Source organism: Myotis myotis, unplaced genomic scaffold (genome assembly GCF_014108235.1).
Source record: "Myotis myotis isolate mMyoMyo1 unplaced genomic scaffold, mMyoMyo1.p scaffold_m19_p_4, whole genome shotgun sequence".
Taxonomy (NCBI): Eukaryota; Metazoa; Chordata; class Mammalia; order Chiroptera; family Vespertilionidae; genus Myotis; species Myotis myotis.
Window position 1 is genome coordinate 41,776,079 of NW_023416346.1, and position 71,690 is coordinate 41,847,768.

Genomic DNA, 71,690 nt, shown 5'->3' on the forward strand with positions numbered 1-71,690 from the left:
GTGTGCAACTTTGCCCTAACTGGTTTGGCTCAGTGGATAGAGCATCGGCCTGCGGACTCAAGGGTCCCGGGTTCGATTCCGGTCAAGGGCATGTACCTTGGTTGCGGGCACATCCCCAGTAGGGAGTGTGCAGGAGGCAGCTGATCGATGTTTCTCTCTCATCAATGTTTCTAACTCTCTATCCCTCTCCCTTCCTCTCTGTAAGAAATCAATAAAATATATTTAAAAAAACAAAAAAAAATAAAGTGTGCAACTTTGTTTTGACATATAGTGTGAGTTCTTAATTAAGTTACACTTTTCAAGTGACTGAAACATCTAGGGTCCTCTGGGCATTAATGCATGCCATGCAGATCCCGTGACCAGCACTGAAACTTGCCAGCATGTGTGATACTCCTCAGGAATCACCTATCACTTTCCACTATTAATGCTGTGGCTTGGTAACCATTGTGCCTTATTCAGAAATCTTGTTACTGGCTTCCTGAGGCTCAAGAACTACAGAAATTGCAAACATTCTCATGTGGATCCTAAATAAGGGTTTATACTTAAGAAACTTAAATGTCCTTCATTGACTGGGCTTATTAATATTAGCACATTAAACAAAATGCAGATACATTCCCTCTCTGGAAAATGAGTTTTGAGGTCATAGCAGTTGTCTAGATCTCCCTGTAATCTTGAACAGCACTGCAATCTCAGCACCGCTTAACTGTGCCAGCTCTAATCCTTTGCTTTGAATGGGATTAAAATGGCTTGATCCAGGTGAAGATAGATGAGGGAAGGCAACTGGATGAAAATTGCTATTACTGTATATTTCACAACTCTTGGAGAAAGCTCATTCAGCTATGACCTTCCACAGGCCACGTACCAATGGTTTCTGGATACAGTGGGCCTGAATTTCATTTTGCTAACGTACTGGGAATGTTGACGGAGTCACACAGCCAAGCTACTTTGGTAAGCGAAGGTTGAAGGTTGGTTTTAAAAAGAAAGCTCTTCATGTCTCAGGAGACACAGCAGTATTTATTAAACATGCAGCATTTACTCAAGTGTAGCACTCACTAAATTAAACAAGACATTTTTACAGGCAAATAAACCACAAACAAAATTATACTTCAGATATTTTTTATTTCTTCAAATTTGTTGTTTATCAGGAGTGACTGAAATAAAAAATATAATTGAGTCCCATCATCATCATGGAAATGGCTTTAAGAGAAAACTGGTCAGATGAATATTATTGCTTCCCATTTTCAACCAGTAAATAGTTGCCACTGATAAAACAGACAACCAAGTCTGTCAAGAATGCTCAAGATATGTTACATAATACAACATGCCTGTTCACGGGGACTGGGGGAGGGAAGACTAGGAAATAATTTATGTGAACTTCTTGATTTCATCATACAAGACAAGCACAAAAGCACCTCCCATGCCTCTGAGAACATTGGACCATGCACCCTTGAAAAAAGCTTTGCCTCCTTCATCACGAGCAATCTTCCTCCAGCAGTCGAGTGTGCCCGTGTACATGATATCAGCTGCAAAGAAGAAAGAGAGTTAGTGACAAAAGGCTGATGAAAAGTCCTAGGATTTACTGAACCAACCCAGAGCCCCATCTCTAAGAGCTAACAGTTTTTTAAATCCCAACATTAACAGGTTAGTTAATGAAATATTAACTGAAATGCTGAAATATTAATGCTATGACTAGAGAACAGTCATGTAGACTACCCATTGGACTTAACCTCTAATACCATTTAAGCAGCCTCATTCATAGGCATCCAAAGGGCCTGGCTCAAAGGCAACTATGTGGTAGATACTACCAACCCCGTCTCCTGATCTGAACAGACTATCAACCCCATGACCATGTCTTCATCTTTTGCTCAAGGAGAACTTACATCCTTTGCGCCCTGACTGCATCATCATGCGGCGACGAACAGTGTCAAATGGATAGGAAGTCAACCCAGCCACCGCTGTGACAGACTGTGCGATCATCCAGCTGATAAAGATGTGAGTATTCTTGGGATCTGGAAGCATTCCTGAGAATAAGAAAGAGGCACCTTTACTAGAAAGCAGTTTTACAGACTTGTTTTCCATATCCCCCTAACATCTCATCTGGTCACAAGGGTTGTACTGGATGACCTTAGCTACCTTCAGCAATTACAAGAAAAAAAAATCTCTGACTCTTGGAAAATTAGGATAGTAACCTTCCACACTGTCTCATAAGAACACAACTTAAAAGCATATAAAAAACTTACCCTTTGCAGTGTCATAGACACCGAAGTAGGCAGCTCGGTAGATGATAATACCCTGTACCGACACATTAAAGCCTTGGTATAGGCCTCTAAGCCCATCAGATTTGTAGATCTTAACCAGGCAGTCACCGAGGCCTTTGAATTCCCTTTCAGCTCCGGCTTTGCCCACATCAGCTGCTAGACGGGTACGGGCAAAATCAAGAGGATACACAAAACACAAGGAGGTGGCCCCAGCAGCACCACCTGATGCCAGATTCCCTGCAAAGTATCGCCAAAACTGGGCTTTGTCCACACCACCCAGGAAGATCTGCTTGTATTTATCTTTGAAGGCAAAGTTGAGAGCCTGGGTAGGGAAGTATCTGATGACATTGGCCAGGTTCCCACGCCAGAAGGACAGGACTCCCTGCTCCTTGGGGATACGAACCACGCAGTCTATAATGCCCTTGTATTGCTTATCTGCAGTGATTTGCTTGCTGGCATGCTGCACCTGAGAGACAAGGAGACCAACAGGGAGAGTTATAACCATGAAAGGAAAAGGGAAGAGAATATCTCATCTCAATCAAAGCGATTTAAGATTAGCTCCCCACCCCCCCCTCCCCCATCTAGTCTTCTGTATCACAGCTGTCACAGGTGGAAGAAGCGATCTGCATCATTAGAGACATTAAGCCTCCACCCCTTTGGGTGGGGAGCAGGCACGCTCACGCGGACCGGTGCCCTTTAGACCTAGGAGAAAGGTCAGGCCCAAGTTCAGAGGCATTAAGGTGAGTCCCAGGTAGGGTGCGGTCACCTTGGTGACCAGGGCCTACGCCTCAGTTCTCCAGAGCTGCTTCCCTCCCGCTCTGTTCAGACCCTACTTGTCTCCTAGAGGTGACCCGCGGGCCACCAGGCCACTTCGCCCGTCCGAGTGCGCCATCTAGAGCCGGAACGTGCGAGCGCGCGGCGCAGGCGGCCGCGGGGAAACGCCGGCGGCTGCGCGGAGGCGGACGCAGCAGGCACACGCGCTTCCCGGCACAGGCTTCCGGCCAGGTTGGAGCGCGGCCGCTCTATCGGCCGCGTGGCTTCCTCAAGGCTGTGATCTCCTTACCGCGACCTTGAGGTCTCCTGCAAGGCCAGGTGTTCGCCGGCTTTCAGGCTTTGCCCTTGACCCGAAGGCCCGGGGAGACAGCTAGGCACTGCCGGAACCGCACCCCCCCACCCCCGCCGGCCCGAGTTCGCGGCCTCTAGGATGCCGAGGCCCGGGCCTTCGTCACCTCCCTCCACCCCCGACCCTTTCCTAAATCTGGAACTTAGGGTCACTAAAAAAAGCGCACCTCCCTCAAGCCTGCCTTTTGGTCCGCCTCTGCAGCCACCCTGGCTCCCACGCTGCCACTTCCCGGGACCTATCTAAAGAGTTCATTCCCCTCCATTCCTTGGGCCCCACTTTCTGCGCGACCCTCTTCCCGTCCCCTCCCCTCCCCCACTTCCTGTTCGGGCTCTCTGATCCCACGAGGTACCTGCAGCAGCAGCTTGACCCGCTCGATGGGTGCTACGGCTGTCTTGGAGATGGCTGCGGCCACTCCACCTGCCAGGAAGTCCTTGGCGAAGGACACAGCGGCATCTGTCATGTTGAAAAGAAGAAGCGGGCGACTGCTGGGCTGGGACCGTAACCGGCTGAACTCCGGGGCTCTAGGGCGGAGCGAAGCAAATGGCTGGTATATATATGCGGAGCCGGCGCCCTGGAGGCCGGCCTTGGAGGCGTGGCTGATAGGCTGGCGGCGCGCTGAGCCAGGGGACTGCTGAGTGGCCTGGCGCGGCGGAGGAGGAGCCACGGAATTGGGCCGGGCCGCCCTCCTCCCGGCTGGTCCACTAAAGCTGACCTAGCTTGAGGGAGGGGTGGTTCTAAGGAATACCCGGGATTCGGACCCTGGACCCTGGGAGGGGCTTGGGACCAGGAAGGGACGCTGACGTCACCATGTTCTTGGACAAAAACCTCTGGAGCAGGGCCCGGACAAGGATGAGGCTCAGGATTTAAGGGAACCGCAAAACAAAACACAACAAAACAAAAAGCACACAACTCAGCAATCAAGATAGTATTTAATGCAACATTTAAACTTTTTCATACAGGCAAACTGCGGCTCGCTGGCCGGTCGCCTGTTTTAGTAAATAAAGTTTAATTGGAACCCCCAGGCCTGAGATAAGGGTGAAACAAGTTAGGCAGGGTCATACAAGTGTGGAGGCGTGGGTATCTTGTCTTTATTTAAAATTTTGATAATTTGTTCATTATGACTTTTTTTCATTACTTTTGAGTTCTTAAAATAGTGCATTAAAAATCATTTATTTTGCTTACTAAGTTATTTGGAGTCCCCTTAAATTTTGTGCCAAGGCAAGTACTCTAGGCCTGGCACTGTCCTGAAGTTATGTCTGTGAAGCCAGAGGAAATTGGGGGAACAGCACACATGCTGCCAACATGCTCCAGACCCGGGTTTGCAAATACAGCCTAACAAAGATCTTTCTGGGAACTTGCAGAGGAGAGTCCAAAGGACTCAGCAAGGGGTGGGGAAATTGTAGCCAGAAGCCAAATATAGAGGTTGTACAGGGAAGGTTAAGAGGCTGTATGAACTAGGTTGGCATTTGGCCTCCCCGACTGCAGGTAAAGTGCTCTTGGATTGAGTTGATTCCTGAACTCCAAAAAAGAGGAATCAATAGAATTAGATAGCCATTGTTCAATGGAAAAGTGCTTACTGAGTCCTTTAATCCCTGCACTGGGTAAGCATTTGCCACACAAATTCTTGTTAGTTTGAATGCATTCTCATGTTCAGAACAGGAACCAATTGTATAATCACAAGTCCTATGTTCAAGTAATCACAAGAATGTTTATAAAAATAAGGATAACACCCGAGAACCGCAATTGCAGCTAAACCCTAGGGTCCCAGCATATTGAAGACAAAGGGGCATATTCCTCACTTTCCTCTTCTCCCCTCTCCCACCTTCTCCAGATCTGCCCATCAAAAGATCCTATTCGAGGGTTCCTCCGAGATTGTAAGATCCTTTAAGCATACTTTGTAATTTGTTAGCCCTCCCAAGAACCCCAGCAACACAACACGTGCTCAAAGAAGAGCAAGTTTGAATTCAGCTTTGTTGATCTTAGGGAGTATCTTTGACTTGTGTTCATGAGAGGTTGCTACTTTTCTAAATAGCTGATTGTAATTAGTAATGCAAATGGTACAAAAATAACCTTGTACAGTTTCAGAGAATGACAGGATATGTTCCTTGAAAGTAATAATCACTCCTCTACTTCTACTAGGGAGAGAATTAACAGGTAAAGCAAATCTCTGCAGAGCATTTTACTTAGAGGGAGGTGGTTTTTAGAACACATTTCAAAATAAAATTTAAAACCTTTCTAGTTTGAACCCTTGACATTTTGATTAATGCTTTTTATTCAAATGTTAATTACTCTTTGAAATGCAGGGCTATCACTTATCTACCCCCTTTCTATCTCTCCAGGCCACATCTGCTACTCCCTTGGAGCATGTATTCTATTCCAGATTCCTTTCACAGTTTCAAGCACTTCCGTATTTATTGCTCTGTCCCATTTCTTTCTCTCCACACAAAAAGAAGATCAAATAATTACATAGAATTTTCCCCTTCTCAGTCTTTGGGTAACGAAATGTAGTTTTACTGAAGATAAAATACAAGATGGGTCATTTAAAAGCAACTTCATGCCATAGCTTGGTATTTTTCCAAATCCACTGTGAGCTGGAGCTCTCCTAGTTTGCCTATGAGCAGGTACACTTAAAGGAGTCGAATGTTCTCAAAAGTGTCAAGGTCTTGGAAAACAGAAAAACTGAGTACTGTCACAGATTTAAAGAAACTAAGGAGAATGATAGTTTAATGCAATGTATGATCCTTGATTGGATCCTGAAGCAGAAAATGGACACTGGTGGGACTATTGGTGAAATTTGAAGATCTGTGGATTCCTTCATAGTTTTCTACCAATACTATTATTTTGTTAATCCTCACCTGAGGATATTTTTCCACTGATTTTGAGAGAGAGAGAGAGAGAGAGAGAGAGAGAGAGAGAGAGAGAGACATAGATTGGTTGCCTCCCACATGCCCTCACCGGAGTTGAACCCAAGAGAGACCCTTCAGTCTAAGGACCTGTGCTCTTATCCACTGAGCCAAACCGGGGCTACCAATACTATTCTTAGTTACAGTGGTTATGTAAGATGCTAACATTTGGAGAAGCTGAGTAAAGAATATATGGAAATTCTTTATACTGTTTTTTGGGATATATATATATATATATGTATATATATATATATATATATTCTGAAGGTTAAAAAATTAAAAAGTAAAAAGAAGAAAAAAGAAACCAGTAGCAACAGCCCAGGAAAATAGAAATGAATGTTAATGATAATGATATATGGCTGGTAAGTTAATTAAAAATGGATTCCTACAGTGAGGCATAGTGGGGGTTCTGTGTTTCTGGAAACTATGTAGACTACAAGCGTATTTAAGAAAGAAGAACTAAAGATAAGGCAGTGCCTAGTAATTCTCAAGAAAAAAAGGAAGAGGGTCAGAAATGATACATAAGGTCTCAGTTATCTATGTACCAACACCCAGAATATGGGAATAAAGTGAATGTAAAACGTTAATACAGGCATAAAAACAATTTTACAGGTATTGTTCAAACTTGGTAAAATGGAACTTCTGACTGGCATCTGGAAAAGGATAAACCTGTTCAGGAAGACACTATATAAAAGGAGAGCAGAGCAGTATTTTATTGGCTGGAGGGCGAAAAGCGTTCAGTGAAAATGAAAGGGAGAAATGAAAGTGATTGTAGTTGTGCAAGTATACAAGAGACTGCCTAGATAGTTCTGAATAGTACTTCATAAAACCATCACATAATGAAGAAGTGGTAATCAGAGACATAAGCCATCTGATATTTTCTTGACTCTCTTGCTGATAATTATAGTTCTCAGAAGACTGAAGAAGCATAGAGAGGAAATTGCTGAACTGGGCTTAATCCTCACAATAAACAAGGAAGATCTGGTTAGCAAAGTAAAAATGACAAGAATCTTGGGGAAACTGACCGTGCCATCTGAACCTATTAGGCAAAAGAATGGTAGGCATGGTCAGGTGGGTTAACTGAAGTGTGTGTGTGTGTGTGTGTGTGTGTGTGTGTGTGTGTGTGAGAGAGAGAGAGAGAGAGAGAGAGAGAGAGAGAGAGAGAGAGAGAGAGATCAAAAGGATCAGAGAAAAGATAAATACGATAATATGATCTCCTGGCCAAATATCTAAAGAGATAGCTCAAGAAGGTGAGAGATTCCAAAGATTCAGACCTGTACAATTTAGAAAAAGTCCAAAGAGAAATTAAAAAGGGAGAAAGATCTAATAAACTAAAGTGTCCTTACAGATTATTCTCTGAGGAGCTCAGATTTTGAAAGTACATATATATAGATGACAGAAAGAGGGCTAGGCTTTTAAGGATGAAAACCAAAATGTATTACAGACCTCTAGGAACTGAGTCAGAAGAGCCTAAGGTCAGAATAAATCCAGGCTTATAAAAGCATGAAGGGCCACTCAAAGAGTTCTAATGCTTTATTTAGTGAAGGACATTTAAGGATGTAGCATTGTGAAAACTGAAGGTCTTAGTTGACTGTGAGGTGACAATGCAAAAAAAAAAAATGCTAATGAGAATTGAGTTGGGCCAAGAGGATGGTGGTGAACTGATCAGGTCCCATGGGCCTCACTAGCTGGCCCATAGAAGTTACTCCTGGATTCCATGTTTAAGAGGACATTAACGAACTGGAACTTTCAAAGAAGGCAGTCAGGAAAGGAAAGTGCCTATAAATCACATCATATGAGAAATGGCTGCATGAATGAGAGATATTTAACGGGGAAAGAGCTTTGGATGAGGGAGGGACATCCTGTTTCATAACTGAAGGACTTTCAGGTAAAGGAGAATTAGACATTCTATATGGAATCAACAGCAGCTGGTAGAAGTTTCATGAAAGTAGACTTCAGCTGAAGAAGAAATAACTTTCCAAAATATCAGCTACTTAAAAGTGGGCGGCTTGCTTTATGATGTGGGGAACTTCTTGTCACTGGAAATGTTAAGAGTGGAATTGGCCGCTTGTTAAGGACACTGCAGAGGAAATTGTTGTGTTGGCTGAAAAGAGAGTTCTACACCCTCCCAAAATCCGATGGCTATATGTTTTTGTATCCATAAGATTGAATTGGACTTGAGCATCTGAGTTTGGGAATCTGTGACAAAATAAGAGAAATAATTTAACCCAGTGTCAACAGGGTGGGTTCTGGAGTCAGACTGCATTCAAATACTGGCTCTGCCACTTGCTGTCAGGCCTTGGGTAAATTACTTAATCTCTCTAAACTTCAGTATCTTCAGGTGTAAAATGGGAATGAGAATAATACTGTAGGGACAATTCAATGAGGTAATATATGTATAAACAAAGTCTGGTACATAGTAAGCATTCAATATATGCTAAATTTCATTACTACCTAAGAAAAATATTGATGACCAAGTCACTCCACCCCTGCTTAAGAAGGGTGATAAGCCAGTTCCCTACCCCTGGTATGGGCCCTATCTGTAATCTGGTAACCATATCAGAGCCCATATAAGCAGGATTTGAGTCTCTAAGAAGTACCCAGATCAAGCATTCTCAGTTTTCAGACCTAGCTTGCATTTGCAATATGGAAGATCCTAGCATCACACTCGTGTTGACAGTGTAATTACTGAGGGGGAAATAATACTCATCATTTGTGGGCCAATCTTGCTATCTCCAGTCTCTCACTTCAGTTTCCAGAACAATCTTGCTCACATCAAGTTTTTATCACATCACTTATATTGCTCAAGAAACCAGTTACTCCTCTTTGCTTAGTAGGTCAAACCTAAGCTTACCTGCCTAGCATTTGAAGCCCTTTTCTCTCTCCCTCCCCCAAGGATTTAATTTCTCACCCCTCTAGGCAGGCTTACAAATTTTAGCCCTGGGGTAACTGCTTAAAACAAAAACAGTATTATTGAGGTATCACACAATAAAACTGTACATATTTAAAGTGTACCATTGCTAAGTTTTTTACATATGTATACACCTATGAAACCATCACAGTTAAGATAGTGAAAATATCCATCACCACCAACAACCTAAATTTTCTTTCGCCCCATTGTAATTCCTCCTCTCCCCAAACAACCGCAGATCTGCTTTCTGTTACTATAAATGAGCTTATCTTTCCTAGAACTTCATATAAATGGAATCATAAAGTATGTGCCCTTTGAGGGGGTGTCTGTCTTCCTTCCATATACTAGTATGTAGAGTTTCACCCATGCTTTTTGTGTATCAGTAGTCAATTCCTTTCAATTGCTAAGTAGTTATATAGCACATATTGTTTCTCCAATCATCAGTTGATAGACATTTGGGTCATTTCCACTTTTTGCCTATTATGAATGATGCTGATATAAACAAATATTTTGTTTGGTTGGTTTTGTTAATCCTCACCTGGGAGTATTTTTTCCATTGATTTTTAGAGAGAATGGAAGGGAGAGAGGGAGAGAGAGAGGGAGAGGGAGAGAGAAAGGGAGAGGGAGAGGGAGAGGGAGAGGGAGGCTGGGGATTGAACCTGCAACCCAGGTACATGCCCTTGACTGGGAATGGGTCCTGTGACCCTTTGGTGCTTGGGGCTGATGCTCTAATCACTGAACATACTGGCAAGGGCACATGTACAAGTGGAATTTCTGGGCCATATGATAACTCCATGTTGAACCACTTGAGGAATTGCCAGACTGTAAAATGACTGTAGCATTTTACATCCCCAACAGCAGGATACAAGAGTTTCAGTTCCTCCACATCTTGCTTGAGGCCTTTCTTTAGCCACCATCTCCTCAATGTCATTTTTTGTTGCTTCCCTCTCCCCCAGGAGTTTCTTCCCATCTGCTCCTCTGGCGGTCTCATTCAGTCTCTTGGCTTTAAATGCCATCTATCTGCTGATGACATCCAAATTTCTGTCTGCAGTCACCACTCTCCCCTGAATTCCAGACTTATCCAGTTTGCCCAGGACAGTTCTGGTTTATGCTTATTATTGTGACATTAGATATTATTATTAATAGCGTTCTATTAATTTTCTATTGGTGCTAAAACAAATTACTGCAAACTCAGTTGCTTAAACAAGACAAATTTATTATCTTACAGTTAGGGAGATCAGAAGTCTGATGTGGGTCTCGCTGGGCTAAAATCAAGGTGTCTAGCTGGAATGTGTCTCTTTTTGGTGTCTGTCAGGGAAAGTCTGTTTCCTGGCTCATTCAGGTTATTGGCTGCATTCAGTTCCTTGAGGTTGTAAAACTGAAGTTCCCATCTCCTCGCTGGCAGTCAGCTGAGGGTTATTCTCAGCTTCTAGAGGCCACCCCCATTCCTTAGGTCCTGGGCTCCTTTGTCTACAAAGTCAGCAAAAGTGAGTCAAGTTCCTCACTTGCCCAGTTTCTACTGCCTCTTGTTCTGTCCCACTCTTCCACCTTCCTCTTCCAATTTTAAGGACTTGTGATTAGATTGGGCCCACCCAGATAAACCATGATACTCTCTCCATCTCAATATCCTTAACCTCAATCACATCTACAAAGTCTCGTTTGCCATGTAAGGTAAATGTTCACAGGTTCTAGGGATTAGGGTGTGGACAACCTTGTGTGTGTGTGGGGAGGCGGTGTCATTATTCTGTCTACCACAACTGTATTGGGCAATTACACAGTCTATGTTCCAGACAACTGTCTACTTGGATGTCTCATGGAGCATTTCGAATTTAACATGTCCAAAGTGACCTTTTAATTTATTCTATACCAGCGGTTCTCAACCTGTGGGTCATGACCCCTTTGACGGTCGAACGACCCTTTCACAGGGGTCGCCTAAGTCCTGTATATCAGATATTTACATTATGATTCATAACAGTAGCAAAATTACAGTTATGAAGTAGCAACAAAAATAATTTTTTTTAAATATATTTTTTATTGATTTCTTACAGAGAGGAAGGGAGAGAGATAGAGAGTTAGAAACATCGATGAGAGAGAAACATCGATCAGCTGCCTCCTGCACATCTCCCACTGGGGATGTGCCCGCAACCCAGGTACATGCCCTTGACCGGAATCGAACCTGGGACCTTTCAGTCTGCAGGCCGACGCTCTATCCACTGAGCCAAACCAGTTTCGGCAACAAAAATAATTTTATGGTTGGGTCACAACATGAGGAACTGTATTTAAAGGGCCAGAAGGTTGAGAACCACTGTTCTACACCAAAACACTGGCCCTCACCAGTCTTCCCCACATTAGTAAATGGTAACATTATCTACCTTGTCAGTCAAGTCTAAAGCCAAAAACTGTCCTGGCCCGTTTGGCTCAGTGGTTAGGGGGTCTCAGGTTCAATTCCCAGTCCTGGTCAGGGTGCACACAGGAGGCAACCAATTGGCATGTCTCTCTCACGATGATGTTTCACTCTCTGTCTCTCTCCCTCCCTTCCACTTTCTCTGAAAATCAATGGAAAAAAATCCTTGGGGGATGATTAACAAAGAAACAAACACCAAACAAAAAAGCCAAAGACCTAGGTGCCATTTTGAGGCCCTCTTTTTATTCAATTGCTCAGCAAATCCTGCTGAATCCAACTCCAAAATATGTCTTGAATCTATTCACTTCTCTTTATCTTTAAAAAAATATATATTTTTTTTATTGATTTCAGAGAAGGAGAGTTAGAAACATCAATGATGAGAGAGAATCATTAATCAGCTTCCTTCTGCACTCCCCCTACTGGGGATTGAGCCTGCAACCCGGGCATGACTGTGACCTCCTGGTTCATAGGTCGACATTCAGCAAGTGAGCCACACTGGCCAGGCAACTCCTCTCCATCTTTATTGCTACTATTCTAGCCTAAGCCGTCGTGTCTTACTTGGACTTTGTAGCATAGTCTCTTATCTGTTCTTCCCACTCACAGCCTTGCTTCCCTCCAATCTATTATCCACACAGCAGCCAGAAAGAAATTTTTACAATGAAAATCAAATTGTATCTTCTCTATATAAAAACCTTCAATGACTCCCCACTGCATTTAGAGTAAAGTCTAACTTCTTCCTATGGCCCAAATGGCCACATATGATCCGGCCCTCTATCCAATGTCATCTCATACACTCTCTCCCTCACTCACACACTGGCTACACTCACCCATTTTCTGTTCACTAAGTCCTCCCAACTACCAGCACCACTTTGGCATCTTCTGCTTTCTCAGGGAGGAATGTTCTTCCTAGTTCTTTGCATGGTTGGCTCATTCTCACCCTCCAGGTCCCATCTCAAATGTCGCATCTCAGAGCGGCCTTCCCTGGCTTCCTGATTTAAAATATTTGCCTTAATCCCACATTATTTCTATAATAAAGTGCCCTGTTTATTTTCCTCATAATATTACAATATGTTGATTTGTTTATTTCTTTACTGATAGCTGCTTTCACTAGAATGCAAGCTCCAGGAGGGCAAGAATGTTATCTGACTTATGTACCACTGTGTCCAGAGTGCCCAGCAGCTGAATAAATATATGAAGCCAGTGTTCTTCCACTCTCCCAACACCTTTTGCTTGTTTCCATCTCTGTGACACTGTGCATGACCTACTGTCAACCTGCAATATCCTCCAACTTATTCTTTTTTGTGTGTTGTTGTTAATCCTCACCTGAGGATATTTTTCCATTGATTTTTAGAGAGAGTAGAAGGGAGGGGAAGAGACACACAGAGAGAAAAACCTCAGTATTAGAAAGATACATCAATTGGTTGGCTACTGCAAGTGCCTGACCAGGATGGGGGATTGAGCTTGCAACTGAGGTACATGCCTTTGACCAGAATCAAACCCGGGACCCTTAAGTCGATGCTCTATCCACTAGCCAGGGCTCCAACTTATTCTTGACCAATTAATATCCTCTCACTTTCTTCAAATTTAGTTCAAGCCCTAGCTGGTTTTTCTGTGTATAGAGCGTCGGCCTGCCCACTGAAGAGTCCCGGGTTTGATTCCAGTCAGGGGTACATGCCTGGGTTGTGGGCTTGATCCCCAGTGTGTGGTGTGTAAAGGCAGCCGATCAATGATTCTCTCTCATCATTGATGTTTCTATCACTCTCTTCCTCTCCTTTCCTCTCTGAAATCAATAAAAATATATCAAAAAACCACTTAGTTTAAGACTCATTACCTCCAAAACGCCCTGTTCATTACTGGCCCTTCTCACCTGATGGTCCCGTTAATCATTGATTCAGTAAGTATACACAGAACTCCTTAGCAATTTTGCAAACAACCGTTACCACATTATCATGCCTTTGCTTGTATTTGCTTTGTAATCATAGTCATTTCATGTATGTAGTTAAGTTTTGTTCCCGAAGACTGTAAGTTACTCCTGGGTCAATATTGCATCACACTTTATATAATTCAACTAAAGCACTTAGTCCAGTTTGGTGCACACTGCCAACCATAAAGCAGAACACTCCTTTTATAGCCCAGAGAAATTGCAAATAGCTGGAAGTTCATTTTAGGAACAGAACTAGTCTTTTAAAGAGTTGTTTTGAAATTAGAAAAAGGAGGCATATGCTTTTCCCTCTTTATTTAAAAATATCCAAACAACAGCTCCAAAAACATTCCTGTGAGTAGCAGTAGCAAGAATTTAGCTATCTATTTCATCATACCTATGGAAGAATGCACAGAAGATATGAGGTAAGTAAACTGAGGTTAAGATTTTAGATTTAGTTATAATTTTTTTTGCAGCTTTCAGAATGTCAAAAAGTAGTTCACCTCAAGGGAAATAGAGAATAACAAACATGAACTAGTCACTCCAGGTAAAGAGTTTCCACCCTCCAAACTCTAAAGGATTGGGCTACCAATGAGATTTTCATGTGTGTATTAACTGCTATTCCCCATGAAACACAATCTGTCATGGCAATTGGAAAAATGAGTTATTTTGGTATATTTCAGTAGGACAAGGTTCTGAGAGTTTAAAGATTTTGGCCAGTATATATTTTACCATAGTTTTATAACTCAGATTAGTAATAATAAGTGACCAACACATAATTTTTATTTGGAAATAAAAAGGTTTAATAGGGAAAATACTTTTAACATACTTTCATATGTATAAATTAGTATCATAATATTAGATATTTTTAATGCAAAAACAGGCACTATTTGAAAATACAGTTCTATAAACTTGACATAGAATCTCCAAGGTGGAACAATCCAAAATTTGACTTTTTAAAAATCTGGTAGACATGAAGTGTTTGCTCAGTTATTTATGTTTTTTTGGTATGTGTGTCAAATGCTCTATTTGATCCTTTCTAGGCAACTGGGACATCTTCTGAGAATAACTTAAGTTGACTAAATAATTTATTTTCAGGGTAGGCTTGCAAAGCAAGTAAAAAAAGGCAGAGAATTCAGGCCACTTACACTGTACATGACTGCAATTCAAAGAAGGCCTTTTGGCGCATAATTAGGCAGTCATGATAAAAACCGCCTTCCTGAAACAAGATTTAAGCCTGGGATGCTTCAAATTTAGCTGAAGGATGGTTCTACTATGACACTCATAACTTTTAAACGTTGAATATTTTCAGTTAGCTTCTGAGAAGGCATAATTTACACTGTGGTGTGTGCACTCAGAAGTCAGCAAAGCTTATGAGTTCCAGAGCGATTATATTAGGACTCCTCAGGTCAAATTGAGCAAAACTAAGCTGATGTGGGTTAGTACAAGCTGTGACGCTGTGACTGAGAGCATGACGTGGTCTCTGCTCAGCCGCTTCAACTACATGTTGCTTTGAGGTGTCATAGGAATGCCCTTTCTTTGGTATTGTGTAAATAGCACATATCATTACTGCTAGCTTTTGTTATAAAATCTGGTGGAATGCCATCAGGAGACGGTCATGTTGGGAAACCTTCCTGAGCTGCAGGTGTTCCCAGGGACATCAATTTGGAGCTCAGAAGTGGCGTATGGCTGAGTCTTCTCATTTCCCAGAGCAGCAGACAGGAGTATCCTCTCCTCACTTCATAATTGTGCAATTTTGAAGCTAAATTTATCCGTGATTGCAAAACGCCTTCGGTCAGTGCACTTCTAGTTCCATTCAGTTTTAAAGAGTTGGTTTTCTAGAATTTAGTTTTCCAGTTTTGAAGAACTTCTTTAATTCCCTTAATTCCTGGGGTTTCAAACTCTGATCCACCCCTGGGGTCAATTTATAGCTCAGAGGAGACACAATGTAACCATTGTGGTAAAGACAAATTCTCTTGCAGAACTCAAAGGTACCAAACATAACTCCAAAATATGGAACTACCTGTTTAAAAATAAAATGAAAATCATGTTAAAAATCTAAAAAAGTGTCAATGTGTCTGCAATCAATTTGAGTCAGGGTAAACTGAGTTAAAGGCTGTGGATAATACAACATAGTAATTCTTTTTGGGAATCAGAGAGGATGGGGAGGGGGTGAGGAATGACAGAGCAGTTGAAGGGCCCTGGAGAACACAAGTCTGGATTAATATGCAGGTAGACAATCTGACACTTCTTGTCAACATATGCTTGTCTTGACTGAAACCATTTATGTGTCAATTAGTACAAGGTTTAGTCCAGAGTTCTTTTTTTCCCTCATAGAATGTAATATGTGATTTTTTTTCCCTTTTCAATCCTCTCCTGAGCATATGTTTAGAGAGTGGAAGGGAGAGATAGAGAGAAACATCGATCAACTGCCTCCCGCATGCACTCCGACTAGGGATGAAACCTGCAACCTAGGTAATTGAACCTACTGGGTTCAATTGACTGGGAATTGAACCCACAACCTTTTGGTGTACAGGATGATGCTCCAACCAGCTGAGCCACCCGGCCAAGGCAGTCTAGAGTTCTTAACCTCTTTTTCGGTCATGGAGTTTTTTTTTTTTTTGGAATACAATGAAAGCTATGGATCATTTCCCCAGAGAGAAGCACATATGCACATACATCTGCATTTTTGCATACAATTTTAGGATGGAGGGTTAGGTTCCCTTTGGGAGTCCATGAACCCCCATGGTAGGAACCTGTACACTAAATGGTCAGCTCCTTTGGAATGGGTTATCAGATGCTCCAACACTGCACAGGGTCCACTCTCTTCAGGGCTGACAGCTAGGTTGCACTTGAGGGCCTTGGGCTACCATCAATGCTAGAGGGGACATTTCCATGCAAACTGTCCTAGGAGTGGCAAAGGAATAGGCTAGAACTAGCAGAGGCAGAGAAACAGTAGAGACTGACCACTCTTCTCACCTTCAGTAAGTTGGCTGCCAATCCATTCCAGAGTCCCAGTACCCCATGGGCCTTCACTATCTGCCGGAAGCAGTCCGTGGCTCCTGAGAAATGGACATCTACTCCTCCACAGCGGGGAAGGAAGGGGCTCTGAGCCTGACGGAAATAGAAGTTGGGATGAGGTGATGTAGTCACCAGGAAATAAATATTCTAGTCAAATTAGCTAAGGTCTCAAGTCTGGATTCTGGATGCCATGCTCCTGTCTAAGAGGATGGCAAAGAGAAAGGCTGTCATGGGGCTCCTCTTGTTCCATGGGCTTAGAATGAATATGAACATGCAGTAAAGTCATGGCACGTTGCTCACAAATTTGTGGCTTATTTTGCTTGGAAGGAAGCAGCCATTTGGGACAGACTCAACTTTACACTTAACGTTCCTTCCCAACTTATGCCTTCTAGATATGTTCAACACACACTCCCATGTAGTTAACCTTTTTGAAGTGCTCCCGTTTACTTTTCTTAACTGATTCATCCCCTTGTTTATTGTTTACTTTTTAAAATAGTAACAAACTCACAGATACAAAGACATCAATTTTTATTATTTTTTAAGTTGATTGATTGATTGAGAGAAAGAAAGAGAGAGAGAGAGAGAGAGAGAGAGAGAGAGAGAGAGAGAGATTTGTTGTTCCACTTATTTATGCATTCATTGGTTGATTCTTGTATTGCCCTGACTGGGGATGAAATCTGTAACCTTGATGTATCAGGACGATGTTCTAACCAATTGACCTACCCAACCAGGGTCTCATCCTCACCCCAGGCCCTGCCCCCCCCCCCCCCGACTGAACAATGAAGATGGAAAATAAATAAATAAATAAATAAAACCATCCACGATTGGAATCACTCCTAGAGACTGCGATTTAACTGACCCAGGTTGAGGCCTGGACATCAGCATTTTGGCAAGCTCCTCAAGTGGTTCTGATGTGCAGCCAGAGTTGTGTAGGCCCTCCAAAGCACAAGGCTGCTCAGGGCTCAGACCTGAATCTCCTAGCTTGCTGCTGATACTGAGAGTGCTTGGGAAAAGTACATGGGCCCTAAAGCCCGACTGTTTGGACTGAGTCCCTGCTTTGCTACTCTTTAGCTCTGTGGCCTTGAGCAAATGCCTGACCTTTCTGAGCTTCAATTTCCTCATCTATCCAATGGGTAATAATAATACCTACCTTATAGGATTGTTGTCAAGATTAAATGAAATACATATAAAATGCTTAGAACAGCCTTTGACATATAGCAAGCACTAAAAAGTAACCACCATTATTAATATCATTATATTTAATGATTAATATCATTGTATTTATTATCTAAACTTGGAGAAGAGACAAGTATGCTGAAAACTAGACTGGAATGTTAGACTTCCATTTACCCAAACGGTATCTTACTAGTACAGAAAAACAAACATGTCAGGCTGCTAGTCACAGGACCTGAACTTAAACACTCCCCCATGATCCCAGGCAATTATCCCACAGATGTCTAGTTTAGTTCTATAGGTCCCAGGATGGGCATGCTGCTTTTTTTCCCCTTTGAAGTTTGTTACTATTTTTCTTAGAAGACTAAAAGTGAAGGTAACGGTAGGATTAAAAATTAGTAAAATATTTCTAAAACATAACAAACCAATGGACAAAGTTATATTAAATAATTTGTAAAACAATCAATAAATAGTATAAAAGTAGGAAAGAGGAAAGTACACTATAAAACATTTTTAAACTAAAATGATAAAATGCGGTCAATTGCAACTCATGCTCAATATGTGCTAACTTTTGATAGCATTGTAAACTTTCTTTTTTAGTTTTCCAGTATATTTTTCTGTTTATTTCTTTTAAAAAATCTTTGTTGAAAGTATTAGATGTCCCCCCTTTCTTCTCCCTTGTTCCCCATACCCTCTGTTCCAACCCCACCCCACGCCTTCACCACCTATTGTCTGTGTCCATGGGTAGTACATACTAGTATATGCATATAAATTATTTGGTTAATGTCTTCTGCCCTCCCCCCTACTCCCACCCTGAGATTTTCCGGTCTGTTCCATGTTTCCAGGGCATGCTGCTTTTGCAGCATAGCACCATCTGAAAAGAAATCAGAGGACACAGGTCCTACTCCTGGCTGTGCCACTATCTATATAACCTTGACCAAGTCGTTTAGTTCTTTGAATCTAAGTTTGTTCACATGTCAAGTGAGGAAATTGGAATTAAATGACCTTGAAGGCCCTGTCTTGATCCTATAATCCATGCTGTTGGCCCTACTGTACGTTCCTGACAATAAGCCTTCAAACCTGCCATTTCCTCTGCCTAGCTGAGTCTCTCTTATTGATCAGAATACATATCACTTCTTCCAGGAAGTCTTCTCAGATCCCCAAAGTCAGGAGTCTAGTAAACACATTTGGTCACCCTGTACTTCTCCTTTATGGCATGTGACACACTCTGTAATGATCTGGTGTATAATTATTTCTTTCATGTGTACTGCCCCCGACAACCCCGGCCTCCTGAGCTGTAAATACCATGAGGACAGTGACCATGTCTGTCTTTTTTTTTTTTTTTTTTAATATATTTTATTGATTTTTTACAGAGAGGAAGGGAGAGAGAGATAGAGAGTTAGAAACATCGATGGGAGAGAAACATCGATCAGCCGCTTCCTGCACACCTCCTACTGGGGATGTGCCCGCAACCCAGGTACATGCCTTTGACCGGAATCGAACCCGGGACCTTTCAGTCCGCAGGCCGACGCTCTATCCACTGAGCCAAACTGGTTTCGGCTCATGTCTGTCTTGTTTGTGGTTTTATTCTCAAAGCCTACCAACATGCCTGGCATGTAGCATGTGCTTAATACATATTGGGGGGAAGAAGAAGAAAACTTGTAGTAGATCACAATAAAAGACAAATACTTCAAAGAAAGCCAAGCATTTGATGGTTTCTGTGATAAACTTCACAGAGGCCTTCCAGCAGAGGTAACATTTCAGGTTGTTCATTCTTTCCATGAGTACTGAAATAAACAATATTTTATACATGTATAAAACTCATACCCTTTGACCAAAGCAATCCTACTTCTAGGAATTTATTCTACAGATATATTTGTCCATGTGAGAACTGACGCTTTTTGTTTTTTGGTTTTGTTTGTTTGTTTGTTTATTTATTTATTTTATTGTCTAATGTTTTACATATGTCTCCTTTTTCCCCCATTTGACCCCCCCAATGTCTGTGTCCATTGGTTATGCTAATATGCATGTGTACAAGTCCTTTGGTTGCTCTCTAACCACCCCCCCCACCCCACACACACCCCTGCCATTTGTCTCTGGATCTATTCTTGTTCATCAATTTATGTTGATCATTATATCCCACATATGAGTGAGATCATGTGATATTTATCTTTCTCGACTGGCTTATTTCACTTAGCATAATGCTCTCCAGGAGAACTGATATCTACACTAATAAAAGAGAAAAATGGTAATTGGCGTACAGCGCTACCCTTTTCATGGGCTAATCAGGGCTATATGCAAATTAACTGCCAACTAAGATTGGCAGTTAACTGCCAACAAGATGGCGGTTAATTTGCATATGTAGGCACAATGCAGGGAGGCGAAAGGGAAAGCAGGAAGAAGCCCCCTGCCACTGACAGTGATCGGAAACCCAGGGGGGAGCTAAGAGCTGGGGGGCAGGGCAAAGGTGGCCCCGGGGCCGCCTTTGCCCTGCCCCCCAGCCATGATCGGAGAATCAGGCGCCTTTTCCGCCCTGGCCAGTGATAGCAGGAAGTAGGGGTGGAGCCAGCGATGGGAGCTGGGCATGGTCGAAGCTGGCAGTCCCAGGAGCTAGGGGTCCCTTGCCTGGGCCTAAAGCGGAGCCTACGATCGCGGGGCCGCTGCAGCTGCGGGTCCCCGCTGTCCGAGCCGGACGCCTAGGCCAGAGGCATCAGGCCTGGGCACGGGCGGAGCCTGCAACCGCGGGGAGCTGGGGGTCCCCTGCCCAGACCTGACACCTCTGCCGGAGGCCTCAGGCCTGGGCAAGGGGCCGATCTGGTGATTGGTGATCGGAGGGTGATGAGGGTCAACTCCTCTGGCCGAGGCATCAGGCCTGGGCGGGGGGCGGAGCCGGGGATTGGGGGGATATGATGGTCCCCTTGCCCAGGCCTGAAGCCTGCGTCAGAGGCGTCAGGCTTGGGCGGGGGGTGGAGCAAGCGATCAGAGGGAGATGGGGGTCCCCTGCCCAGGCATGATTCCTGGGCCAGAGGCCTCAGGCCTGGGCGGGGGCCAGAGCCAGTGACTGGGGGGGGGGGATGGGGGTCCCCTGTCCAAGCCTGACACCTCTGGCGGAGGCGTCAGGCCTGGGCAAGGGGCCGATCAGGCGATCGGAGGGTGATGGGGGTCTACGCCTCTGGCCAAGGCATCAGGCCTGGGCAAGGGGCCGATCAGGCGATCGGAGGGTGATGGGGGTCTACGCCTCTGGCCAAGGCATCAGGCCTGGGCAAGGGGCAGAGCCAGCAATTGGAGGGGTCTGGGGGGTCCCCTGCCCAGGCCTGATGCCTGGGCCAGAGGCATCAGGCCTGGGCTGGGGGCAGAACCAGTGATGGGGGGAAATGAGGGTCCCCTGCCCAGGCCTGACGCCTCTGGGCAAGGGGCCGATCCTGCGATTGGAGGGTGATGGGGGTCAACGCCTGAGGGCTCCCAGTATGTGAGAGGGGGCAGGCTGGGCTGAGGGACACTCCCCCCCCCCACACACACCCAGTGCACGAATTTCGTGCACCGGGCCCCTAGTATTTTATAAGGATTTTTGTTGCAGCATTATTAGTAACTGCAGAAAATTGGAAATAATTTAAATGTCCACTAATATGGGGCTAGTTAAAGAAACAGTACATCTGTTATGCTAAGTGAAAGAAGTCAGACAGAGAAAGACAAATACTGCATGATTTCATGTAAAGAAAAACAAAACAGAAACAAATTCATAGATACAGAGAACATTTTGATGGTTGCCAGATGGTAGGGGGATTGGGAAGATGGGTGTAAAGGGGAAATGGCTAATATCCATAACACTGACACCATGAAAATGCTGGTGAGTGTGTAGAGAAACAGGAACTCTTGCTGGTGGGAATGCAGAAAACCGAATAGCCACTTTGGAAGACAGTTTGGCAGTTTCTTACAAAATGAAACATTATGCTAGATCTTGGTATTTACACCAATAAGTTGAAAAGTTATGTCCATACAAAAACCTGCACATGGATGTTTATAGCAGCTTTATTCATAATTGTCAAAGCTTGGAAACAACCATGATGTCCTTCGTTGTCCTTAGGTGAATGGATAAATAAACTGTGGTACGTTCAAACAATGGAATATCATTCAGTATGAAAAAGAAATGAGCTATCAAGCCATGAAAAGACATGGGGAGAACTAAAATGCATATTACTATGAAAAAAGCCAATCTGGGTGCAGCCACTGTGGAAAGCAGTATGGAATTACCTCAAAAAATTAAAAATGAACTACCATATGACTTAATGATTCCACTTCTGGGAATATATCCGAAGAAACCTGAAATACCAATTTGAAAGAATATATGCACCTCTATATTCATTGCAGCGTTATTTACAGTAGCCAAGATTGGGAAGCAGCCCAAGTGTCCATCAGTTGATGAGTGGATAAAAAGCTGTGGTACACCCTAGCTGGTTTTGCTCAGTGGATAGAGCATTGGCTTTCAGACTGAAGGGTCCCAGGTTTGATTCTGGTCAAGGACACATGCCTGGGTTGCGGCTCAATCTCCAGTAGGGGGCATGCAGGAGGCAGCTTCTATCTCTGTTTCCCTGTCCCTTCCTCTCTGAAATCAATAAAAATATATTTTTTAAAAAGCTGACGTACATTTACACAATGAAATATACTCAGCCATAAAAAATAAGGAAATCTTACCCTTTGCAACTGCATGGATGGATCTGGAGAGTGTTATGCTAAGTGAAATAAGCCAGTCAGAGAAAGAAGAGTACCAGATGATTTCACTTATATGTGGAATCTAATGAACAAAGTAAACTAACAAACAAAATAGAAACAGACTCAGATACAGAGAACAGAATGGCAGCTATCAGAGGGGAGGGGAGTTGGGAGGTTGGGTAAAAGAGGTGAAGGGATTAAGCAAAAATCACACAATTCATAGACACAGACAACAGTATGGTGATTATCAGAGGAAAGTGGGCTAGGGGGTGGTAGAAGAGGGTAAAGGGGGGATAAATGGCGATGGAAGGAGACTTGACTTGGAGTGGTGAACACACAATACAACATACAGATGACATATCATAGAATTGTACACCTGAAACCTATATAATTCTATTAACCAATGTCACCCCAATAAATTCAATAAAAAAGAAATGACTTAAAAAAGAAAGTAAAAAGCCAATCTGAGAAGGCTACATACTATATGATTCCAACTATATGACATCTTGGAAAACTATGGAGACAGTAAAAAGATCAGTGGTTACCATGGTTTGAGGGAGAAGGGAAGGGTGAGTTAGGCAGAGCAGAGCATTTTTAGGGTAGTGGAAATACTCTGTATGATACTATAATGAAGGATACAGGCCACTATTAGACATGAGCAGAGCAAGGAGGCCAGGTACAGAAACTCACCTGGGAAGAAAGCTCTGGATGCCTAGCAAGGGGCAAAACTGGGAAAGCAAGAACCTTGCCCCCAGGGTAACCTTTTCTCAGGCAGCATATCACTGGTCATGTGGCTTGGGTCCCTGATCTTTCATATCACTGATCAGGCACTTTAGACCCTCTGACCTTTTCCTCTCTACAGATAACTTCTAGGCCTCGGTTGTATTTCAGCTCCAGGCCCAGAAAAGCAGTAAAACCAGACAAGTGGCCCTGTGACTGCCTCAGGACCAGCTACATTGACTAATAACTCCCTTCCCTGGCACCAACCAATCAGTAGAGACCATGACCCTGAGAGAGCACACCTGGAAAGCTGATAAATATTCTATTGAGACCCTCCCCTGAGGACTCCCCTAAGATTTCCACCTGCAAAAGAGAGATAAATACGCTCAGGATGGAGGACCCAGTGCAAGCTCTCCCTCCAAGAAGCATGCCTGTACCAGTCCCCCACAGGCACATGTCCCCTAACCTCTATGGGACCCCATAAGAGTTGCAACCAGGGGAGCAATGGGCAGCAGCAGCTCATCCCAGGCTAACCCCCTGAACCTGTCTCCAAGGACCTCTTTTCTCTGACTTCCCAGTGAGCCAAAGCAGCCCAGCCTCGGCTCTCCTGCTGCTTCTTCTATGCCATTCCTTGTTTCATTGTTCTAGGTATATTTTTTGCTGCCATCATGGACCCAGTGCCCTTTGGCTCAGTGCTGTGTAGCCCTTCCTTTTGGATATCCCCATCTCCCAGGCTTTTTTCTTAAATAAATTCAATTTTTTAAATCACTGTCTGAGATGGCTATTTAGCCTGCCCACACACCACTGATTTAACTTTTCAGTCATTATACATTTGTTCAAAGCCATAGAACGTATACCACCAAGAGTGAGCCCTACAGTTAACTATGGACTTTGGGTGATTGTGATGTGCCTATGTAGGTTCCTCAATTGTAACATGTAGCCACTCTGGTGGGGGATGTTGGTAATGCATTGTACGGGAAGTGAGTATGTGGGAAATCTATATAGCATCTTTTCCATTAAAAAATGTTTTAAATTAAAGTAAGTTGGAATACAATATTGTATTCATTTCAGGTGTACAACATAGTGATTTGAAATTTACATACCCTATGATGTGATCACCATATGTCTATTAACCATCAATCACTGTGCAAAGTTATTACAATATTACTGGCTATATTCCCTGTGCTGTACATTACATTCCCATGGCTTATTTGTTTTACAACTGGAAGTTTGTCCTTCTTTTTCACCTTCATCTTTTCACCCATCCTCCACCCCTTCCTGTCAATTTTGAGGTCAACCTAAAACTGTTTTTAAAAAATAAGTTGAAAAAGGCATTTAAAAGGAAAGATGAGAGAAAAGAAACAAAAGAAAAAGAGTCTGCTAGTTGGAGCAAACAGGAGCTCAGAACCCTTGCTTGTTATTTGGAAATGACATTATCTTCTGTGGACATATAGGACACGAGCCGGAGACGAAGCCATCCAATTCCCAAACCATCTGAGGGCACACCTGCCTGGAAGACAGTTGTGGTGGGAGGCTTTTGTCATTTGGTAAATCCCCAATAATCAAACGATCATATTGAAGTAAAAGAACCTTTTTGTACTGTGTACTGTGAACCACACGGCCCAACTTTCTTTTGGCAGAGCCAGGTGCCCAGAGCTGGGACGCACTAAGGCTCTGCAGTGGGGATGTCCATAAAAGTGGGTGTAGGCAGCCGCCCCCAGCATGGCCTGCCTCGAAGATACCCTCCATCCTGGCTGAAGTTGGAGCCTCCTGGTTCAGCAGCAGGCTATGACTGACCAGCTGCTCAGAAAGCCCGGGATAAGGAGGGGGGAGTGGGCAAATGGACAGCAGGTTAGTATTCTGCTTGGAAAGAGAAGACAAACAGTCTGTTCCTGTGTGATGGTGGGGGGTGGGGTGGAGAAACAAATAGTGCAGCTGGGCCAGGCTAGAGAAAGCAATTGAGATGCAAGTGAGAGGAGCTGCTGGAGCTGCCCAGGAGGAGGCCAGGGGAGCTCAGGCAACAGTGGCTGGAAGAGCTAACTTTTAGCATCACCTTGATTGGAGTGTGATCCAGCAGGAAGGATGAGGGAACCGATTTGGAAGATGAAAGTTTTCAGGAGGCTGAGAAAGTACAGATAGATGCATTACTTGCATATGGTGGTCTCTAGGTAAATGCCTGTTAAAGGAACCCAACAAATAAATAACTAACTCTCCTACTGTCCCTGCCCATCATTATCTATAGAGTTGAGGGTCTTTTGAGGTTTTGTGATGCTAACTCATTTGTGTTTTCATAGAAATCATAGGGAACATAGAAACACATCTGGGCCAGCTTTTATCGTTTTAATCAGGCCTTCAATGCCATGCATAGATTCTGAAGAGATGCTTCAAGAACAATAGAAATAGCACCTCGGCTTTATTGAATATTTATCATGTGCCTGGCTCTGTATCTGCATTAACCCAATTCAATGTCCTTTCTCGGTATATGAGCTAGGCACGCTGCTTCTCCCCATGTTTTACAGGTGAGGAAGATGAGGCTCAGAGAGGGTTCATGGCTTACCCACATCCATGCAGGAGTAAGGGCAGAGTTGGCATCCAAAGTCCACACTCCTAACTATGGAGCTACTCTACTGATTAAACCTTTAAGACAACACAGCCATAACCAAAGAACTTATATGCATAGCGCAGACAATATACATATGCATGGACACAGACAGTAGAGTAGTGAAGGCCTGGAGTGGGGCAGGGGCTGGGTGGAGGGGGGCAAAAGGAGGGAAAATAGGGGACATCTGTAATACTGTCAACAATAAAAAATAAAGTACAAATAGGCAGTTAAAGGATGTCCAGAAAAGTGGGTATAGGCAGCTTCATCAGCATGGCCTGCTGACAAGGTACCCTCCATCCCATTTCTAAAAGTGTCTTGAGGCCAGCGGGGGGAGAGGTCAGCAAGCTAGGCATCTTCTGACAGCAGTTGCAGATGACTGCTCACAGCTGCGGGTCTTTTTTGGCTGACAAGCAAGCCTTTTCTGGGACCTTTGTTTCCCTTTCCCCTACCTCTCTCTTCACCCTCACTTTGGAGGTGGGCTGGGAGTGGAGAGAGGGGTAAGCTCCCATCTTAGCTGCTATTACTGTTTAGCTGGAGCTGAAAGAAGTCTGCTTAGGACATTTTGATTCCCAGACTTTATCTCTTCAAAGGAGTAGGCCAGCTCAGGTCAGGAGAAAAGGGCAGAGTGATTTGACAAAGAGTGGAATGAAGGTTCCTCCCTACATTCTCCTGGCTTGCCTTCTAGGGACAGTCTTATTTCCAGGGTCAACAACTGCCATCCCTAGTATATTTAGGGCATTCTATACCTTTTGAAAAAAAACAAAGGGGAGCGTTTTCCTTTCCCCATATTTTAACAATGATGCTCAAACAAAGCCACCCAGCCTAAGGAATATCCAGACATCTACCTGGAGCTGAAACGTGACATTTTTTCCCCTCAGACTGCCAAGGCAATGCTACTGACTTAGGCAGAAGTCAGTCTCCAAAGGGGCCAGATCCCAAAGTAAGATGACAGCAAGGAGCTGAAAATGCAACAAACTAAAGATACTGGTATATCCTTACCCACTACCCAATCAACGTAAAGCCCAGCAGTGTTTGCACTTCAAGTCAGGTAAGCTGGTCTGTTCCTGCTGAGAATATATGCTGTGTCAACCAAGAAATGTTGAACCTGGCAGAAAACCTGAAACTGTTAGCACTTCCTAGCAGGTATGCTGACCACGATTTCCTTTCTCCTCCTTGAGTCTGCTCTCCCAGGGACTCAGAGAGTGAGTAGGGCTTTCTTCCCAGTCCCTCTGAGCAGCGTGGCCAGGTGTGGCTGGCCAAAGGTCCGTGCTGCTGAACGATATATGCTCTTCATTATGTCTGCCGGTTTCAAGCCTTCCATTGTCAGGCTGCCTGACAGCCTACTTTTCCAAAGAATTTTTAGTTAACCATTGAGTTAACCATTCCCAGACCAAAGCTGGGCTCTTGCCTGTTTTTGAGATTACACACTATTTTTTTTTTCAACTGCTCTTGCAACTGTGAGGGGAAGCAGAGTTTGTCACCCCAAAATATGCTTCTTGGGATATTGATTATTTTAAGCTGGTTATTAACAAAGGACTCAGAAAGTACCTTTGGCCCTCCCCCTTACCTGCCTAAAGGAATTCAGATAGAAAAACCTGCTTAAAGGAAGGGAGCATCACCTTAGCATCATAATAGGAACTAAATGTGGCAGAAAAAGTCTGTTAGACTCCAATATATGTGTCTCATTGTTTCTGGGTGGCGAAGCAAGAAATTCTTCTCCACGTTTGCTCCTTCTTATCTCCTTATGAATTGCCTATTTTCCTTTTGAAGTCCCAGACCCCTGTCTCCCTCTCCTTAACCCAGAATGGCACATAAGCCTCAACTACCCAATTGTCCTCAGGTCTCATATTCTTAGGGAACCCCTGTACGTACATATGTAATACATTTTCTCCTGTGAATCTGTCTCATGTTGATTTGATTATTAGTCCAGCCAGAAGAACTTAGAAGGGTAGAAGTAAAATTATTTTTCTGCCCCACCCTGTGAGCTCCTAACTCTCAAGGTTAGGTTTTCTTTTCCCTCTTCCACTACTCCCAAGCCTCAGGAAAAATAACTGAAAAAAAAAAAAATGAACTGATTACTTAGGATCTAGGAACAAGCCCCTCTCTGTGCCTCATTTCCTCATCTAGAAAATAGGAATCATAACGATACTTACTTATTTTATAGGGTCTATAAAGAGGGTGGAATGGGGTAATAATCTGCCTTGTCCATATTAAATGACCAATAAATGGTAGATATGTTATTATAATTTTTGAATCCCAGGGAACACTCTCCTTTCATTACCTCCTCCTGACATAATTTGTCCCTATCCTCACCCATGACAAAAGCACCCCACCAAGGAGAGCACAGATTTAGACACATTTTTTTACATCAGGTCACATTTACTGAAATCAAGAAACTAACAAATACAAATTCTATGATGCTAGGATTTGTCAAGAACTTCTAGGCACCATACAAAGTGGTGGGAGGTTGCATTGAAGAGGGGGTGCATATCCAAATGGTTTCATGATGTTTTTTGCTCTGTCCTTTGAGCATTTTGCCTATCTTGAAATGGTAATAGCTGTTTGGGCTGAGATAAACAGAACATGACTGCTAAGGTAGGAGATAGAAGACAGTGCATTATCAGAGCGAGGATTATAGGCAAGGGACAAGCAGAGGCTTCCTTAGAGCAGGCTGTTATTAACTTCCTCATGAGTAGAGACAAGCACACAGACTTGGAGCTCACTCAGCAGCAGCTAAGGTTCGATTCTGTACTCACAGTGAGATCCCATAAGCTGGCCCTGAGCTTCATTCATTTTTAAACAAGTATCAAGTGCCTGCTACGAGAGGCAATGTACTGTGAGGATATACAAATGTGTAAGACATGCGTTCCCAAAGGCAAAGAGCTGTAGAGGGAATAGTGACATAGAAGATCATAACACAACGAAACATGTGACATGGGCCTGAGAGAGCGACAGTGAGAGTATGCTATGGGCATTCAGAAGGAGGAGACTCCTGCTGCAGGAGGTGAGAGAAGACTTCAGAGTGTGGCTCTGACAGGGTGGAGAGACAGAGTAATGATGTAGAAATGGGAGCAGTGGGGGCATGTATAGAAGTGCTTTGAAAATTCAATTGGTTGGGTCAAAGGGCACACAGGCTAATAGCATCATTTAAAAGGGGCTATTCACCCACAAAACTCCCACAAAATAACAGTGCCCTTGGGGGTGGGGTGGGGGTTACAGTGAAAACATAGCATCTTCAATTGTATTGCTAGAGCACATTGTTAGTTAACTGGCTTTTCCTGCTTCACAATCCCCTCTGCAGTGGTCTGGAGCACCCCCATTGTGACTCTGCAAAGGCAAAATACCTGCCTTTATCCATCAGGATGGGGTAGCTGTCGGGGATGAGAAGCCAACTCATTTGTCAAACAAAAGCAATACATATGTGCTATTTTAGGTCAGAAGAGACAGCGACCACTGAGGCAAACTTTAGTTGAGCCTTTAAGGAGATGGAGATAGCTCCTCCAGGCAGAGGTGCCTGAAATGGGAAATACACTTATTCTTTAGGGAGATGGGGGAGGTGGACTGAGATCATTGTGATTGAACTGGAGGTTTGAATAGAGCAGAGGTTATTAAAAGGGGTATTTTGTTTAGCCCAGGCAGAATTTTCCTAATTTTATTTGCCAACATTAGACAATTGGGAGATTTTACATAAAAATATGGATTTCAGGCTCCCTTGAGAAACTGGGCCCACATTTCTAAATGGCATCCATGCTTTGGAGAAGGGGAGCTTGCCCACAGCCACCACTAGCTCACTTTATTCCTTCCTGCTATTCACATTTAGATGCTAATCACATTTTGTGAGCACAGCGCCTTTAGCTCTCCACAATGCTTTTGAAAGCCAAAAGCCTGATGGCTCAGAACACATTGGATAGCTTATTCTTTAGGGGGCAAGTGTATGCTATTTGGGTTTCCCTATTTTCTCTTTTTTTCATGTTACTTCCAAGTTCCTGCTAGCGTTTGATTTTGCAACTTCTCATATAGAGGGTCTCTGTGCCATGAGGGTGGCAAAATTGGTAAGGGCAGCATGCCTGGCCCAGGAGCTCAGCCTTTGTTCTCTAGGGGCGAAAAAGAAGGCCAAAACACAGGCAGATCTTAAGAAAGTTAGTCTGGAAGAAGCTATGAACTGGGCTGCAGGGACTGAAATTAGTATTGGCCCTGGAAGCACACTTTCTGGTCTTAAATTTCAGCTCAGTTACTGGGTGGGTGAGCTCCGGCAGGCTACAGAAGCTTTCACTGCTTTGATTTTCTCATCTGTAAAATGGGCTTGAGAGGAACAGTACCCACCGCATAGGGTTGTTGTAAGAATTAAATAAGATACCAAACATAAAGCACTTACCACAATGCCTGGTACATTATTGTTCCAGGATCATTTTTAGAATTAATCCTGGAGGCCAATTAGAGGATTACTGCAATAGCCTGGTATGAGCTGGTAAGTCCCAGATTAGGACAGGGACAGTGACAAAAAGAAAGACCAGTGTGGGAACATTGGGAATGTTGGGAATGAAGAACCAACTGACCTCAAGGTTGATTGGGGATTGGGGAAGAGGAAGTTCAAAGATAACTTGTGAATTTCCAGCCTGGGTAATGGGGAATGATGGCATTGAAATGGAAAACTCTGGGAAGACATTTTCAGAGGAAGGGAAGTTAGTCTGATATATATTCAGTTAGAGGTGCCAGTGGAGAGGTGATAGCCAAGTGGTAATGCCCAGCGATGTGGGAGCAGGGATGGAGATGTGGATTTAAGCATGAAAAACGTGTGAGGAAGGGGCACTCTGGGAGGGCCTGGCGAAGCAATAGTGTTCAGTTGACCAAAGACAGCCCGAGACATTAAGCATCTGGGTCAGGCTCAGCATCTCTGTTTGAACAGGCCAGGGCCTCACTTCACTCAGGTACGGTGTGTATTCTGCTCGGTCAGCTGTGCCACTCAGAGACTACCTTTGTCCTTCATCTTATGTGCTTTCAGTTCAAATGCTGACCTGGCCCAATCCTGCTTACCTTGTGAGCTTGATGGGGTCAAAGTCCCCCGGGGTGTAAAGCAATAGGCTGACACTCAGTTTTATATTTGATGAAATGGAGTCACCTAATACAGGCAACAGGGGAGGGTGGCAGGCAGAGTTGTGGGGGGACCAAGCTCATGCCTGGTGCCTCCCTTCTGATCCTCTCAGGAGATCCCATGTTCTCAGCTGCTCCCTCGATTTTCAGGGCAGTCTGTCTCCCTCTCTCCTCCTCACGCGCCTGTCCAGAGAACCATTTGCTCAGGAATTCCAGGTCAGATAAATTAATCCCCATCAATATTTTATCCTTTCTACTCTCTCAATACACTAGGTGTTGCCAGCCTCTTTAGGCCCAGGCTTTGAGCCACGTGTGGGAGTTTGAAGATGAAAAGGCCAGGCCATACCTGGAAGAGCTGGAACTAAAACGCACTGAAGTGTGGCCATGGAGATTTCAGGCAGGGTGCTTTTAGGGCAGTGGTTCTCAACCTCGGCTGCACATTAGAATCACCTGGGAATCTTTTTAAAATCCTGATTTCTGGGCCTCATCCTCCGGAAATTCTGTTTCTTTGTTACTACTTTTGTGGCCCCACCCCATAACAAAGAAACAGAATTTCCGGAGGATGAGGCCCAGAAATTAGGATTTTAAAAAGATTCCCAGGTGATTCTAATGTGCAGCCAATGTTGAGAACCACTGTTTTAGGGTCTGTGAAAGCGCACCAAGTGGGGGGCAGCTCATTCCATTTGCACAGAGGGCTGACCGATCCCCCTTCCCACCAGAAACCATGCCATCAAAACATGCACATGCACAATTTATTTACCTCTCCATTCTCTAGCATGTCAGCCAGGAGCCAGGGCAAGAAAAAGAAAAAGGAATAAAATGAATGTAAGCACAGTGAAGGAAGGGCTCAGCTGATTAAACAAGACTTCTGATTATGGTCATTAATGTTCAAGAAAATTCCAACTTGACATGGCATTAAACAAGCTGTGTATGTAAAAATATATTAGGAGACATTCAAAGTGGCCAGTCAGTGTCAGGGTTGACAAAATTCCCTGGCCAACAGGTTATCTAACAGACACCTGACATGGATTTGCTTCCTACAGGCAATGCAGCAAGGAAAGCCAATGGAATGCAAATGTTCTCACTAAACCTGCTCAGGTAAGAGCAGCCTGGCTGCCCTGCCAAGCTCCCTCCTTACAAATTCTGCTGGCAAACCTTGTCTACTCCCCTGGGAGGAGACTAAAGTTCTCTCTTCTTGGGGAATTTGGATTGTATGCTTTGCAGGAAAAAAAACAACTCCAGAAGAATTTAGAGTTCGACTGTTGTTTCTAGAGGTCTTATCTTCCAAACTGAAGATGTATTTCGAGCAGGGATAAGAGGTTGTTAAGTGGACAGAGAGATCACTAGCTCCATGGCTCTAATACCCTCAGAGAGTGCTCAGATACGCTCCGTTTACTGCAGCGACATCTATTGGCCAGAGAAAGCAATGCATGTTTACATTTAAAAAAGCGCTGGTTCTATCTTGGGGATTAGTTTTTGTTTTTTTTTAAGTAGAGTGGACAAGATATTATTATGTTTATTAACCCCTGTTAAATAACACTTTAACCAAAACCCTAAGAATTCCTTTTCTATATCTTTGTGGTTTTTTCTTCTTTTAATCCTCACTCAAAGATATTTTTCCATTGATTTTTAGAGAGAGTGGAAGAGAGAGGGAAAGATAGAGAAATATCAGTGTGAGAGAATCACATCGATTGGTTGCCTCCTGCATGAGCACTGACCAGGGCCCGGGCCAGGGAGGTGCCTGCAACCAAGGTATGTGCCCTTGACTGGAATCGAACCTGGGACCCTTTGGTCCGCAGGCTGACGCTCTATCCACTGAGCCAAACTGGCTAGGGCCCTTTTCTATATCTTTGGATGACATTTATGATGTTATTCATAACTGGATACTGACCATACTTTTTGAGAACTGAGCAACTGCCTCTTCGGATTAAAAAAAAAATACATTTTTATTGACCAGCTGGCGTGGTTCAGTGGTTGAGCATCGACCTATGAACCAGGGGGTCACAGCTCAATTCTCGGTCAGGGCACATGCCTGGGTTTCAGGCTCAATCTCCAGTGTGGGGCATGCAGGAGGCAGCCAATCAATGATTCTTTCTCATGATTGTATCTCCTATATTTTTATTGATTTAAGAGAGGGAAGGAGAGGGCGAGAGAGGCAGAAACATCAATGATGAGAGCGAATCATTGATCAGCTGCCTCCCCCCACACTGGGGATTGGCCCACAACCCTGGCATGTGCCCTGACCGGGAATCGAACTGTGATCTCCTAGTTCATAGGTTGACACCCAATCACTGAGCCACACTGGCCAGGCCTCTGGATTTTTGTAAACAATCATTATGACTTTGCATTTATTTTAAAGCTTCTTATTGATGCTCTGTGTATGCATTATCTAGAATGTTTCTATATAAGGGGAAAGATTAACAAGTTTACCTCAAAAAACCCACTTCCAGTGTATCTTACCTGGGTTTATAGTACATTGTTGTATATAAGTAAATATTCTAGAGTAGTGATGGCTAGATTCCCCCAGAAGATGTCATTGTTCTAGCTTTCAGGTGGAGAAAGGAAAGCTGAAAGTTTTGGGGGAAGACTGAAACCCGACTCCCACATTTAGATGTCATTGAATTTTATCCAAAAAACCTCTGTGATATTGTGATTTATAATAAGAAATATATATTTGGTCTTCATTTCCTTTGCTGGCACAGAGCTCCTAAACCCTTGGAATTTCCTAAGTGATGGAAGTGATAAAGATGTCTTCATATCTGTAACAACCCCCTTTCAACCACACCTAAGTCTATGTGAATGAGGTGACTTTTGGAATACACCTAGAGTGGGGGCTGGTTGCCAGAGGAACCAACCATGTGATCAAAGGGTTGAACTTTCAGTCCCACCTCCCTGACCTGAGAAGGATGAGGGGCTGGAGGTTGAATCAATGGCCAATGTCCAGTGATTTAGTCAATCATGCCTATGTAATGAAGCCTCCATAAAAACCCCCAAGCACAGGGCTCAGAGGGCTTCCAGCTTGGCGAAGCAGAACGCATCCATGTGCCACAGTGCTGGGTCCCAAATTCCATGGGGACAGAATCTCCTTTGTTTGGGTCCATGCCCTATATATCTCTTCACCTGGCTGTTGATTCATATCCTTTAATACCCTTTGCAATAATCTGGTAATCTAGTGAGTAAACTGGTTTCCTGAGTTCTGTTAGCTGCTCTAGTGAATTAAGCAAACCTAAGGATGGGGTCCTGGGAACCTCTTATTTATAGCCAGTTGGTCAGAAGCATAGTTAAAAACCTGGACTTGTGATTGGCATCTGAAGTGGGGGTGGCTGTCTTGTGGGACTGAGCCCTTAACCTGTGGCATCTGATGCTGTCTCCAGGTAGATAGTGGCAGAACTGAGTTGAATTGTAGGACACCCAGCTGGTGTTGGAGAATTGCTTAGTATGGGGAGGGGACCCCTCACATTAGAATTGGTCCCATAATCTAACCCTTTTTCATTGATCACCCCTACCCCTAGGCTCGAGGCCTTGTACTATGCATGAGGAACACTAAATTATAAGAGGTGGCAGAAAGTGCTGATGAGATGCCTCTGGCTCTATCTACTATTTCAAAAAAGTGATCGTCAAAGCATGGAAACCATTGCTATAAGTGATCAACCAGCAAGAGCCGATTCTCACTCCTGACAGTAAGAGAAATTCCTAGGGTTAGGATTTAAAAAGAAAATAAAAAGCTTCTAGATTTTTATGATCATAACTCTTTCCCAGTAAACCTCTCCCTGGTGTGTGTGTGTTTTAAAAGAAGCTATGTTTTTTAGAAAAAGCATAATTACCATATGAAGAAATCAACTTTTCTGAGGGTTGAACCATATGAAATTACTGTTTGAGTATGTCAAAAAAGGTAGAATATTGGCAATTTCATATGGTTCAATCTAAAGAAAAAAGACTGAAACTAAAAGAGATATATGACATTCCTAAGTAAAAGACGGAATCTCTGACATGAATTATTCAAGCTTATAGGTTTAACATATTCCATTCATAATCACAAGGTAATTCTGAAGTTCATCAGGGGAAACAAATGACTGAGAATAAGCAAGGAAATTTTGAAATGAAGAGCAATGAGGAGGGAGATGCCATGCCACATAGTAAAAGGCATTATAGAGCTAGAGGAATTGCAATAGGGCACAAGAACAGTGCCGGAAGCCGGTCCATCCTTGCTGCTTGAAGAAACATCTGGACAGCATATGTTTCAAGGGAGCTGGCGTATATGGCATACTGTGCTTAATATGTTTGCTCCCCTTCTTGGCGCTATGTGTTTTAACGAAGGTCACCTCTCCGCGAAAGGTTGTTTCCCCAGGTAGGGATTTTCCCCTGAAGTTAGGGAGGGAATAAAACCCCTCAACTAAATGCCAAGTGGGTAGTTAATCACTTTAACTATGGACAATCACCCTTAAGCTACATAATCTTTACTCCCTGGAATGGAGATAAGAAACGCCCTAACCTTTGGAATAGAAAGTGACAGGATTAAAATCAACTGGTATAAATACAGATGTAACAAGACAATAAAACACAGAAACTGGCTGGAGAACCTAGAGACAGAACCTGGCTACAGAACCTGGATAGAACATGGCAAGAGAACCTGACTAGAACCTGGCGACCGAACCTGGCTGGAGAACCTAGCAAGAGAACATGGCTACAGGACCTGGCTGGAGATCCTGGACAGAACTTGGCTGGAGATCCTGGCTAGAGATCCTGGCTAGGCTGCTGATCAACTGAATGCAGCCTCCGTGTCCTTCATTCTTTGCCGACTCTGTCCACACCTTGGGGAACCCCTGGATCTGCTGGGGTTGGACCCCAACAGAACAGACTGACAGATCAACAGAACAGGATACACAGCCCAGGATAGATCCTAGAATATGTAAACATCTAGGAGATGGTAAAAGCTGCATCACAGAATAGAGGGAGAAATGATTATTCCAAAAATGGTATATTAAGAAAAATAACATAAACGGAGCCACTTTAAAATGGAGCTGGAGCTGCCACATCAGAAAGACTGCTTTGCACATCTTACACCCCAAGCCTTGAAATGTTTAAACAGGGCAAAATAACCTTTGGGCTGGGCCTATGCAAACTTGTGCCCCAAAGAACTGTTTGCAAAGATAACAAGAAAGCAGATATCATGATTACAGAACTGATGACTACTGGACTGAAAATTAAAAACATTAAAAATATATTTTTATTGATTTCAGAGAGGAAGGGAGAGGGGGAGAAAGATAGAAACATCAATGATGAGAGAGAATCATTGATTGGCTGCCTCCTGCACGCCCCACACCAGGGATCGGGAATTGAGCCCACAACCCGGGCATGTGCTCTGACTGGGAATCAAACCATGACCTCCTGGTTTATAGGTCGATGCTCAACCACTGAGCCACACAGGCCAAGTTAAAACATTGTGTGTATTTTTTTAAATTAAAAATATGTGTTTTTGTTTTTTAGTTTGTTTTTTTTTAACCGATTTTATAGAGTGAAAGGAACAGGGAGAAAGAAGAGAAAAACATTGATTGGTGGCTTCCTGCACTAGCCCCAACCAGGAATTGAACCTGCAACCTGGGTATGTGCCCTGACTAGGAATTGAACCTTCGACCTTTTGGTGCACAGGACGATGCTCAACCAACGGAGCAACACCAGCCAGGGCTAAAAACATTGTTTAGAATTATGTTATCTGCACCAATACAAATGCCTTCCTTCTATTGATGTAATTGTTCCCCTTTCCTTTCTCACAAATATCCACTGCCTTTGCCTCTCAATCAGAACACTATTCAGGCTTCTACCTGAATCAGTGCTTCCCAAATAGTTATTCTTTGACCTCAAATAAGTTGTTCTTGTCTCTCACTGTGAAAGCCCTTTTTATCTTTAGGTTGACACATCCTTAAACAATTGGTAAACTATCTTTGTAAAAGTCAAATGATTACTGCACATATCATATCCCAGGTAAATCCAAAATATATTAGTAGTAAGTGCAAAAATTATAACAAAATTATTTAAAGAACTATATATAAATGAATAGTCATATGATTATGGGATGGGGTAGGTCTTTTGCACAGAAAAGTAAAGTTAGAAACAAAAACCAGTAATAGATATAATTGCATAAAAATCTAAAAATATGTACAACAGTTCATAAACAGCATCAAAAGCCAAATGTTGAACTGGGAAAAATATGTGTAATGTCTGGCAAAGGGTTGATATCTTTAACATATAAAGACTTCTTACCAATCAGCAGAAAAAGCTGGCTATCCTAGAAAAATAGGTGAAGGACATAAACAGAAAATTTACAAAAGAAATACAAAGGGTCAATTGATATCTGAAAAATGTGCAATTTGCTTATGATCGATGAAATTCAAATTAAAACAATGATAGAATTTGTTAGCTATTAGGTTCACAAGGAATTAGAAAGTGACAATAATTCCTGTTAATAATGAGAGTTGAGATGAACCACTCTTACTGCTGATGCAAGTATAAACTTATAACCTTTCTAGGGCACAAACTCCATTAAGAACCTTAGAATTATTTTTATCTTGTAACCTGTAAGTTGATTTCTAGGAATATAGCTGAAGGGTGCCATCACAAATGTGAAAAAATACAATGGTTTTCACTGCAATGTTATCATATTGGAGAATCAGAAACAGCCTAAATATTAAAAATCGAGAAATTGTGTTTTTTTGTTAATCCTCACCCGAGGATATTTTTTCCACTGATCTTTAGAGAGAATAGAAGGGAGGGAGGGAGGGAGGGAGAGAGAGAGAGAGAGAGAGAGACAGAGAGAGAGAGAGAGAGAGAGAGAGAGGTGAGAGAGGCACATCAATTGGTTTTTTCCAGCACAGGGCCGGGGATTGAATCTGTAACCCAGGTAGGTGTCCTTAACCGGGAATTGAACCCAAGACCCTTTGGTGCATGGGCCAACACTCTTAACCACTTAGCCACACTGGCCAGGGCGAGAAATTATTATTTATGGCATGATGGAGGCAGAGATTGAAGTTATGTTGCTACAAACCAAGGAATTGTCAGGATTATCAGAAGCTGGAAGACAGGAAGGATTCTCCCCTAGAGCACTCAAAAGGGGCATGGCCCTGCCAACACCTTGATATTAAACTTCCAGCCTCCAGAACTTTGAGAATACATCTTTGTTGTCTTAAAAAATATTTATGACCCGGCTGGTGTGGCTCAGTGTTTGAGTGTCGACCTGTGAACCAGGAGGTTATGGTTCGATTCCTGGTCAGGGCACAAGCCTGGGTTTCGGGCTTGGTCCCTAGTGAGGGGTGTGCAGGAGGCAGCTGATCAATGATTTTCTCTCATTGTTGTTTCAATCTCTCTCCCTCTCCCTTCTTTTTTGAAATCAATAAAAATAAATTAAAACATTTATGACACATCCATATGGTGGAATATTGAGATAATTTAAAAAGATATTCTCAATATTTGATGACCTGGGGCAATACCCATTATATAATAAGTGGAAAAAGCAGGATACTAATTTTTATATACAGTAGGAACATAATTTTGTAAAACAAAACGTTCCATATACATGTATTATATATATTTATGCACACACATATATACACATGCGCACACATACAAATATACATAAAAGAAAAACTATTAATTATTACACTGCATAGGTATTGGGCTTATAAGTAATTATTGTTTTTTTATACTTTTCTATAATCTGTGCAAAGCAGATAACATAAAATTGACCATTTTAACCACTTTTAAGTGTATATGCATTCCTTTTAAAATTAGAAATAATGGTTTACAAATAAGCATGCAGTGAGCAGGCTCTAAACTTGCACCTACACTACCATTACAATAGTGTGACAATTATTTCTTTGTTTTGATAAAGGACAGGAAAGGATCACAACCCAGAGAGATGAAAGGTTTGATGGACTGGAGCAGCAGAATTGGGTGTCATCATGATGTGTATTATTCTGAAGGCATCTTTTCATTATAGGTTGAGATAAGTACCTTCAGGCTTTTCAGTGCTGGGTAAATGGAGACCAGCTCAGCCAAGAAAGCTATGGAGGGAAGCCGGGGGCCACTGAGACTTCGGAGGGACAAGTTACAGACAGGTGGAAAAACAAACTCAGCTGGGACTGATATTTAAAACTGGATTCAACTGAACCCAATTTAATATGCAAGCAGCTCCTCAGGAACATATATCAATTATATAAATCAAGATTTGTACCCTAGCCAGTTTGCTCAGTGGATAGAGCATCAGCCTGCAGACCAAAGGGTCCCGGGTTCGATTCCAGTCAAGGGCACATACCTCTGTTGCAGGCTCCTCCCGGGCCCAGGCCCTAGTCAGGGCTTGTGAAGGAGGTAACCAATCAATGTGTTTCTCTCACATCGATGTTTCTCTCTGTCTTTCCCTCTTCCTTCCACTGTCTCTAAAAATCGATGGAAAACTATCCTCGGGTGAGGATTAACAACAACAAAAAAGAAACAAAAAGAAATCAGGGATGGAAGAGGAGCCTTCCTACCTCCTGGAACCCTATTCTCTGTGGGAACTGAGGCCTTAAAAAAAAAGATTTGCCCAGAAGAGGTCAGGAAGGCAGGCAAGCCTGTGGACTGGAGTTGAGTTAAAGGCACATACAAAACCTCAGAGTTGTTAATTCTGAGCCCGCCCTCAGACTTGCTTGTAACCCCCAACCTTACTTGGCCCGCTGATTTTTTTTAATCAAAATTGACTGATTCTAGGCTAAGCCAGTTACTCACTTTGGGAACTTGGATACCACCATGCTTTTGCCTCTGTAGCTAATAGAGAAAATGTGAGTTTCCCAGGCAACAATTAGGAAAACGCAGGGTGACTCCCACTAAGACACTGACTGACCCATTTCAAATGTAGTTACTTCCTTAGGAAGGGAGTAAGGGACTATTGGAGCTTGGCTATGGAACAGCTCCTGGCTTATTTTGTTTCTTTCCAGTTTGTTTCACAGAGGTAAGGGGTGGCCAGGAAAGTAAGAGTGCCCTCCTCTCACTGTGGAGGCCCAGGGAGAGGGAGCTAGGAGGCTGCTTTGATGTCAACTATGCTTTGGTGGCAACTATGGGAAAGAGAGGAAAGAAAAGTGGGCCTCATCTGGAAGGGCTAAAAAGTCCTAAAAAAGCAGAGTATGTGAAAGAAATAGCAGCTTGGGCTGGAGCCAACAGCCCTGGGGTTAGCAGCAGAAATGCCCGGAGTGGGGGTTTGCATAGTATTTGTGTGAATAGTCATGATTCCCTTGGAATCCTGGCATTGCTCAGGGTCGGTGTTCGCTGTTGTTACCAACCCACCAACACGTCAAGGAATCTCCTCACTGCCCTGCTCCAACATCACTCCTCACCTGCATCTTCCTCTTCACTGTATCGAAGGGAAAGGAGAGGGTCTGGGTCACCGCAGCAGCCAGGCAGATGTTGGCAAAGTTCTGGAGGAGAGAGAAGCGATCTCGGGGTCCATTCCAGATTTTCTCCAGATTCATGTAAACTAGAAGAGAGCCAGCAGAGAAAGGGAGAGCACCTGCAAAACAAGGCCAGGAAGAGGCTGCTGAGGTCTAGGCAAACACCAGCTTGGGAACATAAATGCCTGTGGGGCATCCAAGGCAAATAAACAGGACCCCCTCTGGGCTTGTTAAGACCATTCCAACCGAAGCACCAGGAAGGAACTTTCTTGGGTGATGATAATGTGCTCTATTTTCACAGGGGTTGTGTCATTTGTCAAAATGCATCACATGGTTCGCAAAAGGTTTGCGCACTTTACTGTATGTAAATTTTACTTTAAAAAGTAATAAACAGCCCAGCCGGTGGTGCTCAGTTGGTTGAGCATCAACCTATGAACCAAGAGGTCACCGGTTCGATTCCTGGTCAGGACACATGCCTGGGTTGTGGGCTTGAATCCCAGGGGAGGGCATGCAGGGGGCAGCCAATGGATGTCTGTATCCCTCTCCCTTCCTCTCTCTCTAAAAATCAATAAAAACATATTTTAAAAAACATTTACAAATATTGAAGTCTAATCTAGTTTATGATACAGGTATCAAAGGGTTGAGGGGTGAAGTGCATCTGATGTTTGCAACTTACATGCAAATCATCAAAAATATATAAGATGAACTGATGAATGGCTAGAAGGATGGATAGATGGACAAATATGTAATAAAGCAAAATGTTAATTATAGCATCTAGATGGTGGGTATATGTGCATTTCTAATTCTTTTAACATTTCTGAGTGTTTGAAATTGTAAAAAATAAAGTGTTGGAAGAAAATCACTCTCATAAGAAAAAGTTAGTACCTGTTCTTAATCAACTTTTGGAGGGTAGGAGGGAGTGGTCTCCAGCTGAGAAGGAAACATTCTGTGAAAACTGGAAAGAGGGAGGTTACTTGACCTTGCCTTTGGAAATGATGTGGCCATGTCAGGGTTCAGTGGGCACCCTGCACTGTATGGCATTCTCACCTTCCTAGGAAAATATGGTGAGCAAGGAGTACAGTAGATGGCAATTTCACAAACTTTCAGAAACTTTGGGAACCATCTTAATTTTATAGAGTGACTAAATTTCTCCCTCAAAAAGGGATTTAAAAGAGGGGATAGCCCGGCTGTCGTGGCTCCGTGGTTGAGCGTCAACCTATGAACCAGGAGGTCACGGTTCGATTCCTGGTCAGGGCACATGCCCAGGGCGTGGGCTGGATCCCCAGTGGGGGGCGTGCAGGAGGCAGCCTATCCATGATTCTCTCTCATCAATGTTTCTGTTTCTTTCTCTCTCCCAAATCCATAAAAACATATTTTTTTTTTTAAAAAAGAGGGGATAACACAGTGGGGTTGCTTGTCCTTAAAAAAAGAATAATACTTATACTTAATAAACACATTTAAAATGGTGTACCAACCTTGGCTGGGTAGCTCAGTTGGCTGGAGCATCATCCGTACACCAAAGATCACTGGTTTGATTCCCGTGGGTTGTGGGTTCAATCCCCAGTCAGGGCATGTACTGGAGGCAACCGATCGATGTTTCTCTCTCATATTGATGTCTCTCTCTTTCTCTCTCTCTCTCTCTCTCTCTCCCTCTCTAAAAATCAATAAACATATCCTTGAGTGAGGATTTAAAAAAAATTTCAAAAAGATGTACCAACCCCCCTTTTACCTTCATTCAGAAAACATGTGTGAACCGGGTGTGCTGGGACCTAGGCCAGGTGCAGGAATACAAAGAAGAGTAAGTAGGCTAATTCCTGGAGAAGCTCGCCATCTAGTGGTGAGACAGCTCATAGGTGCCATAAGGGCAGGGCTGGAGCTGGGATGGCTATACAAAGTGCGTTAGGTACACAAGGAGAGGAGTTAATTTTGCCTGGGGGAATCAAGAAGGATTTCACAGAAGATAGAACTTTTCAACTGGGTCTTGAGGAATGAATAGGAGTTCATCAGACATAGAGTAGACAGGAATTCTAGGCAGAGGGAACAGCATGTACAAAGGGAAAAGTTTCCAGGAAATGCAACTATTTCTGTATGGCTGGAGCATCAGTGCAAGTGGAGGTGTGACAGGAGAGGAGGTTAGACGAGCTGTTCTGAAGGATCTGGTAGGCTATAAAGAATTGGGGTTTTCCTCTGTAGTTCAGGAGGCAGTGAAGATTTTTGAGGAGGGCAGTGGAGTGAGGGTGGTGAAATGATCATTTTGCATTTAGAGAGATCACCACACCCTGGCTGCAGTGCACAGGGCAAACTGGGGTGGGAGAGAACCAAGACTGGGAGCAGATAAGAGGTGCTTCTTATGTCTATGGGAAATATGGTGATGAGAGTGCAACCTAGGGCAGAGGAGATGGAGATGGAGAAGGGATAGATTTGAGAGTTCAAAGAGGTCATTTCAAAAGTACTTGGTGACTAAAGCAAGAGTGGAGTGAGAGGTAGAGTTGAAGTGAGTCTAGGTTTCTTTTGTCTCAGGCCACTGGGTGAAAGAAAGGTCTTATTAGGGGGCACAGGAGGAGAGCAGGTGTGAGACTAATGAGTTTGTTGTGCCAAGGGAGCAACAGGTGAGGGTGTCCAATAGCAGGTATTCATACTGCCACTGGGAATTGGTAGCAGCCAGTGGTTAAGAGAGAGGGCTCCGGGTTATATTGCTAAATTCCTTCACTTTCTATCCATGTGACCATGGCAGGTAACTTAGCTTCCCTAAGCATCTATTTCCTCATCTGTAAAATGAGGCTTAAATGAGAATCTGTATGTAAAGCATTTAACTCACTGCCTGGCACATAGTAAGCACCAATAAATGTTACTATAGAGATTATATCAGGGGTCATTAGAGTATAATGATACTGTTCAAGCTACTAGCTTAGATGAGGCCACCTAGGGAGGGTATGGAGGGTGAAGGAAACGTTAAGGAAGGAGCTGGGGGAATAGCGATATGTAGGGGGCTAGCAGTGTCAGATGAGCCAGATGAGTCAGACAAGAAAGCTGCCAGAGACATCAGAAAGACATCCAGGAAACAGTGGGGTCCTAGAAGCCAAGTTTCCAGAAGAAGGTGTAATCAATCTCATCAAATGTTGAAACAAAGGTCAGACAAAGAGCAAAAGTCTGCTGTATTGGCCATTGGGGATCCTGGTGACCTGTGTGTGTGTAGTCCTGGCACAGGCTCCAAAGACCACAGAAGCTACAACTGCTACCCTGGTTGTGCTCATATTTGCATGTATGCACACTGAGACTCCTTCCCATAGTTGGATGAGGAGTGTGTGGGATTGTCTTCCTATCAGTTGCACCTCCATGCACTGTCATCCACCCCTCTCTGGGATGCAAAAGGTCAAAGTTAGGAGTGGGGTATACAGCTGTGGAATAGAATGAAGTTAAGTGGTCCTATATGGACTTATCCATATGACCTTGACCTCAATAAAATGTATTAACTGGTTACAAAGGCATACAATTATTCATATATGTCAAAGAATGCAGCCTTTCCTTGGACAAGGAAAAATTTTCCATCTTACCTAAAACTGTAAGGGAAACTCCTCGATAAAGGGCCAGGAATCCTTCCTGTTGATAAACAGTAGAAAAAGCATGGAGGATCCCCCTATAAGATGGTTCCAGCATATTCTGCACAATCAAGCGCGTTTTGATGAGGTCTGTAGGATACGTTACAATGGTGGAAACCATGCCTGCGAGACTTCCAGCCATGATGGCACTCCACTGGGATATATGGCCCAGGTCATCCATGAAGAGTACGACAAACCTGGGAGGAAACAGAGGATGAAGGACAAGGGAATCAGCTATAGATTGTGCTAGAGTGTTCTACATTACTCTCACATCTTCCAGCATTTGGAAATGCTTTACAAAGTGAAAACTACCATACTAATGAATTAGGATTAATGACTAACACATTCAACTCTACTATATTTATACTAGAGGCCTGGTGCATGAAATTTGTGCACTGGAGGGGGGGGTCCCTCAGCCTGTCCTGCGCCCTCTCGCAGTCTGGGAGCCCTCGGGGGATTTCCGACTGACAGGGAGCAGGTCTAAGCCAGCAGTCAGACATCCTTAGCGCTGCTGCAGAGGCAGGAGAGGCTCCCGCCACCAGCCACCACCGTTGCGCTCGGTTCTGGCTGGGAAGCACTTCCCCTGTGGGAGCCCACAGACCACCAGGGAGCAGCTCCTGTGTTGAGTGTCTTCCCCCTGGTGGTCAGTGCATGTCATAGCAACAGTCGTTCTGCCATTGGGCAGAAACCGGCTCTCTGACATCCCCGAGGGGTCCCAGATTGCGAGAGGGTGCAGGCCAGGCCGAGGAACTCCACCAGTGCACGATCAGGCTCGGGAGGTACATGGGAGGTTGGCAAGCTGGGAAGGCTCCAGGGCATGTCTGGCCTGTTTTGCTCAGTCCTGATCGGCTGGACCCCAGCAGCAAGCTAACCTACTGGTCGGAGTGTCTGCCCCCTGGTGGTCAGTGCATGCCATAGCAAGCAGTTGAGCGGCTTTAGCATATCATTAGCATATTACGCTTTGATTGGGTGAATGGTCAACTGGACGACTGGACACTTACATTAGGCTTTTATTATATAGGATAATTCTAGTTAGCTATAGGGAAAAGATGCCCAACTCTCTAATTTATAGCTAACTTAAGTCCTTCCCATTTCACTTTAAGCATTTCCGTTGTTTATCCACATAACTGTCAACTCTGGCTTGCCTGTGGGGTGTAAATTTGCAGAAGTACTTGGTAAATATCAAACTGTAATGTATTACTTTGCTTCTGTTGAAACTTAAAAGAAATGAAATCGCTTAAAATGATGACTTTGAACATCCCCAGAAATTAAGTTTAAAAAACATATTGGCTTAATTATAAGAGAAGCAGCACCCCACTAATTGTCAGAGAAATAAAAACAATAACAAGATACAATTTCTCACCTAGCAGATTGGTAAGGATTAAAAAGTCTTATAATATTAAGTGATGGTGAGGATGAGTGGAAACAGGACCTCTCATTCACTGCTTGTGGAAGTGCAAATAGGTACGGCCACTTTGTGGTATCTAGTAAAAAAAAAAAGCTGCCTACTTTCACTCCAGCAATTCCATATCTAGGTGCATATCTTAGGGAAATTCTTGTACATGTACATATGAACACACATATATCATTGTTAGTAAGTGTAAAAAAGTCAAACCACTATAAAATGGACACTCTAGTTTAAATGAATGAGCTTAGAACTATGTAATAACATCAACACATCATAAAATTGAGTGAAAAAAGCAAGTTGCGGAATGACTTATAATCTATAACAATGATCTATTTTATTTTATTTTTTCTTAAATATATTTTTATTGATTTCAGAGAGGAAGGGAGAGGGATAGAGAGATAGAAACATCAATGATGAGAGAATCATTGACCAGCTGCCTCCTGCACACCCGCTACTGGGGATCGAAGCCGAAAACCAGGCATGTGCCCTTGACTGGAATCGAACCCGGGACCCTTCAGTCCACAGGGTGACGCTCTATTCACTGAGCAAAACCAGCTAGGGCAGTGGTCGGCAAACTACGGCTCACGAGCCACATGTGGCTCTTTGGCCCCTTGAATGTGGCTCTTCCACAAAATACCACGTGTGGGCACACACGTACAGTGCGATTGAAACTTCGTGGCCCACGCGCAAAAGTCGGTATTTTGTGGAAGAGCCACACTCAAGGGGCCAAAGAGCCGCATGTGCCTTGCGAGCCGCAGTTTGCTGACCACTGAGCTAGGGCGACAATGATCCATTTAAATTAAGAAACACATCCACAAAATCATACCTTATATTATTCATGGAGAGATATAGATACATATAAAAACTATAAAATAGACCTTTGGGAAAGTGGAAGAGGGGATGAACTGGGAAAGAGAGTGAAGAGGACTGTAGCTTGATCTATAACATTTTATTTTCTATATTAAAAAAAATTGAGGTATCTTTTATACTACCATGATGTCAATTCTGAATGTGGGTGTTTGCTAGATTATGTTTCGTGTTTCTCTGCAGTTTTACAATGCAGTAAAAAATGGCTTTGGGTGGGCTTTTCCAAATGCAAAATAGAAAGCCATTTTGTTACAGTTCCTCTTTATGGAAGGAGCACATCCGTAGGCATGAGGGCCTATTTAGCAGAAGTTGTTATAAGGGGACTTTTATATGACACATGTTTCTTGGTCAAGAACAAAGGAATTTCACTCCATCTTGCTGATCAGGATAAAATAATAAAGGTCTTGAAAATTAGGGGGGGAAAGATTTCTGCCACAGTGGGGAGGGAGAGAGGGAGAGAGATAGTAAGGGTTTAAATAAAAGAAAAGTGAACAGAGCTAGGATAAAATAAATGTATTGTAGAACATCCCTAGTGCTTTGGCTTTCAAACTTCCAATGAAGTGGTGCCTTTCCTGCTCCTCCAGTTTGGCAGAAAACCAGGGCCCTAAATAAGATGAGTGGGTGTTTAGGTGCAGTTATTTAAGGGGTTCTAAGATGGCTCCTTGCTCCCAAGTAAACACTCATTGATAAAACAAACAAACATCTCCTTCAAGCTGTAGGAAAATCTTGACTTCATTTTATTAATGTACTTTAACTGCACCACCTGAAACAGTCAGTTGAGTTAACCAGCTACCTTTTAAAGATGCAGGTAACTAAATCTGGCAATCACCAATGGACCATTTACCTCAGTTTCACTCCCTGCACACTTCCTTATTTCTTCTGTTTAAATGTTTTTATTTATTTTAGAGAGAGAGAGGAAGGGAAAGGGAGAGATAGATAGAAACATTGATGAGAGAGACATCAATAGGCTGCCTCCTGCACACACCCTACTGAGGATGAAGCCCACAACCTGGGCATGTGCCCTGACCAGGAATCGAGCCAGCGACCTTTTGGTGCTTGGGACAATGCTCAACCACTGAGCCATACCAGCTGGGCCACACTTCCTTGTTTCTTACTCCTCTCTCCTCTGGCCAGTCCAGTTGGGGGGGAGAGGACCTTAGAAGGGGAAATGGGAGATTGAGGAAACGAAAATGCTTGTCTGGAGGAGTGGGCCACAGCAAATTGGAACAATCTGAAGATGGAGTTCGAAATGCCAAAGGAAACACCATTCATTCTCATTGCCTTGTCCTTATTCCCTATCCCACTTGGCCATTTCCATGGCATTAATTAATCCATTACCCATTTATTTAATATCTACGTGACAGACACTGTGCTAACACTCAGCATCGATTACAAGAAAGTTCAACAGCCCTGCTGAAAAACAACTGATAAGGGTAACAGGAGAGGAAATAAACTTTTGGTTGACTGAATGACTTGATGAACTAGGAAGAAGAACCCTGTCTTATATCAGATTGCCTTATAAAGTCATGTCTTACTATTAAATACACAAAATGAAAAGAAAAAAAACCCAGCCTGGCTGGCGTGGCTCAGTGGTTGAGCATTGACCTATGAACCAGGAGTTCACGGTTCGATTACCAGTCAGGCAAATGCCTGGCTTGTGGGCTTGATCCCCAGTAGGGGGCATGCTGGAGGCAGCTGATCCATGATTCTCATCATTGATGTTTCTCTCTCTCTCTCTCCCTTCCTTTCTGAAATCAATAAAAAATATTTTAAAAAGTAAAAACCAAAGGAAGTCCCTTCTTCTCAAACTTTGACCAACTGACATGGAGACAATGACCACTAACGGTTTCCCTTAGAATCACAGAGTCAAGGCAGGCAACCCTAAAAGGTCATCGATAATGTCATCCTGGTTCCCACATCTTAAGATCTTGTCTGATTGGCCAGGGCACCAGTGTTCCCCTTTATGTTCTTCTCTCCCCGACCCCCACAAGCTGGTGAACAGCAGTAACCCCTTCTTTTCAGCTACACAAATATTACACACACCCTGGATATATGTAGTTAGAACTGCTAACGCTTTGACCTAATACAGGTTAGCAGACAAACACAAGCTCATGAATTCATTACACAATAAAGAGTTGGTGTTGGTTATGAACAATTTCAGAGCTGTAGGGATCCAAACCAATGCTTATACAGCTAGACAAGCGGTTGTGGTGTAAAGTTGGATGAGGGTCTACTATTTGATGTATTTGAAAGCCATCTTTTGTGTTAGGTTTTAATTATTTATTACAAGTACCTAGCTCCTAATAGACACTCCTGAGCGGACTCTTTTGATCATTAACCTAAGCAAGTAGACATTTCAGCATCACAGTGGTGGGCAGAGTCCTGGACTGTGAAGCCAGAAGACCTGGTTTCAAGCTCCAGGTCTGTCATTAATTGTGTTTGTGGACAAATTCTTTAACCACTCCATTCTCTGAACATTTGGGATGTTTGTTTTGCTGAAATCCATGATCATAAGCTTTACCCCCAGCCAACTATTTTACCAATTCATGGTCAGGAAAGAGTAGAGATGAATCAGTATAATGATGGAGCAAAAGTATCTTCTTTATGTAGGAAGGATGGCACCATGATTAATCAACCATTTTGCTTTCTACCTATGCCTAGTCATTTGCTGAAATACTACCTTCTAGTTTTAAGAAAGAAAGTAATATTTTCTTTGCCCTCCACCCCCCGCCCCATTGTCCTCTCATCGGCCAAGAAAATCTTGCAAGGGAAAAAAATATTAGCAAACCTAGCTCGATAACTATCTCTTCTTCCTCTCCCATGCATCAAATCTTCTTTACTCCCACTGTCACAGTCTATTTCAGGTGTCCTCAACTATCACAAGGAATAGTGCAATAGGTTCCAAACTGGTCCTGCCACCCCTCTCCAGTCTTCCTTCTCTCTAGTCATCCTACCCTGCTTCCAGGTGACAATTATTCCTGCTGAATTGCTTTAATCAGAGCACTTTCCCCTCAAAAAACTCCCACAGCTACTCTTGCATACCAAGTAAAGTCCATACTCCTTAACCCGACCCTCCAACATCTGGTTCTAACCTGCTTTTCTGGTTGTATTTCCCATTACTGCTGTAGACACACCTTATGCTCCAGTCATGCTACATGCCTTCCCACCCCTGCACTTTTGCTCATGACATTACCTGCAATATCTTTCTCCCCATCTTTGCCCAGCAAACTCCTACTCATTCTCGTAAGACCAAACTCAGATGGTTTTTCTCCTCTGTGAAGTCTTCACATCTATTCCTCCTCATCCCTCATTGGAAGTCTTTCTTTCTGTAGCACTTCAACCATGGCAATCACACGCTATGGACACACTACTCTTATTCTTCTATTACTTTTCAGTTCTGGGGCACAGGGACCATGCCCCTTTCATCCTTGCCTCATTCCCAGTATTAATGCACACGATGAGTACTTAATGAAGACTTGCTAAATTAATGTGAAATAAAGACAGAGAGAAAGGCAGCATGATGTAGTAGAATATGAGATTTGAAGTCAGAAAGCCCAGCAGTCATTGACGAATGGTATGGCCAGTCTGAGTACAATTCTGCATCTGTAAAATGGGCATATTTCTCATGTTATGGACCTTACAGGGAAGGAGGCAGGAATTTTAAAAAAATCAATGATGTACACATGCATGTACACACACATAAAATAACTCTATAGAGGTGATATATGTTAATTAGCGTGACTGAGGTAATAATTTCACAGTGTATATAAAATATCAAGTTGTACACTTTAAACATAAATAATTTTTGTGTCAATGACATCTCAATAAAACTGTTTTAAAAATCAAAGATGTATATATACTAGGTCAGTGGTCGGCAAACTCATTAGTCAACAGAGCCAAATATCAACAGTACAACGATTAAAATTTCTTTTGAGAGCCAAATTTTTTAAACTTAAACTATATAGGTAGGTACATTGTTATTAACTTAATTAGGGTACTCCTAAGGCTTAGGAAGAGCCACATTCAAGGGGCCAAAGAGCCGCATGTGGCTTGCGAGCCGCAGTTTGCCGACCACTGTACTAGCTGGTTAGCAGAAAAGCCACAATACTTAAACCAGCCTTTGAAGGTCTGCCTTTCTCCCCTGGGTATGCTTTGTGGAGTAGAAAGTGAAGTGGGGAGAAGATGAGCCATTAAAACTCAGCTGTTTACAGACTTTAGGCCAGAAGTTGCTGAGGGCAATGGAGTGCTGGGGAGGAAAGAGAGCCTTGACAGAAATGCCTGGTGCTCTCACTACCTTCCCTTCCCAGAGGAAGACAAGGTAACTCTACTCCCAGGCATCGGTGAAATGAGCCCTGGTCTGGAGGACTCCGTGATAAGGCTGATTGAGGTAATAATTTCACAGTGTATACTAGTATTCCGTCTTGCTTGTCAGCTGCCAGGTGAGCCTTCCAGCTCTGGAAAGGGAACAAGGTGGCATGCCTGCGCCTCTTCCCTTACAGCACTGTGTTCCCCTCTCAGAGTCAAAGGCAAAATTCTTTGACTATTAGCCTCCAAGGCTGAACAATGTGGTCAAGACTGTGGGCTGTTTGTCTAATTCAGATCCCAGGTCAGTCTTCAGAGTTGACACTGTATTCTCCTTCCTAATATAGGAATATCCCCTCTTCTTGAAATTCCATCACTTACCATTTCATTATTTTAGGCTTTGTTTCCAGCTTAAAGGAAAACATCTTTGAGCTCTGAGGAAGCTTTAAGACTCATCTGGCCTCATCCTTTCCTAAGAAGCAGCTGTTGAGGTAAGCCTGAAGCCTTAGCAGAGAATGAGGCCAGTGAGCCTGAGGAGAAGCTCTGGCCTCTGCTGGACCCTAAAGGCAGGCTTCATTTATGTGCATGTGTGTAGAAATCTGTGGCCTTTTTGTGGCAATGGATTGAGCCCTCTGCCCCTCTCAAACACTTTCTTCTGTGGGCTTTGGTCACACACAGTTGCATACACAGGCCTTCCAAGGGGTCTCTCCTAGGCTAGCCAAAGCAGTTTCCAAGTTGGTGGACGGTGGGAATGGTTAGGAGCCATCTGTGGAGATCTCTTCACTCCGTCCTCCAAATCTCCTTTTGTCCCATTCCACCTCCTCACCTGTCCAACCCGTTGAGCCTCTCTGGGCCAGTGCTGCCCCCACAAAACCGCACCTGGAGAGGCAGGAATCCCAAGAGCACGTGACAAACGTGGGGACTGCGCTTTGGGCCCTAGTTGTCACCTTTTCGCCAAACTGCTCCGAGGGGCTCCCACGCGATCAGGAAAGGGGCTGGTGCCCACGGCAGGGCCCTGACCCCGGGAACCCCAGCGATCCCTCCTCCTGGCCCCGCCCGCCCGCTCGCCCGGCCCTTACTTGCGGTAGGCAGTGAGTTGCACGGCGCTGTAAGGGAAGAGGCGCAGGCACGCCACCGCGTTCCCCTTCCATAGAGCCCGGGGCCCCTCGGCTCGCCACACGCCAAGCCCCGCGGCCCAGGGCCCCCGGCCGTGACCCCGCACCACGCCGACCTGGGCTAGCACGGTGGCGAGCTCCAGCGGCGCGGTGAGGCTCAAGCTGAGCACGCCCGCCAGCCCCGCGCACAGCAGCCGCTGGCTTCCAGTCAACCGGACGTCACGTCGCCATGTCGCCATCGCGCCCCACCAGCCGAGCCCCGGCCCGGGACTCCGGGACACCAAGTGTCTCGGGCCTGGGGTTCCCGGGCTCTCGGCGGAGGGGGCGGGCATGGCCCTCCCGAAGGGGGACGGACGCGCGGCCGGGCCGGGAAGCCGGGCCCGCCCTGGCGGCCTCAGGGGTGGGGTGGATGGGGTGGGTGGGGCGGAGGAGGCCTCCGGAGTCGGAAGCCTCTCGGATTTGCCATCTGCTCTGCAGTTGGCAAGTTTCTGTTTGCTGTTGAGAAAGAGTCACCGTGTTCCCTCCAGGCCCAGCCAGTTAGACTCTTGTTTCCTAAGTATTCAGGGTTGCCTCTCTTCTTGTTTACCCTGTAAGGATTCAGAACCAGTCACCCTAAGATGTGCCTCTGTGGTATGCAGACTATTTTGAGCTAAAGGGAACAACAGAGACTCTGCAGGTTCATGATAAACCTTTACCTCTCCTTTAAAGAATTTAAATTAGGGCCCTTGCACATAAAAAGACTTATCATCAGAAATGACTTTTTATGATCTATCTATAAGGCAGGGCAAACTTCTAATTACCGAATACCTGCTCCTCTTATCAGCCTGGGAATGACCTTTCTCTCCACTAAAGCCCCAAGGCACTTTACTCATCCTTAGCTTGGAATGCCATATATACCTCATTTTTCCTTTCTGTCTCTGAGGTCCCCATACATACATATGTAATTAAATTTATTTTCTCTTGTTAGTTTGTCTCATGTCTATTTAATTAGATCAGCTGAAGGAACTAGAAAGGTAGAGGAAAGTTTCTTCCTACCCCACAACCCCACTACTCCTCTTCCATATTCTACCTCACCCCTTTCTCCCCTGGCTTCTGTTCTTTTTCCTCCAACCTCTTTTATTTTTCTATCCCAAGACAAAGCCATGCAGATTTCTAAGTGCAGAAGGAAAAATCTATAACACACACACTGCTACCTATCAGACACTTGTCATATATTGGGCTTTATATACATTATGTCATTAATCCTCATAACAGCCCTTAGTAAGTACAGTCTCATTTATTGCCCTCATTTGGAGAGGCTGTACATGTGGTGGTTAGAGCCTGGACTCTGGAAACCGCATTACAATTTTGGCTCTTCAGGTTATCAGCCGTGTGCCCTTGGGGAAGTCAATTTTCCTCTCTGTGCCTCAGTTGCTTGCAGGGGTGGGGAACATCTGGCTCATGAAATCATTTAGTCTGGCCCTGCCAAGGCATTAGGGGTGAGTTAATTAAATGTTTGGCCAAATTATAGCAGGTTAATTTTTTAAATTTATCTTTATTTTCGAAAGTATTACAGATGTCCCCTTTGTTTTTTTTTCCCCATTGACCCACTCCATCCCACACGCTATCCTCCCAAGCTTTCACCACAGTATTGTCTGTCCGTGGGCTATACATATTTCAATATATGTTCCCAGTTAATCTCTCCCCACCCCATCCCCACCTCCGCCTTTCATCTGAAATTGGTCAGCCTGTTTCATGCTTCTCTGTCTCTGGATCTATCTTGTTCACCAGTTTATTTTGTTACGTAGATTCCACATATGAATGAGATTATGTGATACTTATCTTTCTCTGACTGGCTTATTTCGCTTAGCATAATACTCTGCAGGTCCATCCATGCTGTTGCAAATGGTAAGGTTTCCTTCATTTTTACCGATGCATAGTATTCCATGGTGTAAATGTCCCACAATTTTTTAATCCACTCATCTGCTGATGGGCACTTGGGCTGTTTCCAAATCTTAGCTATTGTAAATTGCACTGCTATTAACATAGGAGTGCATATATTCTTTCTGATTGGTGTTTCAGGTTTCTTAGGATATATTCCTAGAAGTGGTATCACTGGGTGAAATGGCAATTACGTTTTTAATTTTTTGAGGAAACTTCATACTATTTTCCATAGTGGCTGCACCAGTCTGCATTTCCACCAGCAGTGCAGAAGGGTTCCTTTTTCTCCACATCCTCTCCAGCACTTGTCATTTGTTGATTTATTGATGATAGTCATTCTGACAGGTGTGAGGTGATACCTCATTGTTGTTTTAATTTGCATCTCTTGGATTGCAGGAAGCCACTCTTTGTCTTCACTAGCAGAGAAGTGCAAACAAGGATCCGGGAACGCTGGTGAACCTTGAACCCATGGCAAGGGCTAGAGTTATGCACTGATTGTCTAGTCCAGATAGTGGGGGCTCAAGCTATTTCCTGATCAAATAGTCTCAGAGTAAATCCTTCTAATATTTACTGACCTTTAAGATTGTCTGTTACCGCAATTACCTGCCTGACTATGAGCTGGATGTGTATCCAAAGTTGAATAAAAGGCTGCGGAGGCCTGAGCACCAGTGGAAGTCCTTTCTCTTGCATTGGGCTTGCCTTCCTGGCCCCCAATATTTCCAAATTATTATTTCTTGTCTCGTCTCTTTCATTTGCGTGAGGCCCCTCCTCCAGATCCTGAACCCTGAATCACTCAGGACATGGGGAACACTCACACAAATGATTAGTGACTTTGAGAATTTTTTAATATATCTTGTGGCTTTCTGTATGTCCACTTTGGAGAAGTGTCTATTTAAGTCTTCTAGCAGGCTAATTTTTAAAAAAATCTTTATTGTTGAAAGTATTACATATGTTCCCTTTTTTCCTCCATTGACCCCACTCCAGCCTGCCCCCACCCTCTGCCGCAGGCTTTCACTACCCTATTGTCTAGCAGGCTAATTTTTCTATTTTTATTTTTGTAATATATTTTTTATTGATTTTAGAGAGCAAGAAAGAGGGAGAGATAGAAACATCAATGATGAGAGAGAATCATTGAACGGCTGCCTCCTGCATGCCCTACACTGGGGAGTGAGGCCACACTTGAGCATGTGCCCTTGACCAGAATCCAACCCGGGACCCTTCAGTCCACAGGCCGATGCTCGAACCACTGAGAAAAACTGGCTAGAGCTAGGAAGCTAAATTTTAAGTTGATAATTTTGTATGCTCCCCCCCCCCCCAATGATGTTATAAATATCCAAATGATCCTTAGCAGAGAAAAGGTTCCCCAATCCTGACAGTTTCTTCCTCTAGGGCAGTGGTTCTCAACCTGTGGGTCGCGACCCCTTTGGGGGTCAAATGACCCTTTCACAGGGGTCACCTAAGACCATCGGAAAACACATATATAATTACATATTGTTTTTGTGATTAATCACTATGCTTTAATTATGTTCAATTTGTAACAATGAAATTGGGGGTCACCACAACATGAGGAACTGTATTAAAGGGTCGCGGCATTAGGAAGGTTGAGAACCACTGCTCTAGGGGGTGTTACAAGAATTATATGTATGGTAAGCACTATATATGTGTTAACTATGATTAGCTATTTTTTAGAGAGGCGGAAACTAAGAGAATGACTTGCTCAAGGTCACACAGCTACTACTAGGCAGTTAGGATTCACATCTAGGTCAATTTTGTGGCAACATCCACTATCAGCTACACTACACATCCACCTGACTGCAGAGTGTAACGAGTAAAAACATTTTCAATGGTTCTCTAAGCTAAGAGGACAATAGAGGGAAATAAAGGGTAAGAATAAATTGGCAAGAATCCAAGACAGATTTTGATAAATTTTTTAAAATTGAGAATTTTCCCTGTCTCTTTAGCTTTCCTTTTTGGAAGAAATTAATCCAGAAATTTAATATTGGCTTATTGGTGATTTAATAACAGGATATGAATATATTTCTAAAAAGGTGTTTATATATAAATTAAAAATAAGTCATATTTGCCCTAGCCAGTTTGGCTCAGTGGATAGAGCATCAACCTTCAAACTGAAGAGTCCCAGGTTCAATTCTGGTCATGGTCACATGCCCAGGTTGTGGGCTCAATCCCAGTAGGGGGTGTGCAGGAAGCATCCGATCAATGATTCTCTCTCAGCATTGATGTTTCTACGTCTCCATTTCTCTTCCTCTCTGAAATCAATAAAAATATAAAAAAAAACAAGTCATGTCTCATAAGAGTATATAGCAAATTAATGGGTTTGGAAATGTGTTTTATATGAATCGGGATCTTGTAAGGTTGGCTTGGTAGGATATGGTATACTTAGCATTACCAAGAGTGTGACATCAAGTTGAATTTAGAATTGGTCACTTGGTCTACGGCCACACCACCCTGAACGCGCCCGATCTCGTCTGATCTCGGAAGCTAAGCAGGGTCGGGCCTGGTTAGAATTGGTCACTTGCCCAGTGTCTTTGTTATATATCACATAACCCAAGGCCAAATTATTTTTAGCCACTTATGGATGTATGGGGGGTAGTATTGCTCCATGGTGATGTGAGGAGTAGTGGTTGATGCTCTGAACTGTGGTTTTTATGGCATAAACCAGGGCAGAGAGATCAGAACCAATATCAATAACAAGAATAGAAAGGAAAGGGGCAGACAGCAGTCTGTTAATATAAGACATCCCAGGTACACAATTGCTTTTAGGCTTGTATGTTTATGCTCTACATTTATTTAATGATACACATGATAAAGGAACCTTTTCTAAAAGGTGTTGCAAGGTTTAGGTTGACAGGACTTGCTCTAATTACAGAAACCTTGCTCTGCTCTCAACAATTGGAGTGTCGACGTGAGAAACATCTAAACCTGTAGAAAATTTTTATAAGAGTTTATCTGAGCCCAAAAGAAGATACTACCTGGAAGCAAAATCTCAACAGACTGAAATAAATGCTTTAGAGAATAACAGTAAATTCATAATTTTAGTAGCTTTATCCATTTCTTCCAATTTAAATAATTGATCTGCCAGAGTTGCTAGTTTATTGGCCTGTGTTGCTGCCCAGTTTAATTCATGTTATTTAATCAGAATTACAAGCTCCTCATCTAATCCTTCCAGAAATGCTGAATTGAGTATTGTATCATTTTGATGATTCTAAAAACTGTCTGGAGACAATCTTGAATATTGTTTGAAAAAAATTTCAAAATGCTCAAAGAAAGCTAGTATGGTTTCATCAGGTTTTTGTCTACATTACTAGATTTTTTATCCAGTTTATTTTCCAGGGGAAAATCTCAGGGATGTCTTGGTGAAGCTGGTGGGCTAATTCCCTGCATTTTTCTTGGTCTATTTTTCTTTGTTTTAAAAGTTCCTCTATAGGAGTTTCCCAGCAGAACTTACCTAACCATTCTGCTGCTTTGCTCTCAGAAATCAATAGGTGCATTAGCTGGAATAGGTCAGAATAGCCAAAATCATGTATTCTAACAATTAAATAAAATGTCTTTACCAACTGAACAGGGTCTTGGAGAGGATTGGTAAAATATTTAGTTAGATCCCTTAATTCTGCTTTAGTTCAAGGAGAGTAAATTATTGCTTGTTCTCCCTGTGCTGGGACTGGCTCATCTCAAAAGGCAGCTGCCAGAATTTCTGGTTTTTCTAGCCTATCCTGGTCTGGCTTTCAATTCTTAGTTTCCCCTAAGTGTATAGGGTGTTGGTGGAGAGGAGAAAAGAGGAGAAAGGGAGTTTGAAAAGGGAGCTGAAAAAAGGGAGCTCAGAAAGTAGTGGGGTGTTTGGAGAAAGGGGGGAAGTGGGGTGTGGCATTGAGCAGTTTTGGAAGCTTTCTTTAATTCAGAGACAGTCTCTAAAAGTTTCTTATTAACTTCCTGAAGATAAGAGATTTTTATTTGAGGGCTCAAAGAGAGTCTTTAAAATTTTCTTAACTTTCTCAAAGGAAGAAAGTTTATCTGTGTTTCTTTAAACTTATTTTTAAAAAACATGTTTTTAATGATTTTCAGAGAGAGGAAGGGAGAGGAAGAGATAGAAACATTAATTATGAGAATCATTGATGGGCTACCTCCTGCACGCCCCCTACTGAGGATTGAGCTGGGAACCGGGCATGTGCCCTGACCAGAATAGAACTGAGATCTCCTGGTTCATAGGTCGATGCTCAGCCACTGAGCCACACCGGCCAGGCTATCGGTGCTCCTTTTAGAGGCTTCTATTTTCCAATCAAGGTAAACATCCCATTTACTCAGTTCAGTTTTAGAGCCTGCTTTTGCCAACTGAGCAAACCAAAAAAATTAATTTTGAGGTGTCAAAAGAGCACCCCATTTTGGCCATCGTCAGCTGATATCAATTTTAGTTAAACTTCCCCATTTCTGTAGATACTAGCAAGCTGAGGCTCTGTATGTATTGTACATAAAACTCGCCAGAGTACTAAAGAGAGGCTGACTGTTATGGGGTTTGTTTGCCTCGGCAGCAGGATTTCCCATCTTAATTTTAACTTTTCTTTTGAGCCAATTTAAAAAAGCTGAAATTAAAACCAGTTACATAAGAACATCTCAAGGTCAGGAACCACTACCTAAAGTAGCTACCTTCAGGATTCCAAGAAAAGACTCATTCAAATTCACCTGATGTGAAGTGAGGAGCCGGTGGTGCACAATGAGCCCTTGCTGGTACCTGGCACCTGGTCTAGGCCTGAGGGATGGTCCTGGGTGGGCTTCTTCAGAATCCTGCTGTACTACACCAAGTAAATGTCCCTGTAAGACATGCCCAAACCTGTATATAAGAGTCTATTTAAACTAAACTGAGGACATATGCTGGGGAGCAAGATCTCAAATGCTCCAAAGAATTATAGTTTCCAGTTTCTTTTTCATTCATTCATTCATTTTTTTTTTTACTCTTTATTGATTAAAATATTACATGTGCCTCCTTTCCCACGCCCCCCCTCCCCATTGACCTCTTCCCAGCCACTCACACCCTCCAGCATCCAGTTTCTTTTCTGCATTTGAAATTAAGGAGGGACCATAAGGAAGATTACATGAAGGTAGGAGAAAGCAAGGTAGGAATTGAATTACAGGAAGTTAAGATTATGTGCTCTCTTGAGGGTGGTCACATTTTAATTTTCTTTCTTTTTTTTAGAGAGAGAGAGACAAAGGGAGCGGGAGAGATAGAGAGAAACATTGATGTGAGAAACATCGATCTGTTGCCTCAACATGCATCTCCGTGATCCAATTCACAATCTGGGTATGTGCCCTGACTGGGAATCAAACCAGTGACCCTTTTTTGCAAGGAACAATGCCAGCCAAGTGAGGCACACCAGTCAGGGCAAGGGTGGTCATATTTTAGAAGGAGGATTCTGCCAGGAGGTCACAGTTCCATTCCCAGTCAGGGAACATGCTCAGGTTACAAGCTCGATCCCAGCAGGGGGCGTGCAGGAGGCAGCTGATCAATGGTTCTCTCTCATCACTGATGTTTCTATTCCTCTCTCCCTCTCCCTCCCTCTCTCTGTAATCAAGTAACAAAAAACATTTAGAAGGAGGATTCTGAAAGGAGGCATTTCAAAGGTGTGTTAACGTATGTGCACAGAAACAGTGACCAAAGCTTGCTTAAGGCAAAGTTCAGCTTTTTTTTTTTTTTTTTGGAATCCTCACCCAAGGATTCTATTCCACTGATTTTTAGGAAGAGTGGAAGGGAAGGGTAGAGACAGAGAGACAAGCATTGATGTGAGAGAGACACATTGATTAGTTGCCTCCCGCATGTGCACCAACCAGGGCCAGGGATCAAGCTTGCAACCAAGGTATGTGCCCTTGACCAGAATTGAGCTCTTGACTAGAATCACACCCAGAACCCTTCAGTCCGCAGGCTGACACTCTCTCTATCCATTGAGCCAAACCAGCTAGAGCAAGGTAGGCTTTTACTAAAGAAGTTATATGCCTGAGGTGTGGGCTGTGTGAGCCTTTTCATTCATTCATTCATTCATTCATTCATTCATTCCACAAATATTTATTGAATACTTACTCTATATCAGGAACTATGCTAGAGATACATATACCACTTAATGGAATTTAATTTGCTCCCATTATCAAGCTATGATAGTACAAATTTCAATGGTTTTTCATGGGAGTCACATGATATTTTTAGTTTCTTTGCCATTGATATTTTTACATTAAGAGATGGTTCAGATGATGGAATGATAAATTTCTGATACCACCCAGCCGGCATGGCTCAGAGGTTGAGCATCAACCTATGAACCAGGAGGTCATGGTTCAATTCCAGGTCAGGGCACTTGCCTGGATTGCAGGCTCGGTTCCCAGTGGGGGGCGTGCAAGAGGTGGCCGATCAATAGTTCTCTCATCATTAATGTTTCTGTTTCTCTCTCTCTCTCCCTTCCTCTTTGAAACCAATAAAAATATATTTAAAAAATTTTCTGGAAAGAACCAAGATGGCGGCATAGGTTAACACCGGAGTTTGCTGCCTTGAACAACTACTTCAAAAGTGAAACTAAAAGACGGAACGGACATCACCCAGAACCACAGGAACGCTGGCTGAGTGGAAGTCCTACAACTAGGAGGAAAGAGAAACGCATATGGACACTCAGAGGAGGCGCAGTGCTGAAGTCAAATTCTGAGGTGCGGAGTGCGTGAAGCGGGCTGGCGGCGAAGGGCGCGGTTGGCGTTTTCGGGAGGGAGTCACAGACTCTGAGCTCCAGATATAGGCGAGTCTTTAGGGACCCAGACTCAAACGGGAGAAGCGGGACTGTCTGGCTTCCGTCAGAGCGAGTGCAGCTTTCTCTCCGAGGTTTGCAGCGGTCGCTGGGACTCAGAGAGGCAGAGCCCCTGGGGACAGGACTGAGAGCCGCCATAACTGCTCTCTCTGGCCCACCCTGTTGATCCTGTGCGACCCGCCCCGCCCAAGCCCTGCACAGAGGCATTTGCCAGATAGCCTCAGGCAAAGGCTAGATTAGCACCTCCCTAGAGGACAGAAGTTCTCTCACTCCAGACACAGCTGATTCTCACAGCCACTTGGCCTGGAGATCAAACCCTCACTGGTATTAACTACAACAATCAAGGCTTAACTACAAGACTGCGCACAAAGACCACTAGGGGGTGCACCAAGGAAGCATAACAAAATGCGGAGACAAAGAAACAGGACAAAATTGTCAATGGAAGATATAGAGTTCAGAACCACACTTTTAAGGTCTCTCAAGAACTGTTTAGAAGCCGCCGATAAACTTAATGAGATCTACAAGAAAACTAATGAGACCCTCGATGTTATGTTGGGGAACCAACTAGAAATTAAGCATACACGGACTGAAATAATGAATATTATACAGACTCCCAACAGCAGACCAGAGGAGCGCAAGAATCAAGTCAATGATTTGAAATGCGAGGAAGCAAAAAACACCCAACCGGAAAAGCAAAATGAAAAAAGAATCCAAAAATGCGAGGATAGTGTAAGGAGCCTCTGGGACAGCTTCAAGCGTACCAACATCCGAATTATAGGGGTGCCAGAAGATGAGAGAGAGCAAGATATTGAAAACCTATTTGAAGATATGACAGAAAACTTCCCCCACCTGGTGAAAGAAATGGACTTACAGGTCCAAGAAGCGCGGAGAACCCCAAACAAAAGGAATCCAAAGAGGACCACACCAAGACACATCATAATTAAAATGCCAAGAGCAAAAGACAAAGAGAGAATCTTAAAAGCAGCAAGAGAAAGAAACTCAGTTACCTACAAGGGAATACCCATACGACTGTCAGCTGATTTCTCAACAGAAACTTTGCAGGCCAGAAGGGAGTGGCAAGAAATATTCAAAGTGATGAATACCAAGAACCTACAACCAAGATTACTTTATCCAGCAAAGCTATCATTCAGAATTGAAGGTCAGATAAAGAGCTTCACAGATAAGGAAAAGCTAAAGGAGTTCATCACCACCAAACCAGGATTATGTGAAATGCTGAAAGGTATCCTTTAAGAAGAGGAAGAGGAAGAGGAAGAAAAAGGTAAAGATACAAATTATGAACAACAAATATGCATCTATCAACAAGTGAATCTAAGAATCAAGTGAATAAATAATCTGATGAACAGAATGAACTGGTGATTATAATAGAATCAGGGACATAGAAAGGGAATGGACTGACTATTCTTGGGGGGGAAAGGGGTGTGGGAGATGCGGGAAGAGACTGGACAAAAATCGTGCACCTATGGATGAGGACAGTGGGTGGGGAGAGAGGGCGGAGGGTGGGGCGGGAACTGGGAGGAGGAGAGTTATGGGGGGGGGGAAGAGGAACAAATGTAATAATCTGAACAATAAAGATTTAATTAAAAAAAATTTTTCTGATGCCTATCTGAAGACCTAAGACTAAACTTCATGTTTTAATCACTTCACCTCTATGCTTTTGGCAATTTATGTCTGGTATAATTACCTTGTAATCTAGGAGTTTTAACACTAGATCTGTGTGACTATTACCACCACAATCAGAATACAAAACTGCTTCACCAGCCCTCACAATTCTCATGTGCTGCCCCTTTGTAGTCAAGGCCTTCCCCCACCCCCAGCCCTTGGCAACCACTGATCTGTTCTCTGTCCCTATAGTTTTGCTTTTTGAGAATGTCATATAAATGTATTGATGTACAGGGACCTTCAAGATACAAGGCCCCATACTGTTTTTCTGGGTTGTGAAGTGCTTTGCAAGATGGCAGGGATCATTGGCAATGCACAGATGGAGGAAACAAGAGGCCTGGGTGTTGGGTGGTTGGCTATGTGAATGTTGAAATCACTGAGGATGGGAGAAGTTGGGACAAAAAGGACAGATAGTGAGTCAAGAGCTAAAGCCTTCATGAAGGAAGGCAGTGTCCAGGAGGGTGACAGAGGACTACCACCAGATTGGGGAGAGGGTGAAATATTGTGATGGTGTGAGCCAAGGAGGAGCCAGATGTTTCTCTAAAGTGGGAAGGAGCAAAGGTCAGAACGTAGCTTTGGGGAGCAAGGAAGCTCCAGCTCTGCCTCTTGGCATTCAAAGTCATTTAGCTGTAGGGAGATGAGAGAAAAAGACAGCCTGCATTTTAGAAGGGCCAGCAGAAAGCCAAGGTGTCATTTACCAGCAAGATGTAGAGGGAATGAGGAGAGGTTCAAGGCTACTGGGACTTAGCTCATGACAGACTGGGAGTTCTAATCTTAAACCAACTCTAACCTTAACTTATCCCTCATCCTCACCCTAACCTGTTAGTAAGTTCCAGGTGTAAAGGTATAAAGTGTTCCTTTTCTTCTATGTCAGCTGGTGTTGGCAGCAGCAATGAAGGTAGCAGCAGCTGGCTGCATTAAGCCATGGAGCCCTATTCTATTGGGGTCCTGGGAATGGTGTTCAGTGTGCCCTTTGGGTGTTCTCCAAGACAGGGCCTGAGGGCCTGGTTGGATTTATAGGGCTGAGATCCTCCTGCAAGTGTGACATGTATGGTTCTGGTATTTAACATCCCCATTCAGAGACTAGCCACATCTACCACAATACGGCCATGCTGTTTCTACTTTGCATATAATCTGCATGAGGTTTGTTGCATTTAAAAGACGTCAAAAGGAAGACTGACTGACTACTTAGCCAGACTTCACAGGACCGCAGTACATTGGTGGGAGCCCCTGCTATCTATTTCTTAGTTTTATGGATCCAGGAATTCAGCTTTATCAGTGTATCCTGTAGTGAGCTAGTCCAGGGGACTGACTCTTGGTCAGTCCTCAGTCTCAATGGCAAGTTTTCCCTCATATCTACAACCTCTAAGTATTGGAATGCTCCAGGCTCAGTCTTTGAATCTCTTCTCTATTTAAACTGATATCCATGGCGATCTCATCTAGTCGCGTGTCTTGAAATACCATCTATGTCCTGATTATTTTCAAATATGTATCTCCAGCCTGGAATTTTGCTCTGAACTTCCAGATCCTTATACCTAGATGCTTCATTAATAGCTCCACTTGACCCTATCTGGTTTGGCTCAGTGGATAGAGCGTTGGCTTGCAGATTGAGAGTCCCTGGTTTGATTCCAGTCAAGGGCACTTGCCCAGGTTGCGGGCTCGATCCTCAGTGTGGGGCATGCAGGAGGCAGCCAATAAATAATTCTCTCTCATCATTGATGTTTCTATCTCTCTCTCCCGCTCCCTTCCTCTCTGAAATCAATAAAAATGTATTAAAAAATAGATTCATTGGACATTTAATGAGCATCTCAATCCTAATGTATCCCAAACCAAACCCCTGGTCTTTCCTACTAAAGCTGCCCCTCCCTCAGTCTTTCCCATTTCAGTAAATCACAAAACTTGGTTCTTATGGTAACTCAGGCCCAAATCTTGTAGTCATGCCTGACACCTTTCACTTACATTGTTGGAATTTTCTCCCAACAGGTCTTTCTTTCTGCTTCCACCATTGTCCATTTCCCTGCTTTCTTTTTCTTTATAGAATTTATCACGATCTGGCATATTATTGATGAGGGATGGAGAAACTTTTCCCTTCCCCTCTTAGTTCTTCTGGCTGGTGAAATAACTCAAATGACATACAACAGTGTAACAGAAAAAAAAAATCAAGTTTTAATACCTGTGCACCTGTAATTCACATAAGCATGAAAATTACAAAGATGGTGAGGTGAGATGAGGTATATTCTGGACTAATGAGAGAGAAGTAGGGGTCTGGGATTTCAAAGGGAAAACAGGCAATTCACAGATAGATGGAAAAGAGCAAACATTTGGTAAACCAATTCTTGCCTGGACACTCAAAAACAATGGGATACAGATGAGAATAAAAAAATAAAGAGAGAGAGAGAGAGAGAGAGAGAGAGAGAGAGAGAGAGAGAGAGAGAGAGAGAGACCAAAAACAAACAAACAAGAAAAGCAAGCCCTGGTCGGTTTTGCTCAACATCAGCTTCAAACCGGAGGGTCTCAGGTTCCATTCCCAGTCAAGGGCATGTACCTTGGTTTCAGGTTCCCTAACTCCAGTAGGGGCTCATGCGGGAGGCCATCCATTGATGTTTCTCTCTCACATTGATGTTTCTCTCTCTCTCTCTCTCTCTCTCTCTCTCTCTCTCTCTCTCTCTCTCTCTCTCTCCCTTACACTCTCTCTAAAAATCAATGGAAAAAAAAATATCCTTGGGTAAGGATTAAAAAAACAAAAAATAAGAAAAGGCTTGCCTGGATCCTCTGTGTCTGCCACACTTAGTTCATATTATGCTAAGGTGGATATACTAAGATTTCCTTCCTGAAGCAAGTGTTTCTATTTTAATTTCTTTAGGCAAGTAGAGGGGGAGGTAAAAAACAAAAACAAAACCTTTCTTGAGTTTGTTTATCTTTATTTGCCTTCAGCTGGAAATAATCTGCATACCAGGGTGGTACATTCTAGGGAGACTCTTTTGAACCCCTACCCTATGTATTTTCCTTTAAAAAACTGACTCTTTTTAGCCCACTAGAATATAAGCTTGAGGGCAGAGGTTTTGTCTGTTTTTTTATACTTACATATTTCTGGCATGTGGAACAGTATCATGGCACATAGTAGGCTAGTCTGCACTCAATAAATATTTGTTGACTGTATGAATGATCTAACACATACTATATATGAATCATAGTGTCTGTTTATCAATTGACCAAGATAAATATGACAGCTAGGAAGACCTGAATACTCACATTGGATATTCAGGGTACTTTCTTCCTTTTAGGAGAGTCTTAATAGGGTATAATAAGTACATATACAATGAGAAGTTAGGGAAATATATTAGGATACTCTTTACAGGTAATGCTATCAAACCATCTTCATTTGTAGGCATATACCTTCCTATTGGATGGTAATATTCATGGAAGTTGCTCTGGAATCATGACTGCATTGGGTTCTTTGGCTCTCTTTTCTTTTTCCTTGTTTCCATGTAGAGGAAATAAGGATAAATTCCAAGTTTTGGATTTGAGTAAACGATTGGATGGTGATGCAATTAACTAAGATAGGGAAGGACTTTAAGCTTATTGATGACTTCATGAGAATAATTCAGAGTGAAAGTGGTGTACAAGGATAAAGTAGGAAAGACATTAAAGATATGGTAAATCCAACTGGAGAGCTTGTTTCATGTATTCTAGCTGTACACCAAAAGCAGAGTCTGTTATGGCCAAGACTGTACAGCAATATCAATGTGCTCTTCTTTATTTTTCAGCTTTCCTTTTAGCCAGGTGAGTTGATGTGGTTTTGTTCTGGCCAATGAAATGTGGGTGAAATTGATAACTGTCACTTCCAGGCATACCCCGTATAATTGTCCTCATACTTTTTCAGGTGGAATCTCTCTGCTGTTGGACTCTGAAATAACAGAGCACAATGCAAGGAACCTGGACCCCTGAGTTCACCACTTAGAGGAAACCTATTTAGGAGAGTTGATAAGACAGGAACCATCTCATGGGACTTTGCGTGAGTGGGAAATAACCCTTTGTCTTAAGCCACTGAAATTTCAGGGTCTATTTGCTATCAGAGTCTAATCTACCCCAACTAAAGCTGCCATCCATTGTTGTCCACAGCAAAGTCCTCTCCACCTGAGCTACACGTGAAGATTTAAGGGAAGCACTTAACGCTTGTCAGTTATGTTAAGAATTTTTTCTCAGCTTTATGAAGAGGTGGGAAATGACTATAAAGAAGCACTTTTGTCCAAGAAAGCCACTGACTTCATAAGGAAAAGTTACCACTTGACTATTTACGTTTCAAGAAAAATCTGGATCTTTCTGGAAAAATCCTTCACTCTGAATGATCATAAGCATGACTAAAATTAGCTTGAAACAACTCAAATTTATGCTTTTATGACAACCTTTATCAGCATCCTACCATGCAAGGAAAACTGAACGCAGTGATTGCAAAAACTGTAGTTGCAGCATGTACATCTTGATGGAGATTTTGAGTTTGGGATATTAAATGGTCTTATTGTCTGAATTATCTAGTTGTGAATTCAACGGATGAACTTGCTGAAAACATTGTCATCATAATGAAGAGACTCTTGAAATGCTTGATTAAGTGTCTTCTGTAAAATTTCTCCAAAATGGAAGGCAGTGGTGAGTGGCTAATTGTACCTATTTGATTCCTCCAGGTAGCAGATGCTAATATGGATTTAGGAATACAAAATGTTGATTGGGGATAATAGCTATGAAAGCTAAAAGAGCAGAGAGCAAGATTTGGCAAGGAAATCTACCAGTGGTCGGCAAACTCATTAGTCAATAGAGCCAAATATCAACAATACAACGATTGAAATTTCTTTTGAGAGCCAATTTTTTAAAACTTAAATTATATAGGTAGGTAAATTGTTATTAACTTAATTAGGGTACTCCTAAGGCTTAGGAAGAGCCACACTCAAGGGGCTAAAGAGCCGCATGTGGCTCATGAGCCGCAGTTTGCCGACCACGGTAGACCATAATGCAGATCTGATACATTTGAAAGGACGTCGGGGAGGAAGGGGAATTGGGGAAGAATTGCTTTGGACTGTGAGGCACCTGTGATAAAGTCTTGGTCAACCCAATGGGGGAGTTCTGGAGAAATGACTGCCTGTCACAAGAGTCCCATGTTAGGCAGAAATGGCCAGGTCCTAGTATTGCCATCATGCTCAGCCATTGGCTGGAGTCTTCCAAGGGAAAGCATAGCCTTGTCAAGAACTCTGTGGCTGATCATGGAAGGTGCTGTAGCTGGAGGCTGTCAGCTAATTACACTCCTCACAGATATATGGCAAATTCTTTCTCAAAGGGAGATCTAAGCCATACACTTCCATGCCTGTCATAGTCCTCCCTTTGTGCTGCATGGGCTCACTTCTCCAAACTTGTTTAAAGTTCCTGTGGGCCTCTCTTCCTGAGGCAAAATGTGGAAGAGGGAATTAGAGGGAAAAACTATAGCCCACCTTGCTGCAGTTGTTCTCAGAGCTTCCACTTGTTCTCATCTTATCCTTTCTACATTTGTACTGATTTTCTGCCTGTTTGATCTATTACTTACAAAAGAGTGTTAAAGTCTCCAGTTATAATAGCAGGTGTATTTATTTCTCCTTAAAGTTCTATTAGTTTTGCCTCACTTATTTTGATGTATGTTGTTAGGTGTATATACATTTAGGATTGACTCCTTTATCCTATATAATAAAAACCTAATATGCAAATCGACTGAACAGCGGAACAACCGGTGAAATGACCAGTCACTATGATGTGCACTGACCACCAGGGGGCAGATGCTCAATGCAGGAGCTTCTCCCAGACCACAGGCCCCAGGCCAGCCAAGGCAGGTGCCAGCAGGGTCCCTCCTCCCGATTGCCCAGCCAGTTGGCCCCCAGAGGGAGGTGAGTGGTGGCGGCGGTGGGGGGCAGGGTCAGCCAGCTGGTGAGCAGGCTGGCGCTGTCCCCACATTGCCCAGGGGAGGCAGCAGGGGGCAGGGCCAGCAAGCAGGCAGTGCCAGGCTGGCCAAGGCAGGTGCTAGCAGGGGCTCCCTGCTTGCCCCACGGGTCGCCCCACAGATAGGCCCTGATCACCGGCCAGGCCTAGGGACCCTACCTGTGCATGAATTTCATGCACTGGGCCTCTAGTCATTATATAATGATCCTTTTTATTCTCTCTTTTTAATTTCTTTAACCCCATTTCTTCAGTCCATATCCACTGAGCCAAACTGGTCAGGGCCTCATTTCTTTTAAAAAATTTATTTATTGAATTTATTAGGGTGACATTGGTTAATAAAATGATATAGGTTTTAGGTGTACAATTCTATAATACATCATCTGTATATTGCATTGTGTTCACCACCCTAAGTCAAGTCTCCTTCCATCACCATTTATCCCTCTTTTACCCTCTTCTATCTTCCCCATCCCCTTCCCTCTGGTAATCACTGTACTATTGTCTATGTCCGAGGTGTTTTTTTTTTTGCTTAATCCTTTCACCTTTTTGACCCAGCCCCCCAAATCCCCTTCCCCTCTGACAGTTGTCAATCTGTTCCATGTATCCAATACTCTATTTCTATTTTGTTTGTCAGTTTATTTTGTTCATTAGATTCCACATATAAGTGGAATAATATGGTGCTTGTCTTTCTCTGACTGGTTTATTTCACTTAGCATAACACTCTCCAGGTCCATCCATGCAGTTGCAAATAGTAGATTTCTTTATGTTTTATGGCTGAGTAGTATTCTATTGTATAAATGTATCACAACTTTTTTTAAAAAAACCTCATATTTATTTATTTACAAAAATCTTTATTGTTGAAAGTATTACATAAGCCCTCTCCCCCCCTCCCCATTAACCTCTCCCAGCCCACACCTGTTCCCCCCCAATCAGGCCCTCCCCACCCCATTGTTTGTGTCCACAAGTTATGCATATATGCATACAAGTTCATTGGCTGATCTCTTCCCACACACCCTCCCCTGCCTTCCGTCTGTGGTTCAACAGTCTGTTCATGCTTCTATAACTCTGGGTCTATTTTTTTAAAAATATATTTTTCTTGATTTCAGAGAGGAAGGGAAAGGGAGAGAGAGATAGAAACATCAATGATGAGAGAAAATCATTGACTGGCTGCCTCCTGTATGCCCCCCCTCTGGGGATCGAGCCCGCAACCTGGGCATATGTCCTGACCGGGAATTGAACCGGTGACCTCTTGGTTCCTAGGTCGACGCTCAACCACTAAGCTACACCCAGCTGGGCTCTGGGCCTATTTTTGATCATCAGTTTATTTGTTTCATTAGATTCCACATATGAGTGAGATCATGTGTTACTTATCTTTATCTGACTGGCTTGTTTTGCTCAGCATAATACTAGGTCCATCTATGCTGTTGTAAATGTACCACAGCTTTTTTATCCACTCATCTGCTGATGGGCACTTAGGCTGTTTCCAAATCTTAGCTATTGTAAATTGTGCTGCTATGAACATAGGACTGCATATATCCTTTCTGATTGGTGTTTCTGGTTTCTTGGGATATGTTCCTAGAAGAGGGATGACTGGGTCAAATGGCAGTTCCATTTTTAATTTTTGAGGAAACTCCATACTGTTTTCCAAAGTGGCTCCACCAGTCTGCATTCCCACCAGCAGTGTACTAGGGTTCCCTTTTCTCCACAACCTCACCAACACTGGCATTGATTGATTTGTTGATGATAACCATTCTGACAGGTGTGAGGTGATATCTCATTGTTGTTTTGATTTGCATCTCTCGGATGATTAGTGACTTTGAGCATGTTTTCATTTGTCTCTTGGCTTTCTGTATGTCCACTTTGGAGAAGTGTCTATTTAGGTCCTTTGCCCATTTTTTAATTGGATTGTTTGTCTTCCTTTTGTTAAGTTGTATGAGTTCCCTATATATTTTGGATATTAACCCCTTATCAGATGTATCATTGGCAAATATGTTCTCCCATGCAGTGGGCTCTCTTATTATTTTGTTAATGGTTTCTTTTGCTGTGCAGAAACTTTTTATTTTCATGCAGTCCTATTTTTTCATTTTCTCCTTAGTTTCCATTCCTAGGAGATGTATCAGTAAACATATTGCTATGAGAGATGTCTGAGATTTTGGTGCTTATGGTTTCGTCTAGGACTTTTATGGTTTCATGTCTTACATTTAAGTCTTTTATCCATTTTGAGTTTATTCTTATGTATGGTGTAAGTTGGTGGTCTAGTGTCATTTTTTTTTGCATGTACCTGTCCAGTTTTCCCAGCAACATCTATTGAAGAGACTGTCTCTGCTCCAATGTATGCTTTCCTTCTTTGTCAAATATTAAATTGGGCATAGTGGCTTGGGTTGATTTCTGGGTTCTCTGTTCTGTTCCATTGGTCTATATGTCTGTTCCTGTGCTCCTACCAGGCTGTTTTGAGTACAGTGGCTTTGTAGTATAACTTGATATCTGGTATTGTGATTCCTCCAACTTTGTTTTTCTTTCTCAAGATTGCTACAGTTATTCGGGGTCTTTTTTGGTTCCATATAAAATTTTGGAGTGTTTGTCCTCTTCTTTAAAAAATAATATATTTTTATTGATTTCAGAGGGGAAGGGAGAGGGAGAGAGAGATACAAACAGCAATGATGAGAGAGAATCATCGATCGCCTGCCTCCTGCAAGCCCCACACTGGGGATTGAGCCTGCAACCCAGGCATGTGCCCTGACCGGGAATCGGACCTCGACCTCCTGGTTCATAGGTTGATGCTCAACCACTGAGCCAAGCCTGCCAGGCAATTCTCTTTATTCTTGATAGTATTTCTTGTTCTGAAGCCTACTTTGCCTGATAGAAATATAGCTACTCCAGCTTTCCCTTGGTTAGTGTTTTCTTAGTATATTAGTGTCTATTCTTTTTAACCTACCTGTGTCTTTAAACTGGATTTCTTATAGACACCTTATAGTTGGTTCTTGTTTTTCTTATTCACTGCAACAACCTCTGTCTTTTAATTGGTACATTTATACTATTCATATTTAGTGTAATTATTGATATAGTTAGATTAATATCTACTACTAGTATCTTTGTAACTGTTCTCTTTTTTCTTTATTTTTAATTTATCTTTATTGTTGAAAGTATTACAGCTGTTTCCCTTCCCTCCCCCCCTTAATCCCCTCCCCGCCTCCCTGCTCCCCATACAGGCCTTCACCACACTATTTTCTGTGTCCATGTTTATGCATATATGCATATAAGTTCTTTGGTTTATTTCTTCTCCCTGCCCCTTAACTATTTTCTATTTGTTGCATTGTTCTTGTTTCTTCCCCACCCTCTCTTTCTGTCTTCTTTGGTTTTAATTGAGATTTTTATATGATTTCACTTTATTTTCTCCTTAGTATATAAATTATATTGGTTTCCCTAGAGTTTATGAAATATACATTTTTAACTAAGCTAAGTTCACCTTCAAATAATACTATGCTACTTCTTGTGTCATACAGGTATCTTATAACAAGAATATTTCTGTTATAGGCCTCCAAAGTGCTCTGCTGGCAGCTGCAGTTTATAGTTCAATGGGACTCCTGCTGTGTGTGCCCCTGACAAAAGTGTGCTCCTTTTGGGGGCAAGTACCTTTTATACTGCAGAGCTCAAAATTGTGGGGACAAAAGCACAATGTTTCTTTACTAGTAGGTTATTGGAAATGGTGGTATATGGGTTCACTCCTGCTAACCCACTTGGTTCCTGCATCCATATATTTTTTCCTCTTGGGGAAATGGTGCCATATACAGGTCTCTGAT

At 43.2% G+C, this 71,690-nt stretch overlaps 2 protein-coding genes across 8 annotated transcripts; both read right to left on the reverse strand.

Moving 5' to 3' along the window:
- Window positions 1–1,099: 1,099 nt before the first annotated feature.
- Window positions 1,100–3,926, reverse strand: SLC25A5 (solute carrier family 25 member 5). Its single transcript, XM_036305436.1, has 4 exons — window positions 3,731–3,926; window positions 2,241–2,724; window positions 1,881–2,021; window positions 1,100–1,523 (listed from the first exon to the last, which is right to left on the reverse strand). Exons 1-4 carry the CDS (start codon window positions 3,839–3,841, stop codon window positions 1,366–1,368), a joined length of 894 nt encoding a protein of 297 aa, XP_036161329.1. The 5' UTR covers window positions 3,842–3,926; the 3' UTR covers window positions 1,100–1,365.
- A 10,373-nt stretch (window positions 3,927–14,299) lies between these two features.
- Window positions 14,300–51,917, reverse strand: SLC25A43 (solute carrier family 25 member 43). 7 transcript variants are annotated; one of them, XM_036305630.1, is made up of 7 exons: window positions 51,509–51,917; window positions 43,808–44,049; window positions 41,139–41,208; window positions 40,200–40,372; window positions 31,598–31,608; window positions 16,500–16,634; window positions 14,300–15,543 (listed from the first exon to the last, which is right to left on the reverse strand). In XM_036305630.1, exons 1-7 carry the CDS (start codon window positions 51,874–51,876, stop codon window positions 15,343–15,345), a joined length of 1,200 nt encoding a protein of 399 aa, XP_036161523.1. In that variant the 5' UTR covers window positions 51,877–51,917; the 3' UTR covers window positions 14,300–15,342. The 7 variants fall into 7 exon arrangements, with proteins under 7 accessions (XP_036161523.1, XP_036161525.1, XP_036161524.1 ...); XM_036305632.1 differs by lacking the exon at window positions 41,139–41,208 and having other exon boundaries at window positions 40,200–40,280; XM_036305633.1 differs by lacking the exon at window positions 31,598–31,608 and having other exon boundaries at window positions 15,364–15,543.
- Between the last annotated feature and the right edge of the window lie 19,773 nt (window positions 51,918–71,690).

What these genes read in the sequence shown, in the direction of transcription:
- SLC25A5 (XM_036305436.1), bottom strand. Translation starts at nt 3,841, where the DNA reads ATGACAGATGCCGCTGTGTCCTTCGCCAAGGACTTCCTGGCAGGTGGA. An exon ending in TGTCTATGACACTGCAAAGG is followed by an intron (nt 2,022 to 2,240) that starts GTAAGTTTTTTA and finishes TCTTATTCTCAG; the next exon opens with GAATGCTTCCAGATCCCAAG. An exon ending in GCAGTCAGGGCGCAAAGGAT is followed by an intron (nt 1,524 to 1,880) that starts GTAAGTTCTCCT and finishes TCTTCTTTGCAG; the next exon opens with CTGATATCATGTACACGGGC.
- SLC25A43 (XM_036305630.1), bottom strand. Translation starts at nt 51,876, where the DNA reads ATGCCCGCCCCCTCCGCCGAGAGCCCGGGAACCCCAGGCCCGAGACAC. An exon ending in CAACTCACTGCCTACCGCAA is followed by an intron (nt 44,050 to 51,508) that starts GTAAGGGCCGGG and finishes GTTTCCTCCCAG; the next exon opens with GTTTGTCGTACTCTTCATGG. An exon ending in CAAAAGTTGATTAAGAACAG is followed by an intron (nt 40,373 to 41,138) that starts GTACTAACTTTT and finishes CTTGTTTTGCAG; the next exon opens with GTGCTCTCCCTTTCTCTGCT.